Below are 64,250 nucleotides of genomic sequence, written 5' to 3'. Positions count from 1 at the left end.
ATGAGTTACTCGTCAAATGTCTGCTCTATGCCGACGATCAGGTTATACTGGCGTCATCAGCGGAGGAGTTACAGGAAATGGTAAACTGTATGCATGAAGCTTTAAAAGAGAAAGGAATGAAAGTGAACGTAAGTAAAACTAAAACACTGGTTTTTGAAATGGAGAAAGAAATGACAGCATGTAATATTTTGATTGGAGGAGAAAAAGTTGAGCAAGTGAAAGAGTTTGTATATCTAGGATCAAAGTTTACATCAGATGGCAAGTATGATAGTGATATTGAAAGGAGAGTGAACGCGGGGAACATGGTGAATGGAGCTTTGCATGCCTTTATGAGCAGTCAGAAACTATCCAAAAAAGCTCGACTGGCTGTGCACAGGGGCGTGTTGGTCCCGACATTAATGTATGGGAGTGAAAGTTGTGTATGGCAAAAGAAGCATGAAAGCAGAATAAATGCAGTGGAAATGAGAGCGTTAAGGAGTATGATGGGTGTGAAATTGAGTGACAGGATAAGGAACAGCATGATAAGGGAATGTTGTGATGTGAAAGAAGATGTAGTTACAGGAATAGAAAAGGGTATGTTAAGATGGTTCGGTCATGTGGAGAGGATGAATGAAAGCAGGTTGACTAAGCAGATATACAAGGAGTGTGTGGAGGGAAAGGTCGGAGTGGGAAGACCTAGACGAACGTATCTTGATCAAATTAACGACGTCCTGGTAAAGGGTCAGGTCAAAAGTACCCGAAACTGCCGAGCTTGTATGAAGAAAGTTATGAATGTGGATGAAGCGAAGGAAGTATGCAGAGATCGTGGCAAGTGGAAAGAGGTAGTCTCTGCCTACCCCTCCGGGAAAGAGGCGTGATTTTATGTATGTATGTATATGCGTGAATCACGAGAGTGCCTAAATCATTTCAATGTGTCATGAATAAATCTTTAAATCATCAGATATGAAATTTTACAATATTTAGTACAATTATTCATACCATATAAGCTTTATATTTTCTATATTTAATTTTTAAATTTATACTTCCACTCATCATTATCTTTAAAAAGTAAATCTTAACAGAGGATAAGCTTTTCTTTTTTGGTCATTTTATAGGATTTCAGATAGGGAATGGAATCGGATAACTTTTTTTGGGAATGAGATTTTTTTATCGTTTCCTCTTCCTTTTAGATTTACTTTGCACATCTCTAGCGATTTCATTTCTAAGTGACATGTTGTCATTCGTTGACATTAATTTGAACAAATAAAATTGACATTGACAAATTAAATTCTTTTTTGACATATGTTTTTTTTTATAAAAAAGCGCCATGGATATAAGCGTTCCTTAAATTTTTTGAGCATGATTTCAATCAAATCTCGTCCATTCGTTTCTGCAACATATACAAAAATCTTACATTAATTATTAAGACATGCCCAATCCGGGGTATGTTGGCCCAAAGGGCAGAATGTCCAAGGGGTCATAATGCCCAGACGTTAAAAAGTCTATAGCTCAATACGTCCAAGGGCCATAATGTCCAAGGAGCCATAATGTCCATACGTCAAAAAGTCTATAAGTCAATATGTCCAAGGGTCAGAGGGTCCAAGTAGCCATAATGTCCATATGATATAAAGACTTTTGGTCAATACGTACAAGAGTCAGAATGTTCAAGGAGTCATAATGTCCAGATGATATGAAGACCATTTGTTAATATGCAAAAATGTCAAAATGCCCAAGGAGTCATAATGTCCAGATGATATAAAGACCATTATAGTGAATGTGTACAAGTCTCTAAGTCACAATTTTCATCAGTAGTGCATTTCTTAGTAGTATAGTACCTAACGGCTTCGGAACCCTACTGGTGTAGTAAATAAAGCGAGTCGTTGTATGGAGACCCCGCATTGATTCCTCATTTTTGGTGTATCCAGATTGGTGTATCAGTGTGCTAAAATTTGTAATTTTTGTTAATATAACCGTTTTCTTTCAATTCCCGTGCGAAGCCGGGACGGGCTGCTAGTATGAAATATTAATATATAAGGTCCATCAATTTCTAACGCAAATATTTTAAACGATGCAACCCTTACATCAAATAAATCTTTTCGGAGCAAATTCCCGAAATTCTACACGCTAGTTTTTATTTTATATATTTCAAACAAAGTAATTAATATTTTTTGTCAAACTCCTGTACATGCTGTAAATAAATTCATTCAAGGTAATTCAGCTCCACCCATTGCATATTGGGCTTGCCGTCTTTGTTTTTCTTTAACGGATAGCCTATGAAAAATAAAGACAATCGTATTTTAACACTTTCTGTATTCGATGTTCCAATTCATAACTTAAAATTAGTTTTTTTTTTTTAAGCAGCACTTTAAATATTTGCGCTAAATTTGAGTGGACCCTATATATGCTTATGCATTTTTCTGTAAACTGTACACAACTACATACAACAGGAAGGTTTTAATCAATTCCGATAGATACTGGCTGAAGAGGATATTAATGATTAATAATAAAATAAATGAAGTTGAAATGTCACCACATTTCCTGTCATCCAGTCGATCTCGTTTGGGTTTAATATCCGCGGCGTAATATGGAGGAAATAACGTTTAGTAAAAATCAAAAAGGCAAAGACACAGTGCTAGTTGGATTGCACAGGTATAATAGAAATGGTTCAAACATTAACGGCACCACTCTGTGGAGATGCGTGAACCGAGACGAATGTGCGGCGTCAATCACGATAAATAGTGAAGGGACGAGGGTTATAAGAAAGAGTACGCATCTTTGCGAGGCGAGGACATCTAAAAACGCAATACACCTAGCGAAACAAGATTTTAAAAGTAATGTATGCACTCGCTACTCTCCTGTGCGTAAGATATATGAGGAGTGTTTTAGTGCATTACATGAGGCGGATGACGACAGTGATTCCGATTCCAACACAACACACGTGCCTACGTTTGACTCACTAAAGCGGTCAATGTATAGGGCTCGCAATAATGTACTTAATGTTACATCGACAAAATTCGACAACCTGTCAGATGTAGAAATACCAGATATTCTGAAAGATAAATTTTTGATTAGTGAAGATGGAGACACAAATAAGTTACTCATTTTTAGTACCGAACTTTCTTTGAAGACTATGAAAAATGCCCTCGTTTCAAGCAAAACAACCTTCTTTGGTGATGGTACTTTTGACGTTGTGCCTTCTCCCTTCTATCAACTGTACAGTATTCACATGGATATAGAGAGCACCAATGAACATACTTGCGTAGTACCAGTGGTATACGCTCTTCTCCCTGACAAAAGCACTGAAACATATTTACGTGTCTTCTCTACACTAAGAGATAAATTTAACATAGTAATTAATAAATTCAAGTGCGATTACGAGAAGGCACAGATTAACGCTATGAGAATGGTCTTCCCAGAATGTGAAATAACAGGTTGTTTTTTTCATTTCCAAAGAGCTATATGGAGAAAAGCAAAGCAGCTCAATCTTTGTGATAAAATGGAGGGAAGGAAATTAGCTCGCTTAACTTCCAATTTGCCACTTTTGCCCAAAGATTTGATTTCTGCTGGTTGGAATGATATCGTGAATTCCAATTCTGAAAAAAGTTCAGAAATCGAAAATTTTGAACATTATTTTGTCAAAGAATGGCTGTCAAAATCATTACAGGCTGATATAAGTTGTTCTAGTGATAGACACAGAACTAACAACTCTGTCGAGGCTTGGCACAGTCGTATCAAGAAGAGGATGCACGGCACGAAGCGAAATTTATTCAAATTTATAGATTTATTACGAAAAGAGGCAAAACACAAAGATTACGTAATAAAGAGAAGTTTATTTGACCGTAATAAGAGAAAAAGGAGTGTGATTTTATTCAATAAAAAGTATACTGAAAAATTACACGACGTAATTGAGAAAAATATTACGCCACTGCAGTTTCTTCAAGGCTGCATAAAATTACAGAAACAGTGTAAATAATAAGTATGTGCCAGCAATTGTAAGTTTAAGTAGATAATATCCTGTTCCTATCGATGATTTAATATTAGGGAATATGTGAAAGCGACAATTGTTTAAGTTATATTTTCTGTTGATTTTTGTTGGAAAGAAATAAATTTTAAGCTTTAATTGATGTCTTATTTGTTACATAACTCGAAACTCTTACGCGGTGAACTCGCTGCGTAGGTATTCGTCTTCATTTAAAATTCGCTAAAAAAATACACCCTCATCACACTTGCGATTTGTGAGCGAATTTTGTATAAAGGCGAAGACGCAGCGAGTTCGCCGCGTACGAGTTTTGTATGAGAAATTCGCTCGCACATCGCAAATGTGATAAGGCTCTAAGAAATTGCATAGATGGAGGGTAATTAACAATTAATTTGTGGTTCCAGTAACTGGACATTATAACAACTAGACGTTTCGGCTATTGGGTGTTTTGATATTCAACATTATGACAGCTGCGCATATTATCTATTGGGTGTTTTGATAACTGGACATAATGACAAATTGACATTTTAACAATTGTTGTTTTGACACATGGATGTTATGACAACTGGGCATTTTAACAATAGGATATTTTGACAAATGGACTTAATATCAGTTTGTCTTTTTAACAATTTGGTTTTAAGTCACCTGGATGTTCAGACCACTGGACATTTTAACAAAAGGACATTATTTCCTTGGCATTTTGACACATTGGACATTCTGCCCTTTGGGCCAACATACCCCGGATTGGACATGCCTTTAGTTCTTTTACTTCTTTCTTTGGTCTATTGCAGGATATTTGGTTTGGTTTCGATAAGATGCAATTTTATATAGTGCTTCGGGATTTGGGACACCTACCTTAAATCGACTCGAGATTAAGTTCAAGTAAAAATAAATAATAAAGAATATCTTTTTATTTAATATACAAGTAATTTGCCAAAATAGCCTATCTACGTACTCATCCCAGTCCTATAAAGAGAAATAGATATATGCTCTCGCGGACTTTTTTGTGGCAAAAAATGAGTACTTCACATCTTTAGTACATTGTTTTACTATATCTTTGTTGGTTTGCGCAGCGTTCGCGTGGAAAGCTCGCAGATGGCCGACTCATTCAACTTTCACCTGCATTGTTGACGTTTCCCGTAGGAAATCCGGGATAAAATAGTAGCCTATAGCCTTCCTCGATAAATAGACTATCTAACAGTGAAAGAATTATTCAAATCGGTTCAGTAGTTTCTGAGATTAGCGCGTTTAAACAAACAAACAAAACAAACTCTTCAGCTTTATAATATTTATTATTATTATATATTATATTATTATTATTATAAGGATATTTCTCGCTAAGTATATCAGGATATTTCTCAGTCAAGTCAAATATTGGGTCAGTAGGTATTTTTATTATAAGTTTCCAAACGATTTCATTATATCAATAACTCGATCATAAACCAAGGTCTTTGCTTCAGTGCCCCACATGAAGTCGACGTGGCCGAAAGCGCGATGAGCCACCCGTATTTTACCCATTGGTCGTCCCAATTCTCTCCACAATCTTTCAACATCGTCTGGATGCGCAAATGTGTCGACTTCAGCGTAGTGCAAAAAGACAGGCGAAGTAACTTTAGAAAGATCAAAACTTGGAGGTGTAAAGCTTCCATATAGTCTGAAATTCGTCAAAAGCCCATGATCGTAACGCCTGAAGAAGTCTTTGCTGATATGTTGGCCGTAATGCGCGATTTGTCGAAGCGAAATACCAGCAGGGGTGTGTCCAAGCTTGACGGGCAGCATCGTCTGAAACAGCAGTGAGACAATGATCATTAGATATTGAAATAATTTAAACATTCGTATGAAAAGAGATAATAACAGATTAATATTGAGACTATATTTATCACCTAGAAATAGGTTTGTCGTATGATTATAATTAATTCAAATCGCCCTAATTTTTTACGAGAAATTCAATATGAGCAATATATTACAAAGAAAAATACTTACAGCATTGTGGAACTCCGCCCCGCCACCAGCAAACAAAAACATGAAGTTCGAGCACAGGATTTGAGTAGTAGTGCCGTCGGCACAGTAGTTTTGTCCCATTTCAGTAAAAAAAGGACTGTTTGGCAATACCTCGTAGACACCAATTAGTCTGCCTAGAAGCTGAAATCAGTAAAATACTACTTAGATACCTGCCTATTTTACTATGTATATGCAATTAACTTCTACTTAGAAAGTAATTAAGTACTTAAAATCAATAACTACTTAAGTATGCCTAGCAATATTTTGATTATTAGTTTAAATATGGGATTTATGTTAGCTTATATTTGATTTCTTATCAAATTTAAGAGCTATCTAAGTCTTGTCGGTGCAGTTAAGTGGAGCGTTCTCCATTCATCTCTTTTCTCTGTAAATTTTTATGGATTATATTTAATGAATAATTTTTTTCTTTTTAATGGAATTAATATGGAAGTATGATATGCAGAATATTTCAAGAACTAAGTACCTCAAGGCTATTCGCGTACGGTGCAAGTGCCAAAAACAATCTGTTTATGTTATGCTCCATATAGGCTACTGGAGCTAGAGCATGCATTGAAATTATTTTCTCGTTGTATTCAGGGCGAAGGGCACCCATCACGAAGAAGACTGTAGTTCCTTGAGAGTGTCCAATGTAGTGGAGACGAGGTTTGCCAGTTACTGCTAAAATGTGGTCTATCATAGCGGGGAGGTCCTTGGAACCAATTTCTTCCCAACTGAAGCGCCAAAACTCCCCCCGATCCTCTCTGGCGTCGGGATCTAGAGTGGAGTGCTTTCTTGAGTAGTAATTCCCGCGTGCATTACCGAGCCATACATCGAATCCTGCTTCTGCGAGAATGTAGCCTAAAAGAAGTTAAATAAGATTTTTTATATACTTACATACCTATATGAATTGATTTATTTGTTTAGGTACCTATACCTAATCATTAACTATGTTTAATAATAATTAACAAAAAGTTTTGATAGCCCATGTAATTCTACATTATTAAGATATAATCCAAATATACATATGACGTAACATTAAATAAGATAGATAAAAAAAATTAATAAGGTGACGTGTAAAATATCAAATCCCGCCGGGGCAGGATCGGTTTAACAAATTTAATAGATGGTTAGTATGTCCATCATTGTTTGTGGTACATTCATGCACATTGCACATTCACATTGTTTATTACTGTTAATTATGTATGTGTCCAACTAATGTATTGTGATGGTGAATAAAGCTTTTATCTATCTATCTATCTATCTATTAGGTAAGTATTTAGTTACGTGATAAATTTTGATAAAGGTGGTGCAAATTGCACAATTAGCTGACATTTCAAACATTTTACTTATAGGTAATATGTATGTAGGTACCTATATACCTACCTATGTATGTATGTTTACCAATTAGTTATAAATTTAATTAGAATTTCAATTCAGAGATTTCATTTGTTGGCGTACCTAAGCATAAAAACATCCTGCGAAGTTGGCAAAGAAAAGAATTAGGTAAAAATATTTCTATAACGATGTTCCAACTTTATTGAAATCCGTTTTAATTTTAACAACAACATTATTTATTACTGCATTATAATAATTAAGTAATACGACTTAAACGCTTGTAAGATAGATACCTACATCAAAAATACCTACATCAAAATGGTAGGTACATGATGATAATACCTACCTAAACCTATTCCAGGCCCCATCAAAACAAAATCGGCTGAGGACGAGGTAAGACCGTGTTGTACCAGCACTGCAGGTCTAGTATGATCTGGGAAATTGTTTTGGTCCCGCCCTTGTGGGATCCTGTGTAACTCCAGAAGATACCCGTCTTCAGTTCGTACATTATGCACTTCCAGGCTGTACCCATACTTCCTAACAAGATCAGGCTAGAAAACAAATAAAAACCAAGATGAAAACCGCTGCTTAATCAATGAGGATTTTTTATAATCAGTTTTGTTTACTTTTTACTATTTTAAACTTATAAATGTTATTTGGTAACAATAAACTCAAAAATTTCTGAACAGATATGAACAGCAAAGAGAAAAACATATTTTCCTTTTATTTGTAGGTACCTACTAGATACTATTTTGCAGGAGCCATGTGGTTTCTGGAAAAGCAGAACTACTCCATATGTATCCAAAAGGATACTTAGGAACAATACAACTAAAAATACTAACAAAAAATGTTCAAGACTTGTTTCTAATTATAAACATATAAAGATTCAACGATGATACTTTTATACTAACCACATCCAAAAGAGCATCTTCAATCAAATCATTAGAATATCTGCCGGCTTCGGGTCCTCTTAAATAATACTCCTCGATATCAGCGGCATTTGGGGAACGACGCCCAAATACGACGACTGCGCACGCTAAAAACACTAACGCACACTTTGTTACCCACATTTCAAAATACTTACACATAAAATAAATGATTTTGATATTTGCACTTTATATTTATGTAGATACGAAAACCATAACATCATCAACATGATCAATTTTGATAAAATCATGATGAGGGTTCCGTTCCTTCTTTACGTTAAGATAAAATATACATTAGCTGTTGCACGCGACTTCGTTCGCCGTAAAAGTTCACTGACAATCTTTCATCCCCTTTTTCGCAATTAATATTTCTATGTGCTTCCTCAGGGTCTACTCTATAGGTAGGTTCTGCCTGTTCTTGGGTTATCTATATAAACGTAGGTATATGTATAATTGTATAAAATAACTTACCTAATAATAACAGCACCGATATTCTATCACAGACGGACAGACCCAGCGCCACAAGTGATTCTATAAGGGTAATTTTTCCCTGTTAGGTAGTACGGAACCCGAAAGATCAAGGCTTCCTGATTAGTGTGTGACGTATAAACTTTAATGATAAATAAATATCGATTTTATCACAAATAACTTGTAACGTACATAAATCATTAAAAATTGGTAGATACATATGTGCACCTGTATTGAAAAATAATCAAATCAAGATAACGAATCCTGATAAAGAGAGGTAGGTAGGGGGATAAGGGGATAGGTATAGGTATTACTTTGTGTTACTCTCCTGATATTTAATTTCCGCTCTTTGATTTAATCCGTCGATCTAGGCAAATTCGTTCAAATCATTTGTATTGGTCTACGTACTCGTGATTGCTACGACAAATTTAAAAAGTTAGAGGGGTGGAGGGAGAAATTTTTGTGTTGCAAGTTGAAAGTTTTTAAGTTTAAATCGGAGTCATAGTTTTCGAGTTATGCGACTACAAACATACAGACAGAAATTCTAAAAATTACATTTTTGGCTTCTGTTGATCTTAAATAGCTAACAGATCTTTTATGGCAAAAATCCATTTGGGGGATTCCAAATGGTTGCCAATATCTTTTAAGTTTCGTTCATAAGCCTACTATATCTACGGATTAATAGGTACTTACTATGTGATAGTATTAATCTATTAAAGTGTATCTAACAAAATAAGATTGTGATAAGTATAGGTGGTAAATGCGTATAGTACCTTCACTATCACATTTTTATACGATATATGTAGATAATCACCCCCCTACGACCTGATCTAAACTGATTATTATAAAATAAATTAGATAAACCATATGAATAATAGCGTCTAATGGATAGCATCCATCGTACTACATAAACAGACACGCAATCGGCTATTACGGTAGGTCGAAGGTATTTTTTAAGAATTATATACGCTTATATATATTATATATATATATATATATATATATAGATGTAAGATATTTACATAAAATCATAAATAGAGGGTAGATCTTTCCACTTTCCACGAACCCGGCATACTTAAAAATATCTATAATTAAAAGTACGTCTTTATCCCATATGCGGAAAATAAAGCCAAGTCTCCAAAAGATGAAAAACCCCGTTCAACTGTATTGATTGAACCCCGTTGAACTTATTTGGAGTTAGGTTGAAATAACGACAGGTTGCCAACCCATCGTCTAAAAAAAAACATATTGTGCAATAAGGTAAGTACAGATGAGCATGAAATGACTATTTACTTACATACATATAATCACGTCTATATCCCTTGTGGGGAAGACAGAGCCAACAGTTTTGAAAATACTGATAGGAGACGTTCAGCTGTACCTAGTTTATAAGCCTATCCCTTAGTCACCTTTTACGACATCCATGCGAAAGAGATGGAGTGGTCCTATTATTTTCTACTGGTGATTACTTATATAAACATATGTATGCATTGAAATATTTCATTATACTTATATCAAAAAAAATAAGCTTATGTGTGATTTAAGTTTTTATGAAGCCAACTTTTATTATACCTTATACAAATGAAAAGTGTCTTTCTTTTACCCATTTCGAAATATTTTTTCACATATGATAAATTGGAGCTAATACATAAAGAAGATACTTAGGTGGTTTTAGTAGAGACAATATAGTCGATGTAGAGATGATGAATGAAAGTACATAAGTACATGGAGAGGCCTAGACGAACGTATCTTGAATGGAATATTCTGGGGAAGGTCAGGTCAGGTCATAAAACGCCAAGCTTGCGTAAAGAAAGTTATGCTACATGTTTGCGAATGACACAGCTGGCAAAAAGTATTAATATTCGAAAGAGATAAATAATACTACCTATTCAGTAGATAAATAAAAGAAAAGTTTTTTGATATAATATTGTTTATTTGTACTGTTTTAGTTATTTGATTTACTAATACTATGACTACTATGCTATGCACTGGTTTGAAGTTGTATAGGTACTGTACTTTACTTTTCAAACATCTTTTTTTATGGTTTCTTCCTCTTTACTCTCCTTAAGTTTCTCCTCGAAAAACTGTTTTCTGTGTATTAAAGCTAATCTTGGTTGGCGCAAAAAGAAATTTTCGTTACCTAATTTGCTATATTTTCGTTCACCTTCACTACCCATGAACTCTCTTAATGCCTGGTTTCTTTTCAATAGTTTTTCATAAAAGATAATTCCACTCTCAATGAATTCTGGGCCGAGCTCACATAGCCGCTTGTCGACTTCAGTTTCGTAATAAATTTCGGTCATATCCTTCATGAGAAAATATGAACCTAAACCAAATAATCCCACAATAGAATATAAGATACCTCTTGCCAATGTTGGTGCAGCATATAAATTTAATCTGCGATTGATATAATGTGTTACATTATACACAAAAAATATACACATGAAAGGATAAACAGATTCAAAATACACTTTGTTATTTTGGGTCATAAGAATTTCTCGGCATATTGCAAACTTTTGCACATTTTCAGGGAGGATTATGGCATCTGCTAATTTTTTACCATATTCTGACGTCCAATCGATTTTTTCCTGATTTACCTGAAACAAATTAGACATTAAATAAATATATTATCTGTCCCATGGATGTCGTAAAGGCGACTAAAGGATAGGCTTTTATACTTGGGATTCCTCTTTTAGGCAATGGGCTAGCAACCTCTCACTATTTGAATCTCAATTCTATCATCAAGGCAAAAAGCTTAATGCGGCCTATCACTCTTTTCAGGACTGTTGGCTCTGTCTGCCCTGCAAGGAATATAGGCGTGATTATATGTATGTATGTGAATCAAATTATGAATTACTATGAAGCAGTGTCATGCATTCCATACAACCAATAGACAATGCTAAGTCCAATCTAGTATTACAATTATTTATAATTACAAAAAGTCATGCTTATGCATAATTTTAATATCAAATTTTTTAATTAAAATAGTTTTTGCGATTTTTAAATCAAGCGAATTGACCTCTCTTCACTCAAACGCATGAATGCAACAAATCATGCACATGATATAATTATATTAGCTAATTTAGAGGTAAATTATAAAATGTAAATGTTAAAAAAAATTACTAAAATGCAAGAAAATTCTACTCTACATTAAAAACTAAATAACATACAAATATTTTTCACATAATTTTCATATTATAAGTAGGTATTTTGATTTTTGTTTTATTTTATAAGCTTACAAATATTTTGCTTAGCATGAAATAGATTGGAATGCAACTCTTGTCAGTGTTAGGTGTTAAATGAAGCATCCTCCATTCATCTCTTTTATCTACAATTATTATTGTAATGAAGAATTACCATAATCATTTTGTATTTGAATTGTATAGTATTAAACATCTCATTCAATTCAATTAAGTGAAGTATCCCCAATATTGTTATCTTTCCCTTCTAAAATAATGGCATGTATTTTGACATTCAAACTTCCTCCTTTCCACATCCTCCTCTAGAACTTACCCTAATGTCATGATCTTTCAAGTCGTCCATAGACTTGTAAGTAAAATTTACAGGTATCCCCACTGCCACACCATACTTTGAAGTTGTGCTTCCTAAAATAAAATATAAGTTTAAGACTTAACTTTTTCTTCTGGTTTTAAGTGATATGTTTGTGTCACAACAGGTCAAAGTTATATCTGTTAAATTTGTAAAATCATCCAATAAATTATATAGTCAAAGTTATATCTGTTAAATTTGTAAAATCATCCAAAAGAACACTCAATTTAATCTATCATTTTGTACTAACCTGCATGAAACAAATCATAACCAAAAACACTGAAGGGTGATATTAACTTTCTGTGGATCTCAGACACATTCAATATATCAAGACATTGTTTATAGCGTTCCTGAAGTTCCTTTGGTAATTCAACCGGTTTGCCATTACTGTAAGTAAAAAGACAGCCTTATATAAAATATTACGATAATAACTTTGGAAACGATAGATGAAATAATAATCAGTACGCCTCATACCTGTAATAATGGACAAATTCTTTATATTTATCAAGTAAAATTGTGTGTGGAATAAATTTTGCAGATGTGAATGCAAGACAGCTGGCGGTCACAACACCAAATGAAAATTTTCTTCCGGTTTCTGTTAAAAACCAAGATATAGGTTTCCTAGTGACCATTGTTTTTATTATTATTTTAAATAGGTGAGCTTTTTCATAAATTTTTGTCTTAATAATTGATCACAACAAAATTAAGAGAACATAAAGTTAATATTTTGCCGTCTTGACAAGCTTTATTTAATTATTTTACTTTGACTGACATTTCTTTTATTTCTGGCTGCTGTAGTAAATAACCAGGGCATGTTAACGTTACCAAATAAACACTATAAGACCAGTAAATAACGATATCTTCTAGAAGTTATAACTGATACTGTCATAGGCGTGATATTGGTAATGTAATCTTATCACATTGTATTACGATAGTAAATTACGTTATATATCGTTACTAATTAACGTTAAGAGTAATGACACCAATAGGGATGTGGACTATTTTTGGGAAAGTGTTTAAAACCATGCATAAGTACCAAATATAACCCAAACTATTTATTATTATTTTTTTATTTTAAGTAATTCCTTTAAAATAATTTATTTAAAATTCCATTTTAAATTTCGCGCTAAAACGCGGATACCTGTCAAACGGCCGCTATGACGTCACGCGTTATAAAATATTGTCGAAGTTGTATGTAATGAATAGTTATTTCGTAGTTGTGTTATAATAATATGAATTCAAAATTTTATAAATATTGTGCGGTGCCGCAGTGTAAAACTACAACTATTAAAACACCTGAAAAACTGTTTATTCACGTTCCACGTACAAAAACGATGCTGAAAAATTGGCTTCAATTAGCCCGTCGGGATCCGGCACTTGTATCTACACAAAGTAAAATGTATTTCTGTGAGGATCATTTTGATGTAAGTTTGATAATATTTGTTACAATTACTTGTATTAAAATTATTTTACTCTTCAAGTTTTCAAAGACGAATACTCGAATTTTTAGGTTAGAAATAAAGTAAACAATGTTTCGTACTTTCATTATAGTTGCCAATGATATGGAGAATTATCCAGAATATCATTTGATGGGCACAGTATCCCAGATCAGACTGAGAGCAGGTTGTGTGCCAAGAAAGTTTGCATGTCAACCCGATATAAAAGACGAACCGAAAACATAACAACTCGACTATTAGCAGTTAAAAGGCAAAGATTGGAATCAATAGCGGAATGTGAAAGAGAAAAAGAACAGACTCATTCTACACAAAGTATTTCCGTGGCTAAGATAATCGGACGGTAATCACGGTAATAATATGATCCAAATATCAACAAACACCATAGTATTTGACAGCGAAAATTCTTGTATTGCAACGCGTGACGTCACGCATTTTGATTGGTGTTCATTGTCACGTGACTTAAGGGTGAAATATTTAATTACATTTTATTAAATAAAAAAAATAATCCCTTGTTTATTGAGGAAAATATTGTGTTTTTTATTATTTTTACTATAGAAACTACCTTTTCATGGTAAAATTTTATACTTATTTGAGTACAGCCCACATCCCTATTAGATGCATAAATAACATTACCAATTAACATTATAAATATCGATACAAAGCGTTGTTGCCTATCCGTGCCGCACGCGCGCCCCTTTCGTTCCTTTTAATTAATGTTCAAACAGTCTTAACGATACCTCTTACCGTTAATATTACTTGTAACGTTATACTAGTATAACGGTAAATGACAGTATCGTTATGCTGGGTACTATATTTTTGGCGTAATTTTAATGGTAACCTTTTTTGACAGTAATAACGATACCAATTTTTTAAGGGTAATTCAAGCCCTATATATGATGACAGATCAACAACGTGGAACTCATCACTTCAAAGAGTGGTACAGAATTGATGCCAAAATAATGTCATTTCAGTAGGTTCACAAAACAGTACGTTGCATATCCATGCCGCGCGCGCACCCCTTGCGTTCCTTTTAATTAACTTTAAACAGTCTTAACGACACCTCTTACTGTTAATTTTACTAGAAACGTTATATGACTGTAATGGTATAATGACGCCAAAAATATCGTTACCCAGTAACGTTACTAAGTAAAAAAAATTAAGTACCTGCTCTTATAATATTTTCTTACTAACCAAAAATATAAATGTGGCAGTCCAAGCACCACTTGGGTGGTATTGAGTTAAGGCCATATTTGGATAGTTAAATAGTTGGTTGATCATATGGAATAAAAAAAAAATTAATCATAATAACATTTATTGGAATAAAAAATTTTCAAAGTTCACACTTACAAAAATCAAATTGTTGGGAAACAGGCATTGAAAGTTTAAGCTGTATTATCTAAAGATCTAGTTGTCAGTTACAGTAATACCCCGGACTTACGCGATAGGTGGGTCCGAGCGGTTGCCGTGTAAGTCGAATTCGCGTAAGTCGGGGTTCAACGTTGCATATAAATACATATAAAGTTTGTTTAATCGGGACCAGAGTGTAAAGAAAACAATAATTTAGAAGAAAATGTTAAATATAGTGTAGGATAATAAAAAAAACATTGTTATGAATAAAGTAAGCAAAACCAAAGTTATTTTGATGTCGAAGGCTTCATATATTCTAACGAGTTAAATTTTTCTTCTTTTCACGTAAGTATAATTTCCTCGAAGCATACCAGTATTTTTTTTATTCCTCGTTTTTTGTAGAAACGCGTTCTTCATTACAATCAATTTTTTCTTAACTTTGTAACCCCTTTTCAATTGAATTGAGTCCTTCTGTTAAGTTTGCAATTGTCATTTGATTTACCGATTCAACTGTGTCTAGCGAATCAGTTTATTCAATGTCTTGCTCTAAATTTAATTGCTTGGCGATATCAACAACTTCTTCTATTATGCTATCGATTTGTTCAGGATCTGAAATAGTGTCTCCTTGGGTTTCAGAGATGAAAAAAATGGACACAGGTTTTTCCAGACACCACTGAGAGTTTTTTGTGAAACCTCATTCCAAGATTGTCCAATATGTAATTCTTACAACATCTAAAACATTGAATTGCTTCCTAAAATCTAACAGAAAGCTTTTTGTTCTGTCTTAAAGTTTCATGTAGATGTGCAAATGACCGCCTTGTGTAGTAAGTTTTAAATGTTTTAATGACTCCCTGGTTCATTTCCTAGACATAATTAGAGATGATAAGTAAAACGCACTTGCCTGTAAAACAATAGCACGCGGAACACGTTTAAACCTGTCCCAAATTGAACACTGAGTGGGCGGAGCGAGAGCCGATGTGCGCGGCAAACAAAATTGAAAAACCGCGTATCTCCGAATTCGCGTAAAACGGGGTAGCGTAAGTCGGGGTATTACTGTACATAGATTATTATTTATTATTATAGAGCAATATGTTTAGTATAAAATCAATTAGTTAATGTTATGGAAACATTATCGAATAAAAAAATAGAAGCTTAAAACTAACTTTATAATAAGTTTAGTAAAAGGGCCCAGTTGAATACAATAAAATTTTAAACTGTAATAGCTAGAGATCTAGTTGTCAGTTACATAGATTCTTATTTATTACAATAGAACAATATGTTAAGTATAAAATCGACTAGTTATTATTATGGCAACACCATCGAATAAAAAAATAGAAGCTTAAAACTAACTTTATAATAAGTTTAGTAAAAGGGCCCAGTTGAATACAATAAAATTTTAAATTGTAATAGCTAGAGATCAAGATGTCAGTTACATAGATTCTTATTTATAATAATAGAGATAAATAGATATAATAGAGATAGAGATATTAAGTATAAAATCGACTAGTTTTTATTATGGCAACACTATCGAATAAAAAAATAAAAACTTAATACTAATTGGTAGTTATGTTAAGTTTATATTTCGCGTACATTGTAACACACATTTATTAAGAATATACTACTCGTAGGACATTATACAAAAACAGATTAAATTTACGTCATAAGAATAAAAATTAATGAATTAAAAGTCATTAATACGACACATTACAAAAAAAAAGAATTAACCTATTACAGGTTTCAAAAGTCAGAATTAAATCTCAAATATTTTCTGACCTGCGCTTTGGACAAAAATATGACCCGTTTCTTACTTGATTCCTATGACCGACTTCCTTGCAGTATGAACAAGTTGGCGTTTTTCTAACACTCTTAGCAATTTGATTGGATGATGTATTAGAAGTAGAAGTAGTTGTTCCTTCTACTACACTACATTGACTAGGAGTGGATATGTCGTCTAAGACTATTGGTTTGGGACACAAAATATCTTTAGATTCTTCTTCGACAAATTCACGTATTTTGTTATACAAATACCATTGCCTTTCTATAGTCATACCTGACGGGAATATTTCTGTTGGAAGTTGGTCATATACTTTATTTGGATTTAAAACTTTTGCCACGACCGATGGTAGCATTTCAGAAATATTTTTTATTTAATATTATATATTTATATATAATATTATAAAGCTGAAGAGTTTGTTTGTTTGAACGCGCTAATCTCAGGAACTACTGATTCGAATTGAAAAATTATTTTTGCGTTGAATAGACCATTTATCGACGAAGGCTTTAGGCTATATAACATCACGCTGCAACTATATGAAGCGAAGAAATACTTGAAAATGTGAAAAAAACGGGGGAAATTATTCATCCTCGCGAGCTACAATGATGCCCAAAATAACTATTCCACGCGGATGAAGTCGCAGGCACAGCTAGTATAAAATATCGCTGTTGACAGTAGATGTCTTTGTGGTTGGTTAAACATCGACATTAGTTGTTATTTAACTCATTATCATTATAAAATTCAATTTCAATCATTCAATTTAAAGAGTGTTGATAACTGGTCCCTTTTCACTAAACATATAATTGCAATTTTCTCACGTTGTGTTCGTTATTTACAGACGATTATTATACGAAAATGTAGCCCATTGCATGTTGCATTAAAATCCATTAAAATCGCATAATGCCAATTTTTCACCTTTTTTCACAAAATCTCAAATATCTCGGAAACTAGAAAGTGCTCAGTGGGCCCTTTTCGCTTGGACGGCCACAAATATCTCCCTTCAAAAATCACCGCAAGAGAAAACGTTAACACTACAACTAATGTATATACAGAAAAGAGTCAACTTACGTACATATAGCCGAGGTAGGATTTGGCCTTGTGCCTCCACACGCACTGTTCCTGTATCCACTCGAACACCGATGCGGACGTGCTCTTATAGCAGTCAACAGAACATTTTAATTTCACATTATTTCAGAATTCATAACTTTAATTAATGTGCTGTAAATGGCGAAGTTTATCTCCGAAAAATAATCTTGATTATGGAAAAACTTTTAATCATAAGAAATAATGAAATGTGTAGTAATAATGCTCAAAATGCACATTCTTATTTACTTTAATTTTTACTTACAAAATACCTTTTAGTTACTTTTTTAATAGAATTTAGTAATATTATGTGGGAGACTTTTTTAAAGATCTATTAAAAACCTTAAAATGTTGTAATAAATTAAACGCACATATTACAGCGCACGCCATTACAGGATAGGCTATTTGACTGTATTAAAAATATACATTTCTTTTATGTCATCAGTCTTAATATAATTTTTTTGGAGCGATTTGTAATAACGCGAGATAAAAATATTGCATTATTTAAACAAAATCCGTCTAAGAAAATTAGGTTTTTATATGCAGCTGTCACGTGACTAAAAAAGAACGTGATTGGCTATTTCTATTATGACGTCAATTATCCATAAACAGACTGTGGATCATACCGTTCCTTAGTGTTCGCTATTATTTTTCAAGATTTTATAAGTGTTTGATCGCTCAGGATAAGTCAGATAACATAGGTATTTAATAATGGAAACCAATTCCGCGAAAGCTGACAGTCGAAAGCTACCAAAAGTGGACGCAATAATGGTTGGAAGAAGAAATCTGGATTGTCTTCTTCAAAGACAATCCAGATTTCTATGCTGCCGAACTGAAGAATGTGAAAACATCAATGTAAGTATATCTTGGTAACCACTGATCTTAGATCATGATCTGAAACCACTTCTTGCGAATATTCAAATCCATCGGCATAGAAAAAAACAGTTTCGTAGGAGATTTTATTGTTGTATTAGTGCATTGGCACTGCACAACATTTATAGGAACTCATTTTAATAATTTTCACACATATGACGTGGCACAAGTTAAATAAAACAAGAGAAAATCAAAACTTTTCGAAACACAAACAAGCTTTGTATGATATTTACACGAAATTTACGTCACTGCATGCCATGGCCGCCATATTGCTAAAAGTCGCGTTTTGGCGGCATATTTGACTATTTCATTTTCTTTTTCGATTTTTTAATAAAATAACTGTAATAAAGGCAGAAAAGTATTTTTGTAGGGCTCCTTATAAACAAATAAATACCCTTAGATAGTTTTTAAAACTTTGTCAAATAGCCTATTATGAGAAGCGCTTTTTTCCGGATTACTTTATTAATATTGATTATGATTAATCTGAATGAAATGTATTAAATTTCAAAAATATATATGCATATAGAACTTTTAAATAATGTAGCTTTCTAATGGTGAAGAATTTTTGAAATAGGATCATTAGTTTTTAAGTTTATTCGTTACAAACATGTAAAAGTACAAATCTTTTCTCTAATAATGTATGTGTAGTGGATAACTCTAATAATCGGTTCAGTAGTTTTTGCGTAAAAGAGTAACAAACATCCATACTGACATCCTGACATACTCACAAACTTTCGCATTTATAATATTAGTAGGATTTATATTTAAGTGATACTCTATGACATGGGATCATAAGACTGAACTCTTTGCCGAAATATTTAAAAAAAATTGTGTCATTTTATCAAACATTGTCATTGTCACACAAACATGAATGAATACATTAAACCATTAGTAAACATAGTAATGCTGAAACTTAAAACTCATTTAAAAATAAATTCCATTTGCCAAAATTCTATTTTTTATTATCAGAAAAGTACCTAATGTACTAAATAATTTTGTTTAAAAATGGAGGTGATCAATGAATTGAAGAAACTAGATTTAGATAATCTTAATGAAGAATGGATGCAAGCGATCTATTATGCCGAGTTTCTTGAATTTGCCGAGATTCCATCTGAATATGAAAAAATTCTAGAATCTTTAGACATTAAAAAAGTATTCAAAAGTATAATGAAATCAATTGATTCATGGTTGAGTTTAGAAAACTCTGATGAAGAAAAATCTTGGGCGACACTATCTCACCAAGTTAATCATCAGAAACTGTTAGCCTTGCTTGCGTACTTTATTGATTATGGTGGTAAAAATGTACACACATTGGAGTATAGAAACAGTACTCTCTTAGCTTCCCGATTGTACTATAAACTTTTATCAATTCCTGGATACAAAGCATACCACATATATCACTCTCAATTGTTTGCACAGTCCTTGGTTTGCTTGAGTTTTCCAAAATCAATGTGCGAAAATGAAAACAACTACTACAGTACTAAGGATTTGTCACGTGAAGTGAATTCAGTCATAAGAGAGTTGCAGCATTTTGTCCTTGATCTGAGAGCTGTAATCAAAGAGTTACATTTGAACCCCACTGATATGAATTTTGAGGATATCTTAAGTAATCTTGTGGATATCACTGGAGGTGCTATTGTTAATAAGCTTAATGTTGGTAAGTATTTAAAAAAAAAACTAAAATTTGTTAATAAACATTTAAGCATTACTAGTGTATTCTTAGTGTTTGGCAATGAAAGCAATGGATGAAAGGAAACTCCATGCAAGTGAAATGAGAATGTTAAGATGGATGTGTGGTGTGACAAGAATGGATAAATTATGTAATGAGTATATAATAGGAAGTATGAAAGTAGTGCCAATAAATGAATGGTAAAAAGCTGGGTTGGTACAGACACATCAGGAGAAGAGAGGAAGGTCATGCTACTAAAAGAGCCTTAAATATGGAAGTAAAAGGTTTAAGAAATAGGGAAATACCGAAAAAGATATGGATGGACAGCGTTAAGGATAGTATGAGTAGGAAGGGAGTGACCAGTGAGATGGCAATTGGAATAAACTAACATACTGTGCAGACCCCACATAGTAAGTGGGAAAAGGTAACTTTAAAAGAAGAAGATTTTAGCATTCCTCACTGCCACTTAAAAAATATATTTAAAGCAAATGAAATTATCATTTGCTTTGAAGTATATTTTTTAAGTTGAAAGGTAATGTTATGTTTACTAAGTTTCATTTACACAACCTTTTCCAAATGTGTATTGATTGTATTTCTATGTTAAGTGGTGCCAGCTGGATCTCTTCTCACACTGATGGTAAAAGTTGATCAAGAGAAAGCCACTAAACTTGTGATTCTTCTTTAAAGTATGGGCCAGAAACCAGGGCCTTTTGCTCTCAATTCCATCCTCAAACCATTCAATTAAAAATAACTTTGTGACTATTGGAATAAGAAATGTAATACCATAATAGAAAAATATATTATATATTTTAGTGTGTGTATATTAGTTTAGTATTAGTCATAACCATCATTACACATTTATTTTCAGACAAAATTGAACTAGCAAATGTGTCAAAAGTTATATATGAAATGATAGATGTCTTGATATGTGATTCAAATGGAGATGTAAATGAGTCAGCTATAAGATTGTTGTTTAAATGCATTCTCCCCAAGCTGGTGGCAGCATCTGTGGATTGCAGAAATGCTAATGTAAGATTTATTTAAAAACCAAACATGGAGTTTTCTATTTAAAACTACTATACTCAGAACAAAATTACAATTAAGCATTTTCATTCTATCCTTCCAAAAAGTAAACAATGACTGATTGCAGCAAAAGTGGCAAATACACAGCATGCTTTACTAATGACAAGAAATACCATTACTATCTACTAAGTTCCATTGTACTTGTCCCATTTACCCCATATTAAAAACCTCATTAGGTTTTCTAAACATGGAACACTCTACCCTATATTACTCTTGAAGTCTGTCCAATTGTTTGTGTTTGTAAAATTTATTAACAATGAATATCTTCTCTTGAGTATAAATCTACTTAATAATTGACAAATTTATGGTGACACATAAAAATGCATAAATTTTTACACACAGTTACAATGGATTTAATTTAACATACATATATTTTATTTATATTTAAATGTTATTACTTTCTTCAGAACTTGGTAAGAGCTTCATATGTTACATATTCCGGATTACTACTCACAAAATACGGCAAAGCAGCATTACCAGGATATGTTGTGCTTTTACAGCATCTTTGTTACACCTTGGATGGATTGGTTAGTATAGTTATAACATTACTACAAATCTATCTCTTTATCCCTCATTATAGATAAACATAAGAAGGAAACATCATTATTACATACCTTGATTTAATAAGAGTGGTTGAAATGAAAGATAACAAACATCCTGACATACTCACAAACTTTCGCGTAATATTAGTAGGATAATCTTACCACAATCAATTAAATCTGCTTACCCTTTAATTTTAAAAAACGCATGATTTTATAAATACACAGATTTTTACTAAGAAAACAAGCATATTTTCCGGAATTTTATTCACGCTTGCCACGTTGTTTGTAAATCCCTGGCGAAACCACATTTATTTTAAGGAAAAGTTAAAATTATAATCATATTTATAAAATGGTAAATCTCCTTTGATTTTTTCCACAGGAGCGTGCAGAAGTACGGGCGGCGCGCGTGTCGCTCGTGTTTGGTTTGATGAGTCTACTTCCAAAGAAGTCCTATAGGAAAACAGTGAAGTGGCTTCTTACATTATCAACTACGTCCAAAGTCTCACATAGACAAATTGCTATGGTAAGACAAATGATACTATAAATAAGCTATTGAAATTTTTGTTGAAGAAATGAAACAACGCCTGGAAAGGCTTCTTTATATTTTTTTAAACGGCTGTTTACTTTCAAGTTCTCAACTAGGTACTTGTAAATAATAAAATTACTTACAGGAATTATTGGCCAAACTATTAAACAATGATCCAGAAGAAAAGAAACCAAGCAGGACTGAGCAACAAAATCCAGGTAAAAGCAAATAGACAATTTTTATACAACAATTTCAATTAGAATTTTCAAAGTTGTGCTTGTAATTTTTTGGTCCAGTTGGTTAAAATACTTTTTTGTCACGCAGTTTTTTAATTAATATTTTCAGAAAGTACTGATCATCCAAGTACTTCTGCCACTACAACAGATCAGCCGGAGAGAGAAGCGGCCAAAGATGCAGAAAGCACGACAGAAAGCACTAATGAAAATGAGCCCGCGCCGGCTATGACTACAGATGACGAAAGCAGCCAGGATAGCCAACCCGTTCAAATTGAAGATGTATATTGTATTTATATGACAGTAGTTTACTATAATTTTAGTTATAAAATAGCGAACCGTCACAGTTATAAACCAACACCTATGCCTATACCTATACCTAATGTACCTTGTATAGTGAAAGAATTTTCATGATCGGTTTAGTATTTCCCAAGTTAGCCCTTATAGAAAAAAAGTTAAAACTTTCATTATAATCAAAATAATGATATACAAGAGAAAGCGCCTTTATTTCTTATCTTATCGCTTCTTCACTCTTTATGTACTTGATCAATGTTCATGACATTTGTCACACACAGTGCAAAGAGTATAGAGCAGGACATGTGGTATTCACATCGTAAATGCGTGTTTCTCACACTCCCTTTAATCTGGGAAATTAGCACGGGTAAATAAAAATATGAGAGCAAAAGCTAGTAACGATCGCGTTGTTGTCTTTGACGACCTAAATCCACAAAAGTTAAATCTTAATTTACTATATATTGTTATGAAATTCAGGACATGACTGAAGACGAGGTTGCAGGCCTACTTCGTCAGCGCTCCCACACGGTGCCCCACTTGGAGATCCTTCAAGCGGTGTACGAACGTTTACACGACGTGTCGAGCACGCTGCGGGCACGGGCCCTAGCCATTCTCGCCGACTGTCTGGCCACGGACCACGCGCCATTGAAGGAGGCTATTAAGGTGAGTAGTCCCCCGTTAATTATTCATCATCGTTGCCTGTTTAGTGCCAATCACAGACGTATAAAAAAGGCGGACAGATTGTGGCTTAAAAAAGTGACACAACGAAATGACGGCGTTGTACGCAAGTGTGAGTGCCATGCAACATGCCATTTCGTGATACAATCTATGACATAATGGCCGTCTGTCACAATATTGATGAGAGTGTGTGCTTGAGACTTGTATACATATATATAGGTACAATGGGCATACTGTCTGCCTTGTTTCGTACGTGTATAGTAGCAACATATTTGTCACGATCAGGAGCTGAACGGTCCGGAGGCGGGCGCCGTGAGCCGCCTGCTGGCGGCCAGCGCGCGCTGCGTGTGCGACGAGCGCGCGGCGGTGCGGCGCGCGGCCGTGCCGCTGCTGCAGCGGCTGCTGGCGCCGCCCGCCGCCTCCACGTCCGCGGACTTGATGGTCACTTGTTTTGTATTACTATTTTTGCGGCCAGGTATACGAATCCTATAAACTATTCTCTTTAGGTCAATAAATCTGTAACTGCTTAGAGATAATCATCAAGTCAATCCTCGCCATTCCCCAAGAACTTTGTAGGATGCACTGCGCACTGCCTTCGAAGCAAACTGTAACAAAACATACCAAAATTAATTAGTTTTGAAGACGCGGATGTCACCTATAATTTAATAAAAGGGATTTGAATATCAGATATTGGTGGGTCTGTGCCGCGACGCGAGCATTCTCGTTCGCTCGGCGAGCATCGCTGCACTCGGCGAGATGCTCTGCGCGGCGCCGTCCGACGCGTTGTTCGACGCCTTCCTATCGGGACCTATGCATCAGCTGTCTGACCCTGAAGCTAAGGTTACTCTTTAATCATACCTGCTTGGTTTTGCTCACATTGTGTATTGTTTACCCTAATTGTATATCATGTTGTCAAAATTAAGAAATAAATGAAACTTTATAAATATTTATTCGGTACAATAAATGATTTCAGAGTTCTTTGCATTACTATACGAAGCTTTTAATACTTGCTATTAAATTATATGTTCCTATATTTACTGGATTTTCTCACAGCACGTAACATACATATAAGAAAATTGTGATGAATACTGTAAGATTTTATCACAATAACTTGTTTAAAACGCACAGGTACAAGAACAAGTCGTGACACTCGTTCAGCAAATTCTGATCGAACGGCTGCATAAGTATGAAGTTGGTGAAGAGGATCCGCTGCCCTGGATGTTCCTAGCGGGCGTCACGCGACACAACATGCGAAGGCATCTACTCAAAGCTTGCACGCTACTCGCCAAGACTTCTAACCCAATTAAGTAATGGCTTTATTGAATAAAGTATTTTGAAGTCTGTTGTCCACAATCCATAGTCATAAGTCCCTATCAAGTACTCGGCAACTACTTCAACCTTTTTTTACTTGCATCTATGTACAGCAGCGGCCTTCTCACGTCTGAGTTTTCCCTACCCTACCCTAGAATCTATCCTACACAGCACGAACCTCCATCACAGTCAAATAGTTTTAACTAAGCCCACAAGTGCTTCGTGTTTTGGATGTTTATATAGATTCATTTAGGTAATCACGTCTATATGTCTTGCAGGGTAGGCAGAGCCAACAGCCTTAAAAATACTAATAGGCCATGTTCAGCTTTTTGGCTTAATGTTAGAATTGAGGTAACATACGAATTGTGACAGGTTGCTAGCCCATCGCCTAAAATTAAGAATTCCAAGTTTATAACCCTATCCCTTATCGCCTTTTACGACATCCATGGGAAAGAGATGGAGTGGTCCTCTCCCTTTTTCTATTGGTGCCGGGACAACCATACGGCACTTTAAGGTTTACATAGGTAAACATGTATAAAACTTACTCAATCTATGTGATTTGCTGGTACATAAAGTCAAAGATTTATTCCAGTCATAAGTGATGAGAACCATACTCATGTCTTCCAGTGTTCGCATCATAGACACTCTGAGCACCCACCTGGGCGTGAAGGACGATGCTCGTGACCTCCAATGCCTCGTGTTGCTGACGAGCGCGGCGAAACTCGTCGACTACTCCGAGGTTGGCTTCGTGCTGGAATACTACTACAAGCTGACAGATGATACTAAGGCAAGTGATTTCGATATTTGAATACAGTGGCCAGTGACAATACTTACTTACATACTTTATTACCAAAAACACTGGTTTAACTTAAATCAATCTGTTGCAGGCTCGCGATGTCCGACTGTTGCCTCTAACCCTGGAGCTGCTGAGCACGTGGTCTCGCTGGACCACGGCCGCCGCCAGGAACGAGCTCAGGGAACATCTCGTGAGGAGACTCGCTTCTGCACCTGACGACGGTAATCCTTATAACGTATTATTCCAAAATACCTATTCTCACTGTTAGAATAAGTCTTAGATGGCGCTATCTATTAAGAAAGTTAGTCCAATGAAAGCCTTATAATCCAGTACTTAAACACAACTGATGATTTGATTATAACATTGTTGTTTTATTTTTTACTTTTAATAATGTGATTGTTGCAGGCTGTCGAATCGCGTCAGCAGCGCTCGCCGCACAACTCGATCCGAGTAATCTCACATGGGCTACAGAGCTGATGCAGTTATGTAAGCCAAGTGTTTTATCCGCCTTGAATAGACGACTTTATTATGTTCTGAGAGTGTATTCTACCCACTATCTGTGTTTTTAATAAACAAGTAAGTTTACAATTTTAGGTAATAGGTAGTTATTTACTTATTTATGTTGCTTACATATTTTTGAAGTTCCAATTAAGCCGTGTTAGAAGTCCACAACAGCAACTCATAAACAATAGTACTAAAGCCAAGCGCAACCAAAAAATAAAAATTTTTAGGTGCGCGGTGTAGTGCGGCAGAATGGGTGCACTATCATTTCAACTATGTTTTAGCGGAATCTCGCGCAGTGTGGGGCGGGGCTGCGGCCGAGTGGGTGCGCGCGGCAGACTTGTCGCTCCTGGCGCCCGCCCCGCCCAGGCCCGCGCTGCTGCGACTGTTTCTGCGGGCGCTACAGCATCCGCCGCCTGGTATGTAAACATGAGACACTAGCGACTCTCCCCGGCTTCGCACGGGTAGCATTTAGGTATACATAGAAACTATCTCCATGAATCACACATCTATTGAAAAAGCTGCATCAAAATCCGTTCTGTAGTTTTAAAGATCTAAGCATACCTACATACAGACAGAGGTACAGACGCGGGAAGCGACTTTGCTTTACACTGTTTAGTGATTATTTATTTATGCAGACTTCGTGTGATCACGAGATACTGTTGCGTAAGTGGTGCCTTACTCGCTACACTACTTTATCCAATAGTATCTCTTTAAGTTCATGACAACATTATTGTGTCCCTGCTAAACTATATCCTACGCTGTCTCTTCCACAGAATGGGATGAGAGTTCACTAGGCGCAATGGTAGCAGGAGCTGGGCGACTTTGTGTACGGTCACGAGAGACCGCTGCGCAAGTGGCGCCCGCACTCGCGACTTTGCTACAAGACCAACAAGCTATGTTGGCCCCGCGGCTCAACGCTTTGCGGGCGCTTACTGATATTTGTACCAGGTAGGTGAGATACGGTAGTTTCTTACGAGTTTTACATACATTCGAGTATTGAGTAAGTATTTAATAAACGGGTACCATAAAGCATTTAAATTAAATTTGTGTTCAAAAATTTGAATTTTTATTGCTTTAGTATTAAGGGAACCGAACGATACACTTGTATGAATTGAAAATTTCATTTCTTTGTAAACATTATCTAATTTATGAAATTCACCTCGAATTATAACTGTGGTAGCCAGTAACACTCATAGATATAAAAAAGCAAATTTCTAATAACAACTCGAAATATAAATTCATAAATAAAAAAAAAACAGATATACGTGCATCGTGGAGCCGCTGCTGCCAGCCATCTGCGGCTGCGTGAGCCGGACGTCCGCGCCGGCGCTGCGCAGCGCGGCCGCGCGCGCGCTCACGCGCCTGCTGCTGGCCGGCTACCTGCGGCTGAGGACGCCGCTGTACTACAAGTACTTTATTATTACACCTATATATATAAACTACACGACAGATCAATACCTACCTTTGTCAATTTTTTTTTATTTTGATTGTGCGTGTTATATGATATCACGTAAAGTCGATCTATTTTTTTTTTATTAGAGATAAAAACATCGCAATCGCTAAGAATAGGTACCTACTCAAATCTAGATTCCGTAAACAGAATCTTTCAACCTCCAATATAACCGTACAGTGAGCCCTTTAAACTAAAAATACTCCCTCTATTACATTATCTCTAACGATAGTCACCAAAAAATAACTATCTACTAAGAATTAATACCGGTAGCATTGTTACAGAAAAGCCCGGGGTTCGCGAGAGCCATAATATTATTCCATTTCTCCAGGTACTTCGCATTATTAGCTGACGACGACCACGACGTGCGCGAACCGGCCGAGTATTACGTGACCAGTTGTCTCACTCCCGACGCGATCTATCATCACTTTGTGGACTGCGTGTTGCATTACAACAGCGATAGACAGACTGGTTGGTTTCCTTTAGCTTACTATATTAAATTAATCTTTTTATAGCGTCGGTGGTCGAACGGTTAAGGTGCCCGGCTGAAATGCGGAAGTAATGCATGTGATTCAAATCCTACTTCGACCTCTGACTCTTTTCTGAGTTGTGTACATTGGTTTGAGTGCTAACCGATGCTTTGATGATGAAGCAAAACATTGTGAGCGAAATCTGCATATTATGGCAACTGAATGTGTAAACATGAATTAGGTAATATTTAATCTCTGCAAAGTAAGCGCAGGTCAGATGGGCGTCTTTTCGTATAAAACCCTGACTCATCCAATCCAGGATTGTATGGTCACATGAGCTTGCATGAAGAGAGTTATGTATGTGGATGAAGCCAGAAAAATATTCACGAATCGTAGTACATAAGTGAATTAGTATCTGTCTACCCATCCCGGAAAGAGGCGTAGGTAATTTTATGTCAGTCTTTTCAAGTCTGTTGGCAATGTCTACCCCGCAAGGCATATAGACTGTGATTATATGTATGTGTAGAGAAAGAGAAAATCTTCCGCCAGGCTAGGTTAACACCAAATGCATAACTGCCTGGGGGACCGCGGCTCCCATGATGTTGAGTCGGAGGTTGTATTAATGCTCAAATCCGTGAAATCTTTGTAATCGCGATTTAGGCTTTTTCTATAGGCCCATTTCTATAGGCTGAGCGCGTCATTTTCTTCGCTATGATTGAGTTGGTGTGTGACTTTAGTGATGTCGCCACATATGTATGTATTATTCATTTCTAGATGCGATATCATTCGACGCTCGCCAGCTGATCTACGACGTGATGCTGCAGCGGCTATCATTGGTTCAGAAGCTCAACGTTCAATGTCGGCTTGCTCGCGAGATACTCCAACACGCGGCCGAGCAGTGTGACGAGGTCGATGACCTCCCGGCCGAGCTCAACGCCGCTCTTCTCGACACCATCACTTTGCTGTGCGGTGTGCGCATGAAGCTGCCCAGTATGTAACTGCTATATGTAGCTCGCTAGTACTCCAACACGCGGCCGAGCAGTGCGACGAGGTCGATGACCTCCCGGCCGAGCTCAACGCCGCTCTTCTCGACACCATCACTTTGCTGTGCGGTGTGCGCATGAAGCTGCCCAGTATGTAACTGCTATATGTAGCTCGCTAGTACTCCAACACGCGGCCGAGCAGTGCGACGAGGTCGATGACCTCCCGGCCGAGCTCAACGCCGCTCTTCTCGACACCATCACTTTGCTGTGCGGTGTGCGCATGAAGCTGCCCAGTATGTAACTGCTATATGTAGCTCGCTAGTACTCCAACACGCGGCCGAGCAGTGCGACGAGGTCGATGACCTCCCGGCCGAGCTCAACGCCGCTCTTCTCGACACCATCACTTTGCTGTGCGGTGTGCGCATGAAGCTGCCCAGTATGTAACTGCTATATGTAGCTCGCTAGTACTCCAACACGCGGCCGAGCAGTGCGACGAGGTCGATGACCTCCCGGCCGAGCTCAACGCCGCTCTTCTCGACACCATCACTTTGCTGTGCGGTGTGCGCATGAAGCTGCCCAGTATGTAACTGCTATATGTAGCTCGCTAGTACTCCAACACGCGGCCGAGCAGTGCGACGAGGTCGATGACCTCCCGGCCGAGCTCAACGCCGCTCTTCTCGACACCATCACTTTGCTGTGCGGTGTGCGCATGAAGCTGCCCAGTATGTTACTGCTACCTATATGTAGCTCGCCAGTACTCCACCACGCGGCCGAGCAGTGTGACGAGGTCCATTCAAACATTATTGCAACTGTCCCGTATTCTGTTTGCTAAAGCCTTATAAAATAGGCTTATAATCTTAAAACTAATGGTCGTTTACCTGAATTTGCCAAATTGCAAATCAAACGAAGGACTACAAATCTCTTGGCAATTTCCCTTTCATGTCTTCTGCAATGTTATTTGTTACAGAAAAACCACAAAACACTGGAGATGGATATATTGAAGACTTACAAGAGCGAGTTACTACAAACATTGTATCACATGTAAGTTTTAATCATAGTGTTACATACGGATAAACATTTCGACCCTGGCTTTCTTCATTTTAGGCTTTTTGCATTAACCAGAAATTGTTTCTAAAAGTATTGACTGGCAACATAAATTCATGAACCATCCCACATATTTGCTAGCGCAAAACCTTGTTTTGATATATCGTTATCGTAAGAATTGATTTTGACCTAGTACCACCACTGTAGGTTATATATAAGGTTCCTTTGTAAACAGAATAACACAGCAGTAGTTTCGTGTAATGACTTACTCGTCTCTGTACGCAGTGTAGACGAAAACAAATACCCAAAAAATATAGACTTCTTTTATATTTCTTTTTCTAACATGTCCCAAAGTAAAAAAAATGTTTTTACAGAAAATGAAGCGTACAGTGGCGGAAGTATTGGTGCCTGCCGTATTAAGACTGTATTCGCGATTGCGCGCGCGCGGCGGACAGGTAGCTGCCTATCTCGTGCGCATCGCCACTGATCTGCTCAGCGACTATCGACAAGAGGTACCCTAATTATAGCATTATAACAGAAACAATATTATATTTGCAACTTTTAACCTAATTTACTTACTCCAGAGATGTGAGGACACTTCTATGTGCTTATTTAATTGTTAATGATGTAATATTGATATGGGTACTTGTGACCATTATCTCTGTCAAGAAAATGAATCATAATCCCAAGGTAGATAGAATTACCTACCAAATTGCACTCAACACACTACCTCATTTCTTTTAGAATATCACACCAATGAAATTACTGAATTACAAACTGGAAATGAGTGAAAAATATAATTTAAAAAATAACCTGTGAACCTCGTGAAAGTTTTTTTTTTGCTGAGTTATTAGACGAAAGGGAAACTAAAAACATTAAAGTCATTTTCAGTTAATTTCTGTAAATTTACGTCAGTCGTGTAAGGATTACTTCAATATATCACTATTTTCAGATCGAAGAGCTGATAGAGAACGACGAGGAGTTGGTGGAACGAATCCAGCAGTTCCAGGAAAATATAGGCCTGGAGCCTTCGTTTGGAAACAGTCGGAACCTCGTGACACGGTCCGCGCCGCCCGAGCCCGAGACTCCGCGCGCGCCCCGCAAGCGCGCCGCCAGGGCCCATAAAGACACGCCCGTGAGAAAGCGCGCGCTGAGGATATAATCACGATAGCGCGCCAACCCCTGCCGTGAATAATACGTATGCTGGACTGAATATTCTTCAAAATGAATTTGATTTGAAAAGTTTCCGAGTCGTTTCCTGTCATTTTATGCAAATAGGCGCGGTGTTGGAAGTATTATGTGTATTGTGAAAAAAAAAACTGTATCAACAATCGTAAGTAGGATATGAATTGTGGATGGAGAATTATTTTTGAAAAAATAAGGTTATATAACTAGAAATGATGGTGATTGTAGTGTGTAATTTCTAAGGAAAAATTGCTAAGCTAAAAGATCATTTAGAAATGTTATTATTTATATATTTGGAGACGAATTTATTTTTCATAAATATAATTATTTCTCGACCCAAGCGTTTTATTACAACTCAGAGTGATATAAGTTTTAATAATAAAATTGTAATACTTTTATTAAACAACCACAAAAATAACAATACGGCAAACAGCGAAAGCTGCCATTCAATCAATAAATTACTATAAATATAATAGAATTACATGTCTTTGCTTAAATTTAATTTAACTACTAAATCACTTTCGTTTTCGATCTTGATCTCCTTTTTGAAGGCTTTCTTCAGCAACATATTGATTGCTGCTTCTTCTGCAACAAAATGAAAAGGTTTTCTTAATTTAGACAATACTTTTGAAATGTCGCATTCTCTCGCTTTTTGCAGTAATGATTTATAGATACGAGTATGATAATTTAATGACTCAAAACCATAACATTGTCTAATCTACAGCGTTATACTCCTAACACATGCATATAAATAATTAAAATTCAAATTTCGATGACAAATCTTGAATTTTGTAAAATAAAAAAATACAGGTATGTCAGAACTTGATCTTAGTCCAAACTACCTCTGAGTCTCTAACCGAAGAGGTTTGTCAAGACCAGTTTTGACTGAAAATCTTAATACAATAGCGGTTTTGACTGTAAATTTATGGTCAAAAGTACTTAAGGACTTAGTCAAACCTACTGTTGACTGTTAGAAAATCAATCACAATCATATGAGAGATTAAAAAACAGTCATTCCCTTACCTGTGACTTGTATCGCAAGCAGTTGATGCACAATGTGTCGCGCAGTTATTTTAAACAGATCCCTACTGCTTATCTTTTTATGTTTGTAATACGGCATCAACAACTTTACCACTAGCTCTGCTAGATCTACTTTCTTTGCTCCAGTCTCTTTTTTATTATGCTTTTTATCTTTACTTCCTTCTTTCGCTTGGTGACTAGAAGTTTCTTGATTTTCTTTGTGATGTTTATTTTCTGTGGTATCTGTTTCCACTTTTATCTTTTCCTTCTTATGTGGTTTACCGTGCTTTTCAATCTTGTGATGTTTTTCTTTGTGATGACCATTAGAACCGATGAGTTGTTTCGATGTTTTACTTAAGGTTAAACTATGTTTAGATTTATGATTATATGGTTCTTTTTCCACATGTTTGACAGGAGAAGGTTCTTTAGCCTCCAGCTGTTTGGACTCCACACTAAGCTCAGCGGATGTCAGTGGCAATTCTGAAAATTTCTTTAACTTTTCTAGCACATCTTCTGCTTCCTTACTCAGTCTATGTGCTTTGTCCAGCTTTTCTTCCTCTACACTTACATTAAATTGATCATCACTATTATTTAATGTTTCTTTAAACTCAAAATTTGGTTTTTCATCTATTCTAATTTCCAACTGATTTGCTTTTACGTTTTCGTTCTCGATATCCAATTGTATAGTATCCTCTAAACTTTTTTCTTCTGATTTAGAGCTCAGTAAACTGTCTATTTCATTTGAATGTATCAATCTTTTGCGAGGACTTAATTCTGCTGATTCGTCAATGACTAATTCTTTTTCCGATTCAGCATCTGAGATAGTAACATTGAGATCCTTTTTAGATTCATGCTTTTCATGTCTTTTTCTTTTCTTATCAGGTGAACTTTTATGTTTTTCAGATTTCTCTGAATTCTTATTATAATGTGAGACTCTGTTTTTACTAGATTTGAAGTGGTTTTCAATTTTAACTTTTTTGGGGACTAATTCTGTTTCGCTGTCGGATGATTCACCAAATAGCGCCTTAATTTTTCTCTTTGCTGTTGGCTTAATATTCTGAAGTTCTTCTCCTGCCGCCTTGAGTTTATCATTTTCTTTTTTATGTATATTCTTCTCACTACTTCTTACACCTTGCAAAGTTATGTTTATTACTATGGATTTTTCTTTGCATTTATTCTCGGTATCATAGAGTTTAAGAGTGGTTTCATTATGTAAGTTAATTGAGTTGTCAATTTCTTCTAATTTTAAAGTAGTATCATCACTATTATTATTGAGATTTTCATCTATGACCAGACCCTGGTCGTCCTCGTCGCTTTCGATCGGAGTAGACGGACACGATTCATCAGATGCTTTTTTAAAGAAATTCTGAAGTTTTGTTTGCGTTAGTAGGTCTCTTTTAAATGAATTGGCTTTTCGTTTCGTTTCCTTTTCCGCTTTAGACACAGCTCTTGCCTCTTTTTTACTTGATAAATTAGCTAAAATAAATAAAAACAAATTTTGAAATATTTTGAATTTGATAAAACACTTACAATCAGAAATTGGTGTAGGATACTTACCAGAATGCAACTGTGAAGCTGTAACAAAGGCATGACTTTTTTCACTTTTCTGTTTCGATTCAAAGTCTTTCACAAATTCACCAAGTGTATTTCGCTTTTTCGGCTCGAAATTTTTCAGTTTCGGATAAAGGTGGTCTTTGCAAGACTTTATTGCAGATATCTAAAAAAATATATCATATCACACACCATAGTAGTACCAGAAGACATTCAAACTCCAACACAGTTTTCACGTGACTCAGTCTCGTGTCTTAGTCATCAAGTATCTCAGTCAGTCATACATACATACATACATAAAATCACGCCTCTTTTCCGGAGGGGTAGGCAGAGACTACCTCTTTCCACTTGCCACGATCTCTGCATACTTCTTTCGCTTCGTCCACATTCATAACTCTCTTCATACAAGCTCGGCGGTTTCGGGTACTTTTGACCTGACCCTTTACCAGGACGTCCTTAATTTGATCAAGATACGTTCGTCTAGGTCTTCCCACTCCGACCTTTCCCTCCACACTCTCCTTGTATATCTGCTTAGTCAACCTGCTTTCATTCATCCTCTCCACATGACCGAACCATCTTAACATACCCTTTTCTATTCCTGTAACTACATCTTCTTTCACATCACAACATTCCCTTATCACGCTGTTCCTTATCCTGTCACTCAATTTCACACCCATCATACTCCTTAACGCTCTCATTTCCACTGCATTTATTCTGCTTTCATGCTTCTTTTGCCATACCCAACTTTCACTCCCATACATTAATGTCGGGACCAACACGCCCCTGTGCACAGCCAGTCGAGCCTTTTTGGATAGTTTCTGACTGCTCATAAAGGCATGCAAAGCTCCATTCACCATGTTCCCCGCGTTCACTCTCCTTTCAATATCACTATCATACTTGCCATCTGATGTAAACTTTGATCCTAGATATACAAACTCTTTCACTTGCTCCACTTTTTCTCCTCCAATCAAAATATTACATGCTGTCATTTCTTTCTCCATTTCAAAAACCAGTGTTTTAGTTTTACTTACGTTCACTTTCATTCCTTTCTCTTTTAAAGCTTCATGCATACAGTTTACCATCTCCTGTAACTCCTCTGATGACGCCAGTATAACCTGATCGTCGGCATAGAGCAGACATTTGACGAGTAACTCATTCATCCTTAATCCACTTTTAGACTCTTTCAAATCTGTCAAACAGCTATCCATAAATAGGTTGAACAGCCACGGTGACGCAACACATCCTTGCCTAACGCCTTTCTCAATCTTAAACCACTCAGTGTGCGCTCCGTTTATCCTGACACAAGCACTCGAATCCTCATATAAGGATTTCAGTGCTCGTATTAAGAGACTGCTCACCCCATGCATAGAAAGTGCTGACCACAATTCATTCCTCTCAACTCTGTCATAGGCCTTTTCCAGATCTACGAATGTGCAATAGACTTTTTGACTCTTGGCCAAAAACTTTTCGGCTATGCACCGCAAGGAAAAGACCTGATCAGTACATCCCATTCCCTTTCGAAATCCCGCTTGAGCATCCCATATTTTGTCATCAGTTTCATTCCTGACTCTATTAATCAATACCTTAGCATACAATTTGCCGACGACGCTAAGCAGGCTTATACCACGATAATTTTTGCAGTCCAGCTGTGACCCTTTTCCTTTGTAAAGTGGCACGATAACAGCCTTACACCAATCTTTTGGTACTCGGCCGCTTCTCCAACACAAATTGAAAAGGCAGTACAACTGACTAGCTACTACGCCTTTTCCTGCTTTAAGCATCTCGACCGACACTCTATCACACCCAGCAGCCTTTCCCGCTTTCATACTCTTAAGTGCTTCCACAATTTCGAACATTTCAATTTCGCCTTCCATCTCATTCTCTTTTTCTTCGCTATAGCAGAAATCTTTCTTATTTCCTTCCTTTTTTTCAAATAAACTTTCAAAATAGTCCTTCCATATCTTTAGTACACATTCTTCTCCTTTCACAACGCTACCATCCTGGCATCTGATCCTAGTCAGCTCTCTGGTTATAGTATTTCCTCGGGCTGACCTTACGGATTTCCAGAATACTTTCAGATTTGACTGAAAGTCTTCTGATAGCATTTTATCAAAATCCTCTTTATACTCTTCTTTCTTTCTAATCACAGCTTTCTTAACCAAATCTTTCATTTTCTTATATTCCTTACGTGCTTCATTCACATCTTCATCAATAACCTCTTGCATTCTTAAGTTAGCTTTTGCTGCTAACGAATCCAGCCATGCTTTCTTCTTTAATCGCACAAGTTCTTGCACATCTTTACTCATCCACGCATTTTTGTGATTTTTTCCTTTCCTTCTTCTACTTACACCACACACTTCAACAGCTACTTTCACAATTCTTTCTTTAAATTCCTTCCATCCATCTTCAATATCGCTCATTTCCTCTAAATCTTCAAATTCATCCTTCAGTCTATTAATATACTTCTTACCTACATCCATATCTTGCAAATTTTCTACTTTTACTCTTTCCAAAGCGCTGGTTTGCTCCCTTACCCTGTGCCGCCAGCGATTGAAGATACCCCTTATCCGGGATATCACCAGTAAATGGTCCGAGTCAATGCCAGCACCGCGATATGCACGGGTATCCAGCACTTTGTTCTTCAATCTTTCATCTACAATCACAAAGTCTATCATACTTTTTAAAATACCTTCCACTCTTGTGTAGGTGTGGATCTCTTTATGTTGAAACATTGAGTTCGACACAAAAAGATCCCACTCTAGACAAATTTCTAATACACTTCTTCCATTATCATTCACCTTTTCGTCACCAAACGCACCAAGCACCTTTTCATATCCATCACGCTTTACACCCACCCATCCATTAAAATCACCTAACATAATAATCTTCTCATTTGGCTTGGTAACTTTCAATACTTCTCTTACACTATTCCAGAACTCCTCGTTTTCGCTTTTTGCTGATGTTGTACCCCTCGAACCCACATCCCAAGGTGCATAAACACCTAGAACGAAGATCCGAGTGATTCCAACTTTCAGCCTAATCCATAGAAGACGAGGGCTGACACACTCATACTCATTCACGCACTCAGCCATTCGTGCAGAAAGAATTAGACCGACCCCTTGACAGCCTCGGCTGGTACTGGAAATTCCAGACCAATACGCCGTGTAAGGGCCGTGCTGCGTCGCGTCGCATCCTTTCCGCTTCGTTTCATTCACGCACAACACATCCAAACGTCTTTCATCCATCATCTGGCATACTTCCTCAATCTTATCCTTCATTCCTCCTCTTACATTCATCGTCGCAAAGCGGCTTTCAGCAGACCGCATACCGCTCCCGCCGGGAACGAGACGTGATGGGGTGCGGACACCATCGCCGCCATCTAGGTGCTCTTTCAAAAGATTTGCATCCATGCGATTCCCACGAGACGCTAGGGAAAAATTTTGTCCGCCCCAGCAGAGCCCCGCATGCCAGGGTAAGGCTAGTCATTACCTGGGGGTCGCCCAACCCCATGGCGGAAGTGGCACGCTCGAGACTAGGCTCGCCCCTAGCCATGCATCCATCGGCGCGGCAGACCTTAGATTGGCAGGGATTTACATTAAAGAGGAATCCCAAGTCTATCCCTTAGTCGGCTCTTACGACATCCGTGGGAAAGAGATGGAGTGGTCCTATTCTTTTGTAATGGTGCCGGGAACCACACGGCGGTCAGTCATCATAATTAAAATTAGATCTTACCAGTTTAACGATTGCCCTTCTGTACAGACTTATTACAGTATTACTGGAGAATATTTCGTACTCCAACTCGATTGCGCACTGTTCTATGTCGTGACGAGACAACGGCTTATCGGGATTATCTGTATCCTTCATATTATTTAAATTATTGTTCAGAGCGTCTATGAGCAGTGAAAGATTCCCTTCTCGAACTGCCACAGTCAAACCGTTCACCTAAAGATAAAAATAATATATAGTAATCCTCATTTAATTTTTCATAAATATTTTTAAGTTTTTAACGACATACAATTTAACCACATTTTATGAGATCAAGCTCAACAACTTATCAAAAGGATTTAGGACTAAATTCGAATTTAAGCTTTTAAAAAATCAGTTCCTGGGAAAGTTTCAAGTAATAAGTAACCTAGCCACATCCCATCTGACGAAGTTTAGTGCCAAATTTAAACAAAATCAGATTTATTTGATATGAATACAAATACAAAGAAGCACAACCACAAATTAGGGGACTTGTTCATGAACGTTGACAAGCTATATGCTTAATCTTCTCTCTCTCTTTGTTAACTGAAATGACAGTTGCCTTTTATGCTCGTATTTAATAAGTCTTAATTAATAAGACAAATTTTATTTAGTTACTTTAGTTCCAGTGCTGCCAGCCGCTTTGCATTTGGAATATTTCGCAGACTCCTCATCGTTTTGCCTCTTGTTGTCGCTTTGCTTTTTTCTGCTGGCGAACTCTTTCTGTATGAGCGAGCGGGTCTCCTCGGCCACGCGGCGCCGGCTGCTTTCGCCGTCAGACTCGTCGCTGGCTACGCCGTAATATGATTCCATGTCACTATAAAATTATTTCAATTATTTGATACATTTTGTATCGTCATCCTTGTCTTTCTTATATAATTAATGTAGACGGGTATAACACAATAAAAGACAATGGTCAAGTGGTTAAGATATCTGAATCAAAAAGCAAACAAGGTGAGTCCTGCTGTGGTCATGCAGCAACAACTCTTTTTTGTATGAAGTAGTTTGGATGCTGAGCTATGCTTTTAAGGTGAGGGAAAACATGAAGAAACTAAATGTCCAGGCATATTTATTGAAGCTGGGTTATGTTCCATTTGCACCACCTAAATACCCCAATCCAGGAACATATTTGGAAGGACACTACCAAGACTAATTTCAGAAGGATGATGAAGACTCGGGCACTCATCATCTTTGTCTCACACAGCCTTCACCATACAAATTTGACGTGTTTAGCGACGTCATGATTACCTAGTCAATTATACAATGGCAGCTCACAGCTCCCATGATTCGGTTCGTATAACCGAAAGGTTGGTTAAGCGATGGGTGGTGATGGAATATTGAAGTCTTTACTAACTCACCGTGTCTGCCCCACGCGGCCCTCGCCGTACAAATCTGACGTGTCGACGTCGGCAGCGGAGGCCGGGCCGAAGCCGGCGCGCTCGAGCCGCACGGACATGGCGCGGCGCTGATGCTGCTCCAGCGCACGCCGCGTGTTGCGCTCGTCTGCGCACGCGTCGCAGCGGTCCACGCAACGTGGGGGTTCCTCGCCGAAGTACTCCGCAAACGTTTTGTGACGACATCTGGAATAGTGCAATATGAGTGACACAAGTGTTCTATTGCTAAAGTATATATATAGCCTACACTACATATAAGTGCAACAACCATGATACAAGCTAGGTTAGGTTTCCTTGGTATTGTAACCATTTCTGTCTCAGATCAGGAGTTTCTTTGTAACTCAATATCATGGTCCATGATCCAAGCTAGGTTAGGTTTCCTTGGTATTGTAACCATTCCTGTCTCAGATCAGGAGTTTCTTTGTAACTCAATATCATGGTCAAAGTTAATACCTTCTTATTGCTCTACTGTTCCTTGTAAAGTTCACCTGTTCATCAGCCTCTGATAACTTATCCTATGAATAAAAACAATATTCCATGCACAATTTTGTAATATTTTAAATAACTTTCAATTCCACTTTTGTCATCATCATAAACTACTATAACTACATTTGCAAATAAAAACCTTATATGATTCCTTACTTGACTTCTTCACAATATTTCACCATGATTTCGAAACTTCTATATGCGTTTTTACAACGCTGCTTCTGCTCAGGTGTTTTCGCGCGACCCAATTCAGTTTTGAGTAAGAAATCTACAGCATTCCTCTCTCTGGTGCAATAATAGATTCGGCAGAATGCCGGCTTTCCATCACGTCCTGCTCTGCCAGATTCCTGAAAAATATTACATTTAAAAAGGCAATGGCTTAGATAAATATAATGAAACCATGACTGACAAACTTTCATTCTCATTCTCCCTTGGGAGGCCTAGTGGCCATCTAAAATATGAACCAGGGGTGGGTATTTTTTATTAAAACCATGCACATATCAAATTAAAAAAAAAATTGTTTACAAACCTGATAATATGCGGCGACATTCTGCGCAAGCCCCCAGTGTGCAACGGCGCGGACAGCTGCTTTATCAACCCCCATTCCGAATGAAACCGTTGCACACACGCATGGATACTCGCCCTGTGTCCACTGCTCTTGCACTCTGATACGATCCACAGACTTCATACCTGATATTACATATTGTTTAAATTTGACAAAAATTACGATTGCTTGAAATTTTACAATGTGCACAATTCTACATAACTTATTCTTATTTAGTATTATTATTTTATTTTTCTCAAGTTGTTTAATTTATACATGCTCATTTTCTTCTTTGTATTGTACTCACAATGTTTTTGATTACTCAATCAAGAGGTGGGGCCTAATGACTTGTAATACAGGTAATAACCTAGTACAGGCGTCAGCTCCCGCAAACAGGCTGTTTAGCAGTACTCCAATCTTTGTACCTTAGTATTAAGACACTTATTTTGTGGTGAGAAATAAATGATTTATTATATTATTATATATTAATTGTACTATGTTACCTCCATGATATGCCAGTGAGTGCAGCCCTTTCTTGGTTAGCATGTTTGCTATGTCTTCTGTCTGCTCACGTGTCCGGCAATATACAATTACAGCATTTTTATCTTTCTAAAAAATTAAACAAATGTTATACCTATTTACAAAATTATATTTTATGATAATTTTTTTTCAAAATGAGAAATTAACTTACAGGTTTCACATTATCTTGTGCGCCCAAACTTTTCTTCAAAAACTCTAGCAAATGACCAACTTCATCCTGAATACAATTTTGATAAATAACATCATAATAGAGATTCCTTCTGAAACTTTGTGTTTTATATTTTGCAACAGGTTGCAACAGCTTGAGATTCGTCAGAATGTCATTAGCAACCTCAGCACTAGCTGTGGCTGTGAGAGCAACCCAAGGGACACTCTTGTATTTCTCTCTCAAATTGCCCAATTTTAAATAATCAGGGCGAAAATCATGGCCCCATTCACTGACGCAATGTGCTTCATCAACCACAACATAAGACACTTTCTTGTACTTTACAAGATGGTCAAAAATAGATTGAAATGTTCCAGTTGCAGCCTGTTCTGGTGTTACATACAAAAATCTTGTGCTGGGTCGCATGCTCTTCAAATCATTTATGACACTTTCTCTGTCTTTTGTAGACATTTTTGAGTTTATAGATTCAGCAGCGATCTTGTGCTTAGCAAGATGATCAATTTGGTCTTTTATAAGGGCCAGCAATGGTGAGAAAACAACAGCCACTTTGTTATCCTGAAGCATTGCCGGCAATTGAAAGCACAAAGACTTCCCAGAACCAGTTGGCATCGACACATAGACATCATGGACTCCTATTCAGAAAGAAAAATAATGATAAAATTATACTGTTACATTTTCTTGAAGTAAAATAGATTTTAAAATTTAAATTAGCCTTATCCATGTCAATTCTATCTCTAAATATCCAACTGAATGTGTCTTTATGAGATCGTCGGCTCTGTCTTACCCGTAAGGGGGTAAAAACTTGATATATGTAAGTTGACATTAAAACTTTGTGTAAAAGTTATAAATTTAACGCCATGGCTGGAGTATGGAGTTTTCATTGTAATATTAAAGGTATAAAATATTGCGTATTATTTGGATAAAACGACTAATTTTAATAGGCACACACAGCAGTCAACTTTATCACTTCACTAGCAGCTGTCCTAGATTTGGTAACATATTGCGCGAGAAAACAAAATATTTTCATACGTATGTACTCGGGTTCATTTGGACATGTTTATTATATTATTACCTCTAGCAATAGCTCTTACAGCTTGTTCTTGAAGTACACTTTTGAATTTTCGGTGGCCAAAACACTCAAACAATTTCTGAGTCAAATTATCCATTGTAAAAACTTTCACTCACTCACTGGCACTAAAGGTATGTCTCGTAATTTAACTTATTATAGATAGTTTAATAATTTGTTTTTGTTATTTTGTGTAATAATTTTGATTTGAATTTAAAGTCTAACATTTTGTAGCACAAAAACAACCTCAAAGCAAAATAAAACTAACCTTTAGTGTTGTTAATACGTCTTTTAAGTCTGTAATCGATAGATACTTGGTGATGTTAAAAAAATTGTGAAATTAGATACAATCACAGATGTACATGTAGTCTCATTAGAAGTTTCTGCAGTAAGAAATTTAGTTTCAAATTTTATTGGTATTTATTTACGATGACACTATTAGCAAAAAAGTCAACTTCAATAGAAACTCGCTTTAGAAATGATCTTTAAATATAGGTACTTAAGTTGACTTTTAGCTAATAGTGTGCGCGTGAAAAATTTATTTCGTTATTTGAATATTAAATCCATCATTTAGTGAAGTTTAACGTGGTCTTTCAGTCTTTTCAAAACTGTTGGCTCCGTTCACATCGCTTTAAAGGACGGATAAGACGTGATTATTTGTAATAAGGCTTGTATGTAATTTTAGATTTTTAATTTTTATCGATACAACTGGCATTATTTAATTCTAACACACCACACTCAAATTAGTTTTTTATGAGACAAAAGTGCATATGCCATACAGCCATTTGTCTACGGAAGTACATATTCTTATCCATATCTATATAAATCCCAGGATGAAATGAGACAGCACAAAGTTAATGAATATTTTATATTTTAGGTATTTTTTTATATTTTAGGTACCTAACGGAAACTTAGAATGAAATTGAACGAAGGCTGTTCAATTACACTACCGGCGGCAAATTTGAAAATACATAATCATTAATTTTACGAATAAAGGTTGAATACGACATTGTTTTTAATCTATTTTTCTACCTTAGGTATATTACCGTGTATAATCCGGTAGCTAAGTAAATTTTCCATAAGGTGGTTATTTATTGTGTATGTGACCAACTTAAGCACTTAGTACTAGATAACAATCATCAACAGCTACATACGGATAGATGGCCGTCACCTCGGGCTTTTTGCCTCTGTCTACCCCACAAGGGATAAAGACGAAATCATATGTATGTATGTATCCAAATAATATTTTACAGGTCTCGAAAGCATGAGCAAACGTAAAAATCCCTCCGGAGCCAATAACCAAAATGCAGATTTTTGCGATTTTTTAATAGAATTATCGGAATATGAAAAAAATGTAACGCGTAATATTCATAAATTTAACGCATATAGGAAAGCCGCCGGTGTTTTAGCAGCATATCATAAAAGAATAGAATCTGGAGATGAAGCTAAGAAATTAGAAGGTATAGGGGAGAAAATATCTAAGAAAATTGATGAATTTCTTCAAACCGGTAAATTAAGAAAATTAGAAGACATACATCAGGATGGACAGGCAAAGGCTATTAATTTGCTTACACGTGTATCTGGCATTGGTCCGGTGAAGGCGGCTGAACTCGTGAAGAGCGGAATCACATCCATCGATGGTTTAAGGCTCCACTTGGATAAACTGAACCATCATCAAATAATCGGTTTAAAGTAAGTAGGTATGATTTTCTTGAATGTAACGAATGGATAAAGCAAAGTGCTAACAAAATTTTTATTTAACACAGTATGTTTGTTACAGATATTTCGAAGATTTTGAAAAGAAAATTCCTCGATCAGAAATACAGGAAATAGAAAGAAAATTGAGAGAAATCATACTTGATTTGGATACCGAGTTTACAGTAACGATATGTGGTAGTTACAGGTTTGATTGCTACTTGTTTTCTTTTGTTCGAGTAGAAAATTATATTGATAAACACTACTACTAATAAAATATTTATTTAAGGCGTGGCAAAGCAGAGAGCGGCGATATTGATGTTCTTGTAACCCGCCCTAGCTTGAAAGTAAGCGAAGGGAAGAAAAAACGAGGAGAAACTCTTTTGAAATCTATTGTAGAGCAGTTGAAAGAAAGTCTGGTTACAGATGTTATATCAATAGGAGATACAAAATTTATGGTGAGAATAGTAACTTGATATTTATGTCAGAATTTATGCATAAGTAGGTACTATTCCGACCCTGTCATTAGTACCTGGAGTGTGGATCCTGTGTTTCTACTATCTAGTTGCGTCCTAGCAATTACAACAGTTGCGCTATTATAGTGCTTTTGGATACGCTACTTATCTCCTTTCTTCGAGGTAGGTACACCGAAAGAGATGGATTTGGTAGAATACTTCTATGATAAGTTAAAATCCACATTCAACTCGGTACTGGAGATCCATAGATCGTATTAAAAAATTAGTAACATTCTTTTTGCATCTACCAACCAAGTTGCGTCAACGGCAAAAAGGTTACCAGTTACATGGCAACCATTGTAATAACTCTGCTAAGGATAATAGATAATTGGCATTTATTGATTTCTTTAATGGCAGGGGGTATGTCGTCTTTCGAGTGAGTTTCCATATCGCCGCCTGGACATCCGGCTGATCCCGTGCGAGCAGTACCACTGCGCAGTGCTTTACTTTACTGGCAGTGACGTGTTCAACAAGACGATGCGTGCGCATGCGCTGGAACAGGGGTTCACGCTCAACGAGTACTCTTTGCGTCCCGTCGGAGTTACGGGTAGGTGTTACTATAACAATCTAAGAAAGTACTAACTAAAGCCACATTCACTTTGAAGAAATTCAGAATGGGATAATAATGAAAATTTGCTCTACATTAAATTTTAGCAATTAGAAAGAAATGTGCCGTGTGGCACCAATATAAAAAGAATAGGACCACTCCATCTTTTATTTCCCATGGATGTCGTAAAAGGCGACTAAGGGATAAGCTTTAAAACTTGGGATTCTTCTTTAAGGCGATGGGCTGGCAACCTGTCGCTATTTCAATCTGAATTTAGACGGCCTCTGTGGCTCAGCGGTAGTACGCTTGTCTGTGACACCGGAGGTCCCGGGTTCGAATCCCGGTCAAGGCATGATGAGAAAAGAACTTTTTCTGATTGTCCTGGGTCTTGGATGTTTATCTATATAAGTATTTATTATAAAATATAGTATCGTTGAGTTAGTATCTCGTAACACAAGTTTCGAACTTACTTCGAGGCTAACTCAATCAGTGTAATTTGTCAAAAAAAAAAAAAAAAAAAAAAAAAAAAAAAAAAAAAAAAAAAAAAAAAAAAAAAAAAAAAAAAAATTCTATAATTAAGCCAAACAGCTTAATGAGGTCTATCAATCTTTCAAGGCTGCTGGCTCTGCCCCACGAGGGATATAGACTTGATTATATGAATAAATAGAAAGAAATAAATAAAATCTTTTTTGCTTTGCTGTAGTTTGTAATAGACAAAATGAAATGTCCTTCGATTATTTTAATTCAATTTCTTTGAGGAATTTAGCTTCCAGATGTTATCTACTTTTATGGCTAATGCAAACCATGATCACAACTTCAAAGCATTTTCCGAACTTAAGTTTTGCTTATAATTCACCAGTCCTCATTTGTTTTGACGGATTCCTATATAAAACTTGCCATTTCACAGGTGTGCCGGGAGAGATGATCCCTATTGCATCAGAACAAGAAATATTTGAGTATATAAACTATCCATACAAAAACCCAGAAGAACGAAATATGTGAAAAACAAAGTTTAATAGTTATTTATATCAACTGAAAAATTAATTGTGTGCTTGTATTTGATATAGCGTCATTTGTTTCAACAAGCTTAAAAACATCAAATGATTGATAATAATTAAATAGTAAATACTATTTTTATTATAGCGTTTGATTTTTTATACCACTTCTTTTCGGTCATACCTCATCAAAATTATAACGATATAAAGAAATTGTCTATGACTCTTCTTAATAAATACTACTCTCGTCTATGAGCTAATGAAACGAGCATTTTATTATATGTATTTTATTCAAAATATTTATATTAAAATACAGGCTCATATCACAAGTTTTCTTTTTATTTTATACTAATAGAGGTTTATTTCTAATTCATTAGCAATATACATAATATAATTTATTTACAAGAAAATTAAATTTATGTAAAGTCACTCTTTGAACTTCATCTCGGAGTTCATGATAAAAAAGTTACATATAGTTCATAATGCTGCGTTAGAAATCTTTTATTAATTACCTAGTTGCTAGTAGATTAAATATAAACCTCTTTTAACAAGCTTTTCACAAAAAAGGTTTCCTACAAGTTTGAACTGGTCGAATAAACCATCACAGGGTTTCACCATTGCAGAGTTATTTGAAATTTACTGATTTCTTATCGTTGTAAACTTCATTGTCATGAAGTGAAATATTTAAAAATGCTTCTAATTCACATCAAACTACATACATAAGTTTGCTAATAACTGAGTGAACCGATCAATACTGAAAACGTATTTTTTTAACTTGAACAAATGACCGATTCGTAAAAAGTTGTAGTCATAAAGTTTTTAATGTTCTTTACGGTGTCACTGAGAAAACCACAAGTAGCACAAATTGTAAATTAGCAACTCTCGTACAATGCTATTAATCAACGCAATATTAATATATATTTCTAACAATACCATAAAAGGCTCTTGCTTAATATGTTTTTACAAATTGGTTATTTTAATTCAACGATTCGGAGATCGTAATACTACAAAATCGAATAATTACAGCTACTTACAAGATATTGACTTCTGGAATGCATAGCGTCTTGTCAATAGATAAAATTTTAAACAAGGAAAACAATAGACTGTAGTACTCTAGCAGCGACTAGACCTTTTGATCAGTCTGAACTCTCTTATCAACAACTTATTACTTAAAATAAAATTCACTCATTAAACAACGAATCAATATTAATTTGTCATTTAAAGACGTACTACTAAACTTATCTTGCATAGCATATTATATACAGTCTCCTAGTGTATTTCAGTCAATATGACATGCAATCTTTATAATAACTGGAAGAGACAATTTTTTATTGCTATCGTAAGTATATTTTAATAATAATTTAAAAGAAATAAGAGGGAAACGTGTTTCCATGGAGAATTAGGAAAAAGAACAGAAAAATAACTACACATATACACTGGACGACAAAATAATACAATAATATCACCACAAAAAGTTTAAATGGATAAGCCTCATGATTTTTTATTCGGCACATATTTGATGCGGAACAAACAACATTCTTAGGTATAACTTGGCGTGTATGGAATGGAACAAACGAAGTTTATTCGCCTAGTGACAAGATACAGCAAAGAAAACAACTACTAAAACTATTTATATCATTGAACTGGTGCAGAACTTTACCTTTCATTGCCACAACGAAAAAATCGCACGTTTTTTGTTTCTTTGATTAGAATATCTATGAGAGCAACTTTACATCACTAGGTGTTATTGATCAAGCCGTATAGATATGAGGTTGGGTCAGCAAGCGCTTGGTCAGGCGGTCGGAGGTCAATGACCTTCCCTTGCGAGAGGCAGAGTACTCGCGATGACTCCAATACGCCGGTGAGACGATGTGCTACGAACACAACCGTGCAGCCGCCGAACGCGCTTCGAAGCGTGTCTAGGATTAAACGCTCAGTCTCCTGGTCCAAATTGGCAGTGCACTCGTCTACTAAAAGAATCTGGTCACATAAAAAAATCATCAATTAGATTATGAAAGAGGAAATAGCTTTTTATAGCACCTACAACTGTTTCATTTGGCATTTACATTAGTAAACATCAGTTCGGTCAGCAAAGTGTTGTGCTCGTCTCCATCTCCGCAGCGAAGCCCCCGTGCGCCCGCATTACACCTTTTCTATAAAGTTGCAACTAACCTTAGGTCGCTGCAGCACGGCTCTCGCCAGACACAGCAGCTGCCCTCCCCCCCTCCCCACGCCCCTCGCGTCCGCAGCCAGTCCCCCGCGCGCGCGCACTATCTCCCTCGCCCCGCAGCTGTCTATCGCGCGCCACACATCAGGATCCGCGTGCAAGCGAAGCGGGTCCACGTTCTCACGGATACTGCCGCCGAATATGAACGGCTCTTGAGGTATCACGCCGATGCGAGATCTGTTAAAATACGAATTGTGAGGATCAAATAAACATTACCTTAGCGCTTAATTCAAACATCAAACCATTTAATTAAAGTGGCTATAAATTTTTGAGACTACAAGTTTTGTCTTCCCCCAAAGGGATAAGATATGAATGTACCTGAGTGCTTGCAGCTGCAGCGTGTTAACATCAACGCCGTCGACGCGCACGCGGCCAGTGTGAACAGGCACGAGGAGCAGGGTGGCCGACAACAGTGAGCTCTTGCCCGCTCCAGTGCGCCCCACCACAGCCAGCCGCTCGCCCGGCCAACTTGAGAACGTAACGCCTTGCAACGCCATGTTTGCGTTGGGCGATTCGCTGTGAATATATAAATGTATGTATATTAAGACCACTCCACCTCTTTCCTTTCTTAGGTTAGGTTTTCCTTTCAATAAGACAACTGGTTATTTTTACTTTTTTTGTCAATCCAGTATGAGACCAATCTGGCCCTTTTTTAGCTTTAATCCTGGTTTTGGAGAAGTAAAGCCAAAAAGACATGGCAGGCATTTCCGTTATTAAATTATCCAATCCAGAATCTTAGTAGACCCAAACTCCTCAGAAAGAACTAATCCGAGACATAGCATGATGATGAAAGTAATTTATTAAAGTCTCGCTAGATTCTCAATTTTTTCTGTAAACAAATAAATAATAACACAGAAGGTAATAAAAACATTCATACCTATACTTAACATAAACATCTTCGAATTCTATCACACCTTGCGAAGGCCAACCATAAGGCGGGGAGACTCCGTCCATCTTTTCAGATTCAACCTGAGTATTACAAAAGTTGTTTATTGTAAGTATGTAAGTTAATGCTTTATTTATTGTTCACTAAAGAACTACCCCCATACATTACGAAGATAAAACAGTACTACAGTACAAAGGCGGGCTTATGTATAACAAGATAGATAGATTCTTTATTGCACCATAAGAAAAAGAAAAACAGAAAAAAAAACACAGTTGATGAGGTACAAAGGCGCTAAAGCAATCTCTTCCAGTCAACCTTAGAGTGGGAGGAAATAAAAATAAAAATTGGCGCAGTACATATAAAATGTAATGACAAGGTATGAGACTTAGACAAGTTACATTAGTTACTTAAGTTGAAAATCACTCATCTTCTAAATGTAGTTAATACATTATACTTATTTAGGTAAGATGACACGCCTAATATATCAACGCAGAGCACAAACTATTGATTCTAGTGATTTGGCAATGTAGCTTCCATCATCTGCACTAAGAGCGGATCCCCCGAAACTTCCGCGGGAGCGATTGTTAGGACGGGGTACTCTTATATACCTGTGTTATGTACTCCCCGACTCGCTCCACGGCGATCATCTCTCGTTCTGTTTCAGTGAAGGCGCTGAGCACGTTGCTCAACATCGACGTCATTGACAACGCGTATGATATCGCGAGCCCCACAAGACCTGTGCGTAAATATGTATTAGCGAGTAAATTTAAAAAAAGAAAATCGAAAATAAAAAAAAACCTTTCAAGTTCTTTGTAATAAAAGACAGATCTGGGATTTTTAGAAGAGTTTTTTATAGATGACCTTTATGTTACGAAAAAATGCCTATTTGTTGGTTCGTTTACATGAAATATGCCGCAGCGGTGGCCTGCAGTCGCAGCGCCAGCCACTGCTGCCAGGTCTCACAGCAGAGCGGTATACCTGCGTCCTGTAGGTGCGCGCCGCGCTGCAGCACCGCGACGGCGGCGCTGGCGGCCACGACGGCCGCAGCGGTGGCCTGCAGTCGCAGCGCCAGCCACTGCTGCCAGGTCTCACAGCAGAGCGGTATACCTGCGTCCTGTAGGTGCGCGCCGCGCTGCAGCACCGCGACGGCGGCGCTGGCGGCCACGACGGCCGCAGCGGTGGCCTGCAGTCGCAGCGCCAGCCACTGCTGCGCGCCGGCCGAGCACAGCGCCGCCCGCTGCCAGTTCTCCACGAACTCCTCGCCCGTCTCCAGCCAGCGGGGAGATGAACCCATCGCTCGGACTATCGTTAGACCTGTCAAATTGAATTTACTTTATTAAGTTTTAACGAAAGCGACATTACACCGAATGGCTAAGAAAGGCTTTGAAATAAAGAATTTAACTGCAAGGTATAAAAAACAAGACGATCGCAAACAAACTTCTTTAAAAGTATATCATTGAAGTGGGTTTAGCCAGGGGACCATCACGCATTAGTACAACGTACACAAATGTACGTATACCCTCAACAATTTACCTTCGAGAGTGTCGTTGAAGTGTGTATACACGGGGGAGAGAGTGACGCTCTGCAGCCGCTTGAGCTGCCTCGAAGTAGGGCGGTAGAGGCGCTGCAGGCGGTAGTACACGATCGCGACGGGCAATATGGCCGCTACGAGCCACGGGAGACCGTATACTGTCACTACAATGGCGCCTAGACAAAATATACATTCGTTTCATTTTCACAATATGGATATATGTAGATGGACGACACTCACTAACAGAATTGCAAAGACCGCCTTTTTTTATAAAAAAATACAATTTTAAAATTATGAACATGCATAACTTATTTTAGGACTATATGTATTTTAAAAAAATACGCCTATCTAATGCAATATCGATAACAACTGACAAGTAAGGTAAGTCTAAAATATAACATTTTTATTTCTAATAGTGTGCTTTTTTGCTACAATATACTATAATAGGCAGAATTATTGTAATACTTACCAATCAATGAGAAAACTTGAGCAAGCAATATGTTGAGTATGAAAGGTAAGGAATCGTCCACAGTGTACGTGTCCGACGAAAACCTGTTAAGAATGCGCCCGAGCGGCGTCATGTCGAAAAATTTCACTTTCGCCTGAAATAACAAAATAGTTTATACGTAAGCGTAACGCAATAACTTAGTTTATAAAGAACCACTTATAACCACCATATAAATTAAACCATGCCTAAAACCTAATTAATGTTGACTATGGCGGACTATTTAGCTATTTCCAACAATATATGTATTGACTGAGGAAAGCCTAGCATTATCAATTTTTTGTGCAATAAATACTTAAAACATGGAACCGTTTAACATACAGAATAATATCAGTATATGATAATAATATACTTGCACGTATGATAAAATATATACAATATATTCATGCATAAAATAACAATAATAACATTCCAGAGATAAATTCAAAAATTTCTAACAAATACATACCCTTACAATAACTTTCAATAAAACTTTGTGTATCTTCGTGGCAGCTTCTACTCCCCCATACGCAAACAGAAACGCTCTCATTATAGTGAATACTAGGTTCAAGGCTGCCAGTACGAAATACATCTCTAAATAAAAGTTGTCATTGTATATCGGTGTTGCGTTCAGACCAAGTGGTTCCATCTCATTTCTAATTACACTTGTTGTATTAATATTTGAATTTTGAGAGAGTATATCGTCGCCATTAATCAGAGATATAGAGGCATTCACAATTTTGTGTATTAAACCATCGACACCAATAAATGCATGATCCAGTAAGGTGTTATTCTCATGCACATCACTAAATTCCAAATTATTAGTGACGGTAGTTGTATTCTTTCTGCTTCTCAGCCAGAAGGTTAACCAGACGAATGTGAAGTTTTGTGAAACTTGCATGAGTAATAAAGACAACAAGATAATGAGAGAGAGGAATGCTCCAACCGATCGTAAGTATAATCCAATCACCCACCAGCCGACGGTTCCTTGAGACATCGCTTCCTGAAATAAATAAATGTTGTAATATTTAAAATAAACTGCTGTACAAATTAGATTTGTCACTTGAGAAAGAAAAATATCCCGGTTAATTCTGTCTTGATTGAATTCAGTCGATAAAACAGTACACGCCTGCTTTTTTTAAATTTGCATGAATTCGCGCCATTTATTTGGTATTCGCCACGTTAAGCTTTGTAGCTAGCTGTATATCCCTTGACTGATGTTTACAATCTTCACGGTAAAGAAAGCAGCTGGTACACACGAAGTTTTTTTTCGCTACCAGAAAACCATGAAAGCACATCACTACATAGTATAAAACAAAGTCGCTATTTTAGTCTGTTTGTCTGTATGCTTAAAGCTTTAAAATTACGCAACGGATTTTGATGCGGTTTTTTGTAACAGGTAGAGTGATTCAAGAGGAAGGTTTTTATGTATAATTTTTTCCGAATTTTGCACCCGTGCGAAGCCGGGGCGGGTCGCTAGTTAGTTATAATATGAAAATATGGATAAGGACGTATGGACAATCAGTACTTACGTCGTCATCCAGACTATTTCTGCTGACGGTATCCTCCTTATTATCCAGACAGGGTGGCGGGGGCTCCTCGCCGATGCTCTCCGTCTCGCTCGGGAGTATGTCTTCCACGTCGTGCAATACCATGTCTGGGGGTCCTGTATTATGTTGTTGTAAATAAGCTTAGAAGTTGCTAGATCAGTTTTGAGCATTTATTTAAACGATTGGGAACTTTCACACGAAAACAATCGTCTAAATGGATGCTCAGAATCATAGTCAAGTTTTTGTTGAATGGTTAACAGGCAATGTGCGAAACCACGACCAGTACGTTTGAGAAATAGCTTCACCTGTTTAGGCAGCCACAGCACATAAAATATCAGTTTCGTAACGGTCGAGCACGCTGCTTGCTATACGCTTAGACATCATCAAGCAGAGATCTAGAGGCGGCATGTCTCGCACTGACCCTGCCGCAGCACTTGGCCGGCGCGCAGCAGCACGACGTGGTGCGCGCGCGCCAGCTGGCGGGCCGAGTGCGACACCAGCACGCGCGTGCTGTGCCGCAGCAGCCCCAGGATGCAGCGCTGCAGCACGTGCGCCGCCACCTCCCCGTCCAGCCCCGACAGCACGTCGTCCAGGAGGTACACTGCACGATTAAAGAGACGGCTCATTAAAATATTCTATTAATTACATAGAATATGGAATGAAAGCGAAAGAGTGGCTTCTGTCCGGTGCTACAGGCGTTAAGGAAAGGTGACTGATGAACATTAAGTGATACAACGTACCTACTACACGCTACTTTACCAGGTGTGGAGTTTTCATCTTTCCTAGCACGATCACTACACTTCTTTGCTTCATCTGAAGCAAAGAAGTGCTCATTAGTCTTTGACTGAACCAAACTATCTCACGATTTAATCAAGGTACGATTAAGGAGAAGGTCAACACTCGCCTTGTATATTTCATTCAGCTGGTTTGTGCACCGTTTAAGCATCCCGTTATCTTCCTTCGTATCACACCCGCGTGCCTTCAGCAATAACTAAATACTGGCACATACCCTTCTTGTCCTGGTAGACGGCGCGTGCGAGCGCGATGCGCGCGCGCTGTCCGCCGCTGAGCGTGCAGCCGCCCTCGCCCACGAATGCGTTCCAGCCCAAAACGTTCAGGTCCTCTGCAGTAGGGATCTCACTCGTATTATTGTTCTAATGACGTTTAACATGTCAGCAAATATGTTAGGAAATGTTATTTTAAGAAGAAAGCAAATTTTTTTTTGACTGTTGACCGTTTTAACTGTTTGACGAACGCGGGGCACGGTGGCAAGATTAAAGCGAAATAATACCATTTATTTGCCAGCACATACGATTCCGTATAATCACAATACCTGTACAAACGTCAAAACCAAGAAAAAAATAATACAAAATAAAAGCTAAGCAGTGTAGTTGTTACATATATTTCGCTCATATTTCTGTTCGGTTTTCATAAACATAGTTCATTATAAAAAAAAATGCGTTAAATGTGGACTTTTATAATACATAAGTTTGTAATCAACTGTAATAGCTACCTAAAGTGATGAAAACTAGGCCACGAGTTAACAATCCTGTCCGTATCAGTGGACATAAAATTGGTGACTCTCGACGTTTGGACTTAGATCATTGGGGTTTTTTGTGTCGTGACTCAAACCCTTTTAGTCCACGGGGATGATGATACACCGCCTCGCGACATGTCATCACAGAGTGGACGACCGAATCTTATGTAATAATTTCTATTATTAAGCCTTATAAGATCTATCAAAGTATCAGTAGGTATTACGAAAAGAGAGAAAAGAATAAAAAACAGCGTACCAGTAAGTGCGCAGGCGTCGACGACAACTTTGAATTTAGCCTCGTCATAGGGTTTTCCAAAGAGAATATTGTCCCGAATGGTGCCGCGAGTCAGCCACGGTGTCTGAGGCACGTAGCCGAAACCTGGCACACAAACAAATATTTTGTAGGGGTCGAACCTGACTTTTTTTCATATCGAAGTAAACACTTTATCAAACTTTATCTGAAAATATATGTATATGGTCGTAAATGTATGTATTTACAGGGAATGTACGGACGCCTGCAGAGAAACACGACAAACCAAAACTTTAAGAAGGTAAAGGTTCTCCGCAGGTGACTGTACTTGGTCTCTGAAACTATTTATCTTCTCAAAAATTGACAAATTTAGCATGTATTTTGCATGTCTGTAAAAATATTTTTGAATAAATCAAAATAAGCTTACTGTTCAAGCTTTCCGGTATCTGAATATCCCCGTATTCTTTGTTCATCTCGCCGATTATAGCCAATAAAAGCGAGGTTTTCCCACTGCCGACGCTACCCGCAACTCCTATCAATTGTTCCCTCCCGATTTCTAAATTTATATCTTGAAGCGAAAACAGCTCTTCCTGTTGAATAATATCGCTTGATGACGAAGACTCTTGCCCATGTATACTCGCTGCGGACTTCTTAGATTTCCCTTTATTCTTTTTTGATTTTGGAAACGGTCTTTTGACAATGCTGGGTTTGGACCACGCGAACGTCGCGTTTTTTAATATAATCATCTTGTCTTCGTCTTCATTTGTATTTAGTCTGTCATAGTATCTTTCTGAGTCCATATCGGGTAGCTGGAAAGATATATTTTAATTTTTTCCCTTTTAAAAGAATTACAGGCCTAGGAATTGCAGTATGTATATACTTACGTCAAGATACTTCTGAATTCTTTTTATGGAGACCCAGGCTTCTGTGAGCCCATTTAGCACCCAAGGGAAGGCATTCAGTGGCGCGATTAACATATTGATTAAAGCTATGGTAGTAAATACCTGAAAAACATATTAAAAAAAATACTTCAAGGTCATTTACAATAAAACACATTACAATCGAATATGCAAACTTGTATAAGTTGTTTTGAAGTGGCCACTTGCAACCTTTGCAAAATAAGAACGTAAATAGATTAATACCAATATTAATTTTAAATAAAACTAAATATTCTCAAACAAATAACTCACCACCAATATTGTATTTTTATTGTCTTATTCTGTTTTCTATGATTTTAACATATAAATACATTAGACATGTCGTGTGGTCTCTTTTCCATGGATATCGTAAAAGGCGACTAATGGATAGGCTAATAAACTTGGGATTCTTCTTTTAGATGATGAGCTAGCAATCCATCACTATTTGAAACTCAATTCCATCATTAAGCCATACAACTGAAGCAAGCAGCCTTTCAGTCTTGGCGAGACATATTGGTTCTGTCCACTCCGTAAGGGATAAAAACGTGATCATCGTAGTTATATAAATACATTTGTCTTAAAGGATGCCGGTTCCCGGCACCAATAGAAAAAAGAATATGACCACTCCATCTCTTTCCCATGGATGTCGTAAAAGCCGACTAAGGGGTAGGCTTTAAACTTGGGATTCTTCTTTTAGGCGATGGGCTAGCAACCTGTCACTATTTGAATCTCAATACTATCTTAAAGCCAAATAGCTGAACGTGGCCTATCAGTCTTTACAAGACTGTAGGCTCTGTCTCCCCGCAAGGGATATAGACGTGATTATATGTATGTATGTATGTCTTAAAGGATCAATACGTACAGTGGGCGCATCGAGTGGCTGCCCCCTCATCGCGTGCGTGCCCAGCGTGAGCGCCGCTACGAGCACGGGCGTGGTGGCCCACAGCACCACGCAGATCGCGTCTAAGTACTTGCGCCCGCGCAGGTAGCGTAATTCTCGACTGCGCGCCTCTAACGAAAAAGAAAACACGTATAGTAGCAAAATATCTGTAAAATGACTGCAATATAATAATATAAATTAAATGTTACTACTTTTTGTGTTTACTGTCTAAATGTGTAAATGGTATATACTACTTATACATAGGTAAAAGTTAAAATAAATCATTGACTAAAATAAAAATTCACTACACAATTAAATTTTGATTTCACCCATAAAACAGTAGTAAATTTTCATTGAAGTCATAAAACATACTTGTACTATTTTAAACTTACTCACCATTCACTTTATTTATAAAGTAGTCCTCCCAAACATGCATTTTGATGGTCCTAATACCCTTGAGCAGGTCGCTCATAAGCGCGACGCGGGCGTCTTTATGTCGCATCATTTCTGTGCTCAACTGGCCTATTTTGTTGGCGATTACTTTATTGATGGGAATCAGTACTACGGAGAAACCAACGCCGGCGAGAAAAGATATTCCCACTTGATGGTAAAGTAGGAACAATGTGATGACTAGCTGGAAGATTTTTTTTATTTATAAAACGGAGGAAATGATATTTTAAGAAGAAAGCAAATTTTTATTTGACTTTTGACCGTTTTAACTGATTGACGAACAAGGTTAAAGCGAAATGATACCATTTATTTGCCAGCACACACAATTCCGTATAACCACAATACCTGTACAAACGTCAAAAACAATAAAAAATTGTACAAAATAAAAGCTAAGCAGTGTAGTTGTAACATATATTTCACTAATATTTCTGTTCGGTTTTCATAAATATAGTATATTATAAAAAAATGCGTTAAAAGTGGACTATTATAATATACAAGTAATCAACTGAAATAGCTACCTGAAGTGGTATGCTCCATAAGGCATGAAAACTAGGGCACGAGTTAACAATCCTGTCCGTGTCAGTGGACATAAAATTGGTGACTTCGCCGATTGTAAAAGACTTCGAGAGTTCTGTAGAAGTGACGCTAAGAGTCTTTCGGAGTATGGTGGCGACAATAGCACCTCGCATCTTCAGGCCTACTAGAGACATCAACCAGTTGAAGTGGACATTAAAGAAGGCAGATACGAGCGTTGCCGCTAATAGACCTGACGCGTATAAATATCTGAAATTTAAATAAATATTAATTAATGTTCATTTGTCATGGTAGGTTTAAACTGACTCAATCATAATCTTTAAAATATAACACATGGTACAAAGGGACTGCTCATAATTTGTAGAATCAAACTATGCCACATCTATACGCTGTTTTGCTGTTTGAACGCGCTAATCTCAGGAACTACTGGTTCTAATTGAAAAATTAAAATATAAAATCACGCTGCAACTATAAGGAGCAAAGAAATAATGGAAGATGTGAAAAAAACGGGGAAAATTATTCATCATTGAGGGCTTCAATGATGCCCAAAATAACTATTCCACGCGGACGAAGTCGTGGGCACAGCTAGTATATTATAAATGAAAGCATTCGTTAGTTGTGATTAATTAATAATAAGAAACCGTAAATAAAACAAAACCTATGGTCATCATTTTCATTAAAGGGCTATTAATGCGAAAAAGTAAGTGGCCGGTTTACACATGTACCTAAAACAATTACCGCCAAAAATTGCTATGTTTAGTCGATAATATTACCTACTTTAACACTTAATTTAGGTTACGCATTTCAATATCAATAGATAGAACAGAAATATACATTTGTTGGTATTTTTTGTGGAAGTTACTCCTGTTTTCGAAAAATCCTTTTTCGTTATTGTACAAAAGAAAATTGTTTAATAAAAGCAATTACCCTAAATGTGCATCAATGCTTTCGTCGTCAACGAAGGCAATCAAATAATTGAGCAGCAAGGGCCCAGCAAATCCTGCCATGTCGGACACTAGTTTCAAAATGCCGATGCTATAGAACTGCAACCCAAAACAGGTGTGCAAAGCTCGTAGCAACGTCACATTCTGCCGTCGAATCGGTCGCACCAACACCCGGGATGTAGGCGTCACCGGGGTAGACGCTTGAGGTGCTGTCTGGCCCACCGAGCCATAACCTGGAATAAACTAAACTCATAGACAAGTTTCCTCATACCCTATAAAATTCTGAATAGTACCAGATACATACATACATACATACATAAAATCACGCCTCTTTCCCGGAGGGGTAGGCAGAGACTACCTCTTTCCACTTGCCACGATCTCTGCATACTTCTTTCGCTTCGTCCACATTCATAACTCTCTTCATACAAGTACATAGTACCAGATTCAAGTACAATATGGTATAATTTGCATTCCACTGTTTTATGATAAAAATTCAATCTCACTGTCTTTCTTTATTTAAAACTTCATGCTAATATGATAAAGCTATTAAAGATTTAATGTTCCACTCTTAGGTATTGAAATCTTTTAAACACATTGGATTTTTTTTTTAAATTTGCAGCAGGATAACTCATGGTAAAAAAAACTCAATAATTACCAGATGCTATAAAGGGTTCATGGGGAACTTCTGTGAATTGATAATGGTCTATATTGCCTACTAAAGCTTTATCCATCTTTGCTCCAACATAAGAACATCTATATTTTCCAGGGATGTCAAAAAGCTCTTCAGGGTCGCGCAATTTATTTTCCCAGCCTACAAGTAAGAAACACACAGTACAGTAGCATACGGTCAGTTGGTTCGGATGCGCGACCACAAACATATGACTCAAAAGTTAAATAAATACTCAATTGTAGTTATAATAAGCCCATGTTGCTATTGGTCTGTTAATTAGACAAAATAAATTAAATATAAGCTAGAAGTATCCAAACAACAAACTTGTATGCGGGGATTATGGCAAGTTCTGCCTACAACTCCAGAAAACGATGTGTCATGTATATGTGAATTTTATATACATATATACAAGACATATCTTTTCTGGAGACAATATTAAATGGGGAAAAAACATATTATGACAGACTTTATGACCATTCAAATTCATATTCTACTTAATACTGCTACTACAAGCCATAGGGTACCCCTTATTTTGGATGAAATCTACTGAATTCTATCGGTGCGGTGTGGTTCCCGGCACCAATAGAAAAAAGAATAGGACCACTCCATCTAAAGGCGACTAAGGATAGGCTAACAAACTTTGGGTTCTTTTTTAGGTGATGGGCTAGCAACCTGTCACTATTCAAATCTCAATTTGATCATTAAGCCAAATAGTTGAACGTGGCCATTCAGTCTTTTCAAGACTATTGGCTCTGTCTGCCCCACAAGGGATATAGACGTGACCATATGTATGTATGTATCTACTGAATATATGTTTCCTACAAGATAAAAGCTCTAGCAACTAGTAATAGTTATTTATAAATTGTTATTACCTTTCAAAAGTAGTGGATAAACCCATGAAAAGGTGGTTTGGGAAAAGCAGCCAGCACCTTGCAGTGCCGTTCCTAGGATACCTTCATCCATATGTGGAAGGAGGGGAGTATACTCACTCTGCAAAATTATTGTTAATATATTGTCTGTGTGACACTAATTTAACCATGCCCACTTAAACAATACCAGACTATAACTAGCAACAAAATACAACTTTTTCTCTTTGTGTGGAAAATTATAAATGCCAATTAAACTTAACCTGTATGCTAAACCTAGAACTAAATAAATTGTACAAAAAAATAAGACTTTTTGCATTACTTTCCATTAGAAGAATTGCTCAAACAGATCTGTAATTTTCTGTAAAGTCTCATCTGTCTTTCAAAATCTATCCAAAGAAGTTGGGAATTACAACAAGCACTCTCAAACAAAATCTGAATCTTGTCCAATGATGAAATCTTGATCATACATAATTATAAAAATACAAAATACTTACATGTGAGTGTTGACTGCCAACAAGACATGGTGAATAGTATGTAGGCCTTGAATCACTTGAAGGTAACAATGTTATTAGATAGACAGAATGGAAACAGAGTAAAGCAATATTGAAATTCATTGATGTCATAGTCAGCACATTGGTACGTAAGGCTATGATATTTAGAATTGCCGCCAAACTCCACAATATAATCATCACTGTCGGGCCTCGGGAACTCAGACCAAGGCGATGTTTCAAGGCAAGAACATATCCGAAATGCACCAGCCATGATAAGCATGACGTTCCAGCAACAAAATATTCAACAGGGTATAAAACAAAATCTTTTTCAGTTATAAACATATAAAGTTCAACAATGGGAATGAAAGCTAATGCCAGAGCGACAAAACTGCGTAATACTATAGCACGTTCTTGAGTCTTTTCTCGAACCACCCAATCTCTTCGATATCCAATATAAAATCCAGATATAGTAGCTAATAAAAACAATACTGGTATTTGCAAAAAAAGTTCCTGAAAACACCGCCCAAAATCTTTCGATTCTTCGTTCCATGGTTGTAATCCTTCAGGTCCACATATATCCTCCCATTTCCAAGGAAAATTTGTCATTAGTGAACCCATAGATAGCACAAAGCGAATGAAGACAAGAATCCTTAGAATTCAGCCAAATCTCTTTGCGACATTACAGCTAAAAATTTTCAGTAGGTATGTTTGAATTTATGATTTGCAACGGTAGACACTTAAGCTCTAAGCCGTCAATGCTTTCAGCAATAAAAACTTATATTATTAGTAGGTACTAGCAATAAAGTCATATTTTTATTTTCATTGACGAGAGTAAGAGGTTATTTGGTATATTGAGGTTGAGCAAGAACAAAATTAAGCGTATGACAGTGACAATCATGTCACATTGACATTCACAATTGCTTGCCTTCTGCAGCCAAGAATTTTAAACACTAAGTAGGTAGCCGCTGTCCACAAGTTAAAAATCACGGGTCTGAATTGCTCTCATTTTGATTTGAATAAATATAGTTATAGCATAATAGTGTTGCAGTCAAAACTATTGTCGACTATGACTAGCAAAATCAGTCAAAAGTATTTTTGATCGTATGCTTTAGTCAATTACACTTTTATTTATTTAATTATGTACACAGAAAACATCCAGAATGATAAACACGAGATATAAAATTACATAGATTATGTGTTGCTATTGTTTTTGCTTAAATTATGTGCGCTAATATATTATTTAAAACTGCTATTGATATTTATCATATGAAAATTTTGTGGAGGGTTAGTTGCGAAATCGTTGGTACGGACGGTGTGCTGACTAAACGTAAACACCTTCAAAAAAAGGTGGTTCTTAGTTTGACCTCTATGTATCTATGGATGTTAGTCCGCGATTATCTCGCATTTCGTTGAACCGATTTTGATGCGGTTCCCAGAAAAGTATTTGTTACACCTAGAAGAAGGTTTTAGAAGTTTAACCTCAAACATGATGGATATTGATTGAAAGCAGTGGTTTATTATATTTTCAAAAGTTATCAATTATATTTAATAAAATTTCGTTGAGTCTTAGTTGTGACTTTTACACAATTCCATTTTAGGATGGGGCAGAGACATCTTAGGTATGTCATCAATTTATGATCCATAAATCATTTTATAGAAGTCTACAGTTTAATTTAAAAGACGCCATTTAAATAATAGTAACGTTTACGCAAGCTTATGACTATTAAACAATTAAACAAATTAAACAAATAAATATATATGGGACAAATTACACAAATTGAGTTAGCCCCGAATTTAGTTCGAGACTACTTAACGATACTATATTTTATAATAAATACTTAGATAGATGAACAAAACCCGGGGCAATCAGGAAAAGTTCGTTGCTCATCATGCCCTGGCCGAGATTCGAACCCGTGACCTCCGGCGTCACAGACAAGCGTACTACCGCTGCGCCACGGAGGCCTTAATTCTGCTACCTAATATAACAGATACCTCTAATTATGAAGAATAATCCTCGAAACTGCTTAAAAACAAAGTAATCAAATAGCGTCCGAGTTTGCGAGATTGTTTGAGATGTTAGCACTACTGGCAGTCGTATGACCATTTATCATCGATCGCAGGTACGCTACAATGGTCCGATTAAATATATACGCGTTTAATCAGTCGGTCTGACCAAGGTCACACGAAATTAGCGGCTACTGCTACACACGCCCTACAGGTGGTGGCTCTATAGGTATTACTTCCTTTTGCCTTTCCGTAAAGACAAACGTTAAAAAAAAGGTAATGTCACAGTCACAATGTCAAATTCAGTTCAGTTATTGAAAGTCGGTACGTACGGTACGGGAATGGTAACTCACAAATTTCTTAATTTATTATTACGAGAGCGAGTTAAAGGGAAAAATAAATATTGATTAAAGAAAACAATAGGTAGTGTTATGTTAGTGATGAAAAAAAAAAGAAATTTAAGCGATTTTTGTGTACCTTATTTTGTGGCGTAAGTTAAGTAAAATTTCGTTTTATCAATTCACTCATTTCAACAACAACATAATTATTATGTTTATATGTACATCGTTCATATAAAAGGGGTTAATACATTTTCTAAGCGGGTCCAACGCTAAGCCATTACCATTTCTATTGGTCTATGAAGTAGTTTCCAATATTAGGAATTCGCTAAAGTCTGTGAAGGTACTATTACCACTCCTGTCTATCATCCTACTTACCATCCTTGCTGCTCAATAGGTACCCTGTATTGTTTCTTCGACACATGGAAACTTATACTGATGGAACTGTTTATAAAGATGAAGAAACTTTTGACCCTATCCATGATATAATTGATTACTTAGTAAGATGTGCTCAAATATCTTTTAAAAATGCTCAAATTAACGAAAATGAGGTCAGAACAGCTGAAAAAATTAGAATGGCGCATCAGCTTTATCAACGTTCACCTTTAGATTTCCTGATGCAATTTGGAAAATATTTATCACCACAACACATCAGCTATTTTGAAAGATTAGATCCTCCTGAAGATTCTGTCAGATTTCGAGAGTATGTGTCAGAATTAAAGGTATACCACTCTGAGGAATCTCGTCACAAGAGAATTCGGAATCGGAGATTTAAAGCTTTGCAAAAGATGCAAAGTGAAACAGACTATTTTAGTGAAAAACAGATGATGTATCGCAATCCTTTACTGTATGAACAACTAGTTGGACAATATTTAAGTGATGAGGAAATAAGAGAACGTGATGGAGTTGATAATGAAAACCTAACATTTCTGAGTATGATTTTAGAAACTGTGGATAGAAATGAAATGAGGGAAACCAAAAATGTTCAGATGCTAGAAGAAAATTACAAAGAACAAAGTGAGGAAGGCACAAAAACTAATTTGACCAAAAATAATCAGGGGAAGTGGGGTGACTTTGAAATTCCTGATGTTAAACCAACTTACATGCCAGAACCAAGAAAACAGGCTCTGATAAGTGTTCCTGAGAGAAATTTACTACGTCAAGAGTTTGTACAAGAAATGTACAATAGCTTTTTAGATGGTAGTGATGTGGATTTTGACTACTCTAATGTAGATAATAATGAGCAGTATGATGATTTAAAGCAAGTGTCTCAAGATGCAGAAGATCGGTACTTTGATTCTGAGTCAAATGATGTTCAAAATCTAGAAGAGCACATGAAATTAATACAAGAATATGGCAGAAAAAATTCCAATAACTGTGACCCTAGCACTGAAGATCCACTTGATGAATTCATGATTCATATTATGAATAAATTGAAAAATAAATTCTACATGGTGTTTTAATAAAATCCTTGTTTATAAGAACCCTACTCTTTTTATGTATATTGTGTTCAATCTATCAGCAATTGACAGATGAATTTAGTTTTTTATTGCTTTGGTATTATTTTTTATTTTATTTTAATGGACATCAACACCAAAAATTGATTAAGGTAGGTTAGGTACCAATACTCAACTCTTGAATGCAAAAAAAAATTTTCTAATCGAATTGTTGGAGATATGCGTAACATACTTAAAAAAATAAAAACCTCCTCCTTTTATTGAAGTCGGTTAATAAGAACTCTATGAGACTAATCGGACACTATGCTTTTAAATGCAAAAATAAATTTTCAAATCGGATTATAAATACCAGGGATATGCCGTAAAATACATAAATATCAGAGCTTATAGTGTTGATTTTCGAGGTGTTCCTTGTAATATCTTTCACAT

The 64,250-nt window shown here is 36.7% G+C and overlaps 8 protein-coding genes across 14 annotated transcripts; 4 read left to right on the top strand and 4 right to left on the bottom strand.

Annotated features, from left to right (window-relative positions):
• The first annotated feature begins 2,563 nt into the window (after positions 1-2,563).
• LOC132902495 (uncharacterized) lies at positions 2,564-3,952 on the top strand. The gene has a single exon (XM_060947749.1). It carries the CDS (start codon positions 2,564-2,566, stop codon positions 3,950-3,952), a length of 1,389 nt encoding a protein of 462 aa, XP_060803732.1.
• A 1,279-nt stretch (positions 3,953-5,231) lies between these two features.
• On the bottom strand, positions 5,232-8,404 carry LOC106140471 (lipase 1). The gene is made up of 5 exons (XM_013342067.2): positions 8,206-8,404; positions 7,641-7,845; positions 6,444-6,817; positions 5,942-6,100; positions 5,232-5,740 (listed from the first exon to the last, which is right to left on the bottom strand). The coding sequence occupies exons 1-5, from the start codon at positions 8,380-8,382 to the stop codon at positions 5,354-5,356; spliced, it is 1,302 nt and encodes a 433-aa protein (XP_013197521.1). The 5' UTR covers positions 8,383-8,404; the 3' UTR covers positions 5,232-5,353.
• Positions 8,405-10,612: 2,208 nt separating this feature from the next.
• Positions 10,613-13,112, bottom strand: LOC106141885 (transmembrane protein 177). Its single transcript, XM_060947926.1, has 4 exons — positions 12,712-13,112; positions 12,488-12,624; positions 12,202-12,293; positions 10,613-11,285 (listed from the first exon to the last, which is right to left on the bottom strand). The coding sequence occupies exons 1-4, from the start codon at positions 12,867-12,869 to the stop codon at positions 10,713-10,715; spliced, it is 960 nt and encodes a 319-aa protein (XP_060803909.1). The 5' UTR covers positions 12,870-13,112; the 3' UTR covers positions 10,613-10,712.
• Positions 13,113-19,634: 6,522 nt separating this feature from the next.
• LOC106140466 (condensin-2 complex subunit D3) lies at positions 19,635-31,874 on the top strand. Its single transcript, XM_060947832.1, has 21 exons — positions 19,635-20,428; positions 21,309-21,469; positions 21,931-22,050; positions 22,445-22,588; positions 22,737-22,809; positions 22,937-23,106; positions 23,596-23,781; positions 24,082-24,237; positions 24,484-24,636; positions 24,925-25,103; positions 25,735-25,894; positions 25,995-26,124; positions 26,309-26,389; positions 26,689-26,823; positions 27,181-27,355; positions 27,667-27,816; positions 28,189-28,328; positions 29,102-29,317; positions 30,278-30,351; positions 30,729-30,866; positions 31,307-31,874. Exons 1-21 carry the CDS (start codon positions 19,777-19,779, stop codon positions 31,514-31,516), a joined length of 3,603 nt encoding a protein of 1,200 aa, XP_060803815.1. The 5' UTR covers positions 19,635-19,776; the 3' UTR covers positions 31,517-31,874.
• Positions 31,867-42,196, bottom strand: LOC106140470 (ATP-dependent DNA helicase Q5). The gene is made up of 11 exons (XM_060947824.1): positions 42,057-42,196; positions 40,970-41,616; positions 40,782-40,887; positions 40,264-40,424; positions 39,891-40,081; positions 39,213-39,434; positions 38,473-38,671; positions 37,843-38,052; positions 34,117-34,276; positions 32,563-34,035; positions 31,867-32,124 (listed from the first exon to the last, which is right to left on the bottom strand). The coding sequence occupies exons 1-11, from the start codon at positions 42,148-42,150 to the stop codon at positions 32,018-32,020; spliced, it is 3,570 nt and encodes a 1,189-aa protein (XP_060803807.1). The 5' UTR covers positions 42,151-42,196; the 3' UTR covers positions 31,867-32,017.
• Positions 41,827-45,910, top strand: LOC106141820 (DNA polymerase beta-like). 7 transcript variants are annotated; one of them, XM_060947828.1, is made up of 7 exons: positions 41,997-42,013; positions 42,947-43,087; positions 43,304-43,742; positions 43,831-43,953; positions 44,035-44,203; positions 44,618-44,807; positions 45,715-45,910. In XM_060947828.1, the coding sequence occupies exons 3-7, from the start codon at positions 43,315-43,317 to the stop codon at positions 45,807-45,809; spliced, it is 1,005 nt and encodes a 334-aa protein (XP_060803811.1). In that variant the 5' UTR covers positions 41,997-42,013; positions 42,947-43,087; positions 43,304-43,314; the 3' UTR covers positions 45,810-45,910. The 7 variants fall into 7 exon arrangements, with proteins under 7 accessions (XP_060803808.1, XP_060803814.1, XP_060803811.1 ...); XM_060947830.1 differs by lacking the exon at positions 41,997-42,013 and adding an exon at positions 42,064-42,184 and having other exon boundaries at positions 42,928-43,046; XM_060947827.1 differs by lacking the exon at positions 41,997-42,013 and adding an exon at positions 42,064-42,184 and having other exon boundaries at positions 42,928-43,087.
• A 79-nt stretch (positions 45,911-45,989) lies between these two features.
• On the bottom strand, positions 45,990-60,876 carry LOC106135400 (uncharacterized). Its single transcript, XM_060947823.1, has 22 exons — positions 60,026-60,876; positions 59,535-59,652; positions 58,648-58,803; positions 57,976-58,225; positions 57,033-57,297; positions 56,461-56,698; positions 56,047-56,195; positions 55,152-55,271; positions 54,695-55,076; positions 54,274-54,396; positions 53,490-53,603; positions 52,902-53,081; positions 52,463-52,596; positions 51,400-51,933; positions 50,916-51,048; positions 50,449-50,622; positions 49,894-50,229; positions 49,524-49,651; positions 48,907-48,998; positions 48,348-48,545; positions 47,975-48,206; positions 45,990-47,782 (listed from the first exon to the last, which is right to left on the bottom strand). The coding sequence occupies exons 1-22, from the start codon at positions 60,638-60,640 to the stop codon at positions 47,540-47,542; spliced, it is 4,914 nt and encodes a 1,637-aa protein (XP_060803806.1). The 5' UTR covers positions 60,641-60,876; the 3' UTR covers positions 45,990-47,539.
• A 1,451-nt stretch (positions 60,877-62,327) lies between these two features.
• On the top strand, positions 62,328-63,842 carry LOC106135402 (coiled-coil domain-containing protein 97). Its single transcript, XM_013335690.2, has one exon. The coding sequence runs from the start codon at positions 62,787-62,789 to the stop codon at positions 63,825-63,827; it is 1,041 nt and encodes a 346-aa protein (XP_013191144.2). The 5' UTR covers positions 62,328-62,786; the 3' UTR covers positions 63,828-63,842.
• The last annotated feature ends 408 nt before the right edge of the window (positions 63,843-64,250 follow it).

Source organism: Amyelois transitella, chromosome 14, assembly GCF_032362555.1.
Source record: "Amyelois transitella isolate CPQ chromosome 14, ilAmyTran1.1, whole genome shotgun sequence".
Classification (NCBI taxonomy): Eukaryota; Metazoa; Arthropoda; class Insecta; order Lepidoptera; family Pyralidae; genus Amyelois; species Amyelois transitella.
Note: the sequence above shows the minus strand (reverse complement) of the source record. Positions and strands in the feature narration are given on the sequence as shown.

Bases quoted from the DNA above. Each gene is read 5' to 3' on its own strand.
- LOC132902495 (XM_060947749.1), top strand. From the start codon at position 2,564: ATGGAGGAAATAACGTTTAGTAAAAATCAAAAAGGCAAAGACACAGTG.
- LOC106140471 (XM_013342067.2), bottom strand. From the start codon at position 8,382: ATGTGTAAGTATTTTGAAATGTGGGTAACAAAGTGTGCGTTAGTGTTT. The intron at 7,846-8,205 runs GTTAGTATAAAA...TTTGTTTTCTAG, and splicing joins AAGATGCTCTTTTGGATGTG to CCTGATCTTGTTAGGAAGTA. The intron at 6,818-7,640 runs GTAGGTATTATC...AACTTCTTTTAG, and splicing joins GGGGCCTGGAATAGGTTTAG to GCTACATTCTCGCAGAAGCA.
- LOC106141885 (XM_060947926.1), bottom strand. From the start codon at position 12,869: ATGGTCACTAGGAAACCTATATCTTGGTTTTTAACAGAAACCGGAAGA. The intron at 12,294-12,487 runs GTTAGTACAAAA...ATTTTATTTTAG, and splicing joins TTATGATTTGTTTCATGCAG to GAAGCACAACTTCAAAGTAT. The intron at 11,286-12,201 runs GTAAGTTCTAGA...AATTTGTTTCAG, and splicing joins TGAAAGATCATGACATTAGG to GTAAATCAGGAAAAAATCGA.
- LOC106140466 (XM_060947832.1), top strand. From the start codon at position 19,777: ATGGAGGTGATCAATGAATTGAAGAAACTAGATTTAGATAATCTTAAT. The intron at 26,390-26,688 runs GTAAGCCAAGTG...ACTATGTTTTAG, and splicing joins TACAGAGCTGATGCAGTTAT to CGGAATCTCGCGCAGTGTGG. The intron at 30,352-30,728 runs GTAAGTTTTAAT...ATGTTTTTACAG, and splicing joins CTACAAACATTGTATCACAT to AAAATGAAGCGTACAGTGGC.
- LOC106141820 (XM_060947825.1), top strand. From the start codon at position 41,842: ATGGCTGGAGTATGGAGTTTTCATTGTAATATTAAAG. The intron at 44,204-44,617 runs GTGAGAATAGTA...CTTTAATGGCAG, and splicing joins TAGGAGATACAAAATTTATG to GGGGTATGTCGTCTTTCGAG. The intron at 44,808-45,714 runs GTAGGTGTTACT...GCCATTTCACAG, and splicing joins GCGTCCCGTCGGAGTTACGG to GTGTGCCGGGAGAGATGATC.
- LOC106140470 (XM_060947824.1), bottom strand. From the start codon at position 42,150: ATGGATAATTTGACTCAGAAATTGTTTGAGTGTTTTGGCCACCGAAAA. The intron at 41,617-42,056 runs GTAATAATATAA...CTTTCTGAATAG, and splicing joins TGTAAGAGCTATTGCTAGAG to GAGTCCATGATGTCTATGTG. The intron at 40,888-40,969 runs GTAAGTTAATTT...TTAATTTTTTAG, and splicing joins CACAAGATAATGTGAAACCT to AAAGATAAAAATGCTGTAAT.
- LOC106135400 (XM_060947823.1), bottom strand. From the start codon at position 60,640: ATGGGTTCACTAATGACAAATTTTCCTTGGAAATGGGAGGATATATGT. The intron at 55,077-55,151 runs GTAAGTATATAC...ATATCTTTCCAG, and splicing joins GAATTCAGAAGTATCTTGAC to CTACCCGATATGGACTCAGA. The intron at 50,623-50,915 runs GTAAGTATTACA...TATTTTGTCTAG, and splicing joins TCAAGTTTTCTCATTGATTG to GCGCCATTGTAGTGACAGTA.
- LOC106135402 (XM_013335690.2), top strand. From the start codon at position 62,787: ATGGAAACTTATACTGATGGAACTGTTTATAAAGATGAAGAAACTTTT.